This window comes from Aulonocara stuartgranti (genome assembly GCF_965226115.1).
Source record: "Aulonocara stuartgranti genome assembly, chromosome: 4".
Classification (NCBI taxonomy): domain Eukaryota; kingdom Metazoa; phylum Chordata; class Actinopteri; order Cichliformes; family Cichlidae; genus Aulonocara; species Aulonocara stuartgranti.
Window position 1 is genome coordinate 17,391,943 of NC_138942.1, and position 62,533 is coordinate 17,454,475.

A 62,533-nucleotide genomic window follows, 5' to 3' on the forward strand; every position below is an offset into this window, starting at 1 on the left:
CTTTCAAACCATATAACTATGTTATCTTTGTCATTTCTTTATTAATTCAAGTACAGAAATGTTTTTTGTTTTTGTTTTTTTGTGGCAGGATGCCAGTAACAAAATAAAGATTGGATCCATGATAAACTTTCTTTTATGTGTAAATACAACTCTGCTTTATCCCTTGAGTTAGGTACCTTTTTATAACTCAGTGCTTAACCAAAAAAGAATAAACTGGACTGAAAATTAGTGAAAAGGTTGCCAATGTTCGAAGAAACACAGAAAACCTGGAGAACAATTGCTCAAGATCACTTAAAAAAAATCAAAGAGATTCTATCGTCTTGGGAGCAAAATATACAGAAATATAAGACAAAACTCAAGACTTTTGCACAGTACTGTAGTTTCCACATTTGAACACAGGAAATTTAGCAAATGACAAGTGACAAAAAAATAAAAATAAAAATAAAATGAATCTCTTGCTTTTCCTCACAGGCATTAATAAAACAGAAGGAGCATCGGATTGTCTCTTCATCTTTCATGGGTTCCCTCCTCTGTGAGACTTCTTCAACCAGTGTTCTTTCTTCTACAAAGTGGAAGCTGTTTTGGTGCCTTAAAAAGACAGTTTGATAGCCTCCCCCAGAGCACAATAGAAAAATACATTCATTTTTCAGGGTTTTGGCTAAGCCAGCTATGGGTTTCCAACACAGCTGCAAGCCTTCCTCTAGACAGCATTTGAATCTGACAGAGAGAGAAGGCTGGATGTCAGGGGGTTGGATGAGGTGGTGGATGGATTTGTGTGATGTGTGGAGTGAATGTGTTTCCCCTGAACTCTTCTGACAGCTGGAGCTGCATGTCAGCCTGTAGCACTATGACGAGGTGGAGAGAAAACTCTACCAACTCCAGCTCTGTCTCTATAAAGATCACGTCACAGAACTTCTGTTTTTAAAATAGGGGGAAATCTACACTCCCACATGTGACTCATACAGCGAGAAATACAAATATCCACTGGGTAAAATACAACTTTAAAGAACTGGGCTCCTGTTGTACTTTAGTATCTCCTCTGTGTTTTGTTCAATTTTGAGTTTTGAAAGACACCCACATAGGATCCAGTGGGCTAAAACTCTGATCTACAGCGGCAATAAAACCTACAGATTCATTGCAGACCAACACGGAGCAGTCGCACTGACAATATGAGGAGGTGTAAAGAATGAATGAACAAAGCTTAAAGGTTGGAGACATCATTTTTTCATTGAGGAAACGAAAACCTTTTTTTTTATTGAATATAAGGAGCGATACGGCACTCAGGGGAAATAAAGAGGAATTAGCTTCAGTGGTTATTGTTTGCAACCAATGTGGATAAAGGATTATGGGCCAAAGGGATGATGCCCCTGAGGTGAGTCTGGAGGTGTGACACCGAATGGATGGAGACAGTAGCAAAGTGGGTCAAAAAAAAAAAAAACGGAACTGTTGGGGTAATGTGAAAGTTGCACATGTAGCTCATCTGCTGCAAGAGTTTTAAGATATTGAAGATCTGTTTGAAATCTGTTATTAAAAAACCCACAATCACACTGGCTTGTAAAGCTGTGACAATATTTCACACCCTGACAGAAAATAATCCAGCTCACATATCATTTTTCACCCTGCAAATCATTGTTCACTGTAGAGAGCGTGCACTGTATCTCAGCCTATGCCCTATTTTTCAGCCTTGTGCCTCAAGCTTGATATCTCATTGCTTACGATATCTATATGAATAGGGACAACAGGTCTGTACAGTTCTGGACTGCAAATGACAGTTTCTGTTCTTATTTTTGAAATTTACAATATGTGAACAGGAAGATAAAAGGAATGAGACAGAAATAAAGGGTCGAACTACGAAAAACAACAACAACAACATGAGACTAGATATGAAAAGTTCAGGTAAAGTCGGTTTTAGAGTTTGTTCAGCACACTGCTGAGGTTTCTGAATAATTTAATGGGTGCTTAAATAGCTCGTTGCTTCAGGTACTGAGAGTTTGGGTGGCACAGACTGTGCGGTTTGCTGATCTGGCACAGACAGAAACAGCAAGGGAGATGGGAGTCGGTTTAATTGGTTGAATAAACTCAAATGAGATTAATCTGCCTTTTTCAGTCTTGCAGATTTTCTCCAGTGTCATTCACTTTTTTTTGCTTCTGTTTTGTTTGTCGTTGTAATATTTATAGCATGTATTTATGTTTTATTCATTTTCTATTCTTGCTTTTGATTCACCTTTCTTTCTAAATTGCCATTTTCTTGCTTCCTGTCTTCTAGTCTTACTTTCCACCTTTCTTCTTTATGCTATCTCTCTGCAACCATTAATAATGCAACAAAGCTGGGGTTCTTTGGCTCTCACATTTAATGTTTGTTTCTGCATTAACATACAAATTGCAAGTTTTCCTTAGAAGAAACCAGGTAATGGTGTGCTCCTGTTGATATACTCAACTACAAAGACTTACCCTGAACTTATCCTAAGTTCTGAGCCCTTCCTGTTATAAACGCATGCTTTGGTCTGATAAGGATATTTCTTTCTTTACTTGCATATGCAATTGAAAACTAATATATGTGAAGAGCCTTGGGGTCTACTAAACACAGGCTCTTACTGAACAACTATTATTTGCTCAGAAGGGTAGGGAGTTGGCTTCTGAATATGTAGGTGGGCATGTTACACAGTGAAACATCATTAAAATGTTTTCATCTTGGGATCTGGTTAATCAATTTAACAACTCTTCAATAATTTTATTTTGCAAGGCCTTCCAAGTACATAGTGATAACTGAATTTGCATAATTTCATTGGGTCCAAACTAAGACTTTCTTTGTTCCTTGCATTGTGCTGTCTAATGTTGTTGTAAGCACTATCTGGTCATTTTTATGCCACACTGATCTGTCATAGTAAACATACTATACAGCAGTCTTTGTATTAATGCTGCTCTTGCAGTAGTGACAGAATTGAACGCTGGCCAAACATTCTGTTTTGGTTCTATTTATATTGGCAGCTGTGTAATTTTACAAATTAACTAAATGTCACACAATTCAATTACTCATGATTTCATTATGGGAAATTTAGAAAAAGGCGCTATATTAAATCCTGACACATGAACAGACAGTAACAGCAAAGAAGGAGCAGTTCGTGTGTGTTTTTAATTAGTATTTTACTGTAATACACAAAATCTCCTCCTAGAATTCTCTCAGGCGCCTGAAGGTTCCTATCTATATCACATATTATTGTGTCATCGTGTTGCCTAGCAACAATTTACCAAAAGGCTAAAATTACAATTTTTAGGAATTTATGCACCTATAAATAATTTTAATTTCAAGACATGTTATACATTATCTGTTATGGTGCCATTGTGTCACCTGGTAACCACTTAGCAATGGACTAAAATTAGCTGGTTTTAGCACCAACAAGATCTTATGAAAGCAACCGATCTTTTTTTTTTTCATGCAAGCAATATTTTATTTATATCCACAAAAACAGAATTTCAATTATAAATGATTTAATGTGATTTTGGCTAGCAATCATCTATGAATGGGCTAAAATCACCCATTGTAAACAATTATGCACCTTATGTAATCCTGTCATATTTTATTTCACATTAAACTCCGTAAATACACCAAACAACACTGTAGCATGAGCATGTACTAGATTAGATAAAATACCATATAACCTTGTACTGTGATTTCAGTGAAGTGAAGACCAGTGTTGGCTGCAAAGGATTATAAAGCAACATGTTACTGTAACCACATTATATTTTTCAAATTCACAATACAACTGCAATAAAGTTGTTACTTGTGTTACAAAGGTTCAGTTGTCTCCAAGGTGGCTAGACAAAAAGAACAAAACAAAATGATAGAATGGTCTACAACTTTTGAGGAGTGGTGATATGGACAATGTTTTTAGTTTTCCTGGGCAAAAGAACAAGAGCACAATGGTAAAATCAACACTTTGTCCAGGATGGAAACTAGTGCATTATACTGCTAGCACAAAAAGCTAGCAAAGAGCCCAGAACGAAGTTAAAGTGAATGCTGACATCAGCCCAGCAGCCAGAACTTGATCTTCAACAGGTAACGTAGTCAGTGCTGTGTAGTCAGGCTTAAGGATTTACAGTCTGTACATATTTCTGAAGTAGAATCATTGTGACAGTTACTTTGAAGTCACTTTGAGCTGAATTTCAACTTTGAATTCTGTTGCTGGCTTTGTGGTCAAACTTAAACACTTAAAGAGAGATTGTAGGTGTCGTCATAAGGATAGGGGTTCGTGTCAGTGAGTGAAACTAACTGGTAATTATGTCACAGTACATTTGAGTGGCACATAAAAGTAATGGGGAATGTGTAATACATTACTTTTTTGGGTGGTAAGGACCCGAACACGGGTGAACACGTTCATAGGACTGGCACTGTCAGACGAAGAGATTAGATAAGTTTAATCTCTTCGTCTGACAGTGCCAGTCAGATGAAGCTTAATCAACACAGTTGTGTGGAGAACACTTCCATCCACAATATTTTGACATTATCGAAAGTGGAAGTTTATTTAATAAAATTAATGATGACAAAATTACATTTAACTGCTTTAATTTCACCATTCTGGTCTTTTGTGTGCTGGCTCGCTGTCACTGTTGTGATTGCTACTCTCATCTGCAGCTCTTTCTTAGTATGACAAATCAAAGCGTGTGCTCTGAAGAGTCCTGTTGCACCGTCGCACTGTCATTATTCTTTATTGCAATGATAGATACAGAAATAATTTATAGAAAGACAACACCTCTACTTTGCATCACTTAGGTTTATATACTTCTTGGCAACTTTCTCAGGCAAAACGCTTCAGGCAAAAGTAATTCTAAAGCAGCTTAGTTACTGCTTTAGAATGACACTCAGAATTTTTCTGTGCGTGTGTGTGTGCGTGTGTGTGTGTGTGTGTGTGATTGCACTGAATTTTCTCTACACAGACTTCTCTATGCTAAAGGTTTTTTTTCAGCTCCTACTTTAAAGCTTATCATTTATCATGCTAAGGACATTTCATATAACACTGCATTTCTTTCTCCTTCTATAAGGGCTTTTGTTGCTGTGCTTCAATTTTATTTTTTTATTTTTTTAGCGCAGTCCTTAACTAAACTTAAAAATACCCTTTCACTGCGGTTTCACACTAGTTTCACTTTTTACTCCTCAGGAAAAACTTTATAGGAAGAGGTTAAAACACCGAGCTCTACTTCAGGCTCCTGCCAGCAGAAGTTAAGTTTTTTAGCTTCTTTGTTGCTTCTTCACACCTGTTCATTTGAATTGGCATTAACTGTGTTTGTTTACTTGAGTGGGAGTAAAGAACTGAATTTTTCTTTTTGATGTAAGTGTGTCCTTTTATTTCTTCTTCATTCACAATGTGGGAAAGAAGCGGGGTCCTTTTGTGGTCATTTCCTTCTCTTATATTGTGCAGTATTATTTCAATGAGATTTGCATGTGGGGACACATACATTTAATAGGATATTTTCACATGCATCAGAAGCCACGATCTCAGCTCTCTGTAGCTAAAAAAGGCAATCAGCTTGAACTTTTCCTTCAAACTCACTTGTTCTTTCGCTTGCAAGCACACACGCACGCACAGTGTGAGCGAGAGAGAGCAGATAGCGTCCTCTCAGATCATCCAGACATCAATGACTTGTCATACAGCAGGCCCTTCTGTCAGCCTACGGTGGATGGGGAGCCACATGAGTCTTTCCAGTAGCAGTCGAAGACAATGATACAAAGCCGTCCTCACAGAGAGCAAGAACATCAGATACACATGTATGCATATACACACACTGACTACACACAAACGCAGTGACTCAGTGTAAAGTCACAGAAGAAGCTCTTCCTTTAAGTTCACACGTCAAACTGCAAGATATGCTGCACAACGCCCAGTCAGGAATACAGGAATAACACACAGTGAAAAAAATATAAGAGTTCAGAAGCTAAGAATACAGACAGACACTGTGGCAGGGAGTTTCTAGAAAAAATCTCCCAACTTCACAAGCAGGCAATTTGATGATCTGATTGTCAGAACTAAAAAACAAAAATGTCACCAGTGGTTAATTTTATTCAAAAGACCAAAGTTAAAGCATCAATGTGAAGGACAATATAATATAATATGATCAGAGTGATAATATCCCTGTGGTACATGGAAGCTTTTGTGATAAAGAACAACAGTTGAAAGCTAAACAAGAGGGAAAAATAACACCATGATAGTTACTGAAAGTAATAAATACTGTAATAATAACACATAGGGAAAAATTATCAGACCCTAACCAGATTCTAAAGCCTGTGTATTTTTTTAAACTTCAGAAAAGAAAAAAAGAATGCAGCACCAGAGCCGTTTATTTAGCCTGATAGCGAAAAGAACAAAACAAAAGGCAAAGGCGAACAGAGGCAAAGACTAAATGATAAACTAAACTGGGAACATCTAGAAGTAGACATGACAACTACAAACATGAACTGGAGCATGAAAAAACTGAGACCTGAAGAGACATGAAAAACCATGATCATGAGGCAAGATAAACAGACAACCCAACACTAAACAAAGGGAGAAAGAAGAGTAAATACACAGAAGGGTAATGTGGAAACATTTGGGGAACACAGCTGACACAACTAAACACACTGAACATGGAAACACGAGACTGTCAAAATAAAACAGGAAACATAATGAGATGAAGTCTGTGACAACAGGTGTTTGACAATAGGACATGGAAAACGCAGACATGAAACACATGACAGACTGGAGTGACGGAAAGGAACACAAGAAGAGGAACCTGGGAACAGATAAGGGGGACGAGGCACGGGCATAACTAAAAGTCATACATAGAGGACAAGACAGAATTACACAGGAAACAGGAAATGACACGTTAACAAGGAAGCATGGGTGATAACCTAGACTAAAGTCTAACTAAGAAATACTAAAAGCAAGTTTTTGACAGTTTGCAAGCATTCAGGTGTGTTAGCATGTTAAATGCTAAAGTTCATGACTGTAGATTTAGATAAACACCGAACAAGTATGGCTTTATTGGAAGGGCTGTCAAGATTCAAGATTCAAGATTAAAAGTGTTTATTGTCATGTGTCACAAGACAAAAGGCATTTCTCTGTGCAATGAAATTCTTTCTTTGCTGTCCACCCGCAGATGCCGATTAATATATACAATAGAAATAGAACATATTAAAAAAAATAGTACAAATAAATAAATGAAGACAGAAAAGGAGACAAAATATGGAGATTTGAAACAGAGATGTGTGCAAAGAGAAAACCTCTTCTTTCTAAAAAAAAGAACATAGCAGCATGGCTTAGGTTTGCAAAGTTTAATCTGAACGAATTAGAAGACTTCTGGAACAAGGTCTTTGATTTGATCAGACCAAAGTGGAAATGTGGCTGGAAAATAGAGTTTGCACATATCTAACAAGTTTAACCCTTTAAAGCCGGTCGGAGCGGGCAGGCTCTGTTTTGCATAACTATTTTTAAATCCCGGTAGCACTGCAACCACACAAGCTAGCGCAATAATTTTTTTTGCATATGAAACAGGAGGAGTTGTACTTACATCTTATGCCATCAGCTTGTCCTAAGTCACAGTTTCCTTCCACATAAAGCTTTGCAAAAACTGCATAAAAAGCACATGCAGCAACAAAAACATGATATTCCAGAAACACGCTTTGCCGATCCGATCAGCTGTTTGTAACACTTCCTACGTCCATCAGCGTGAACTATCGCATGTCTGCCATGTCCTGCCCGAAACCGGAAGTGACGTCATTTTGCGGAAATGTAGTTTTTTACCATCAGGCCCTTATGAGCCTATACTGGTGTTTTTAAAAGTTATGTTTGACTTTATGACTTTCTGTGTCGTTTCTGGGATGCTTAGGACTCATATTGCACTGCTGGAAATAGTTTATTTTGATGTATATGCTGTTTCTTTTGCAAATTTGCATTATAATATTTATTTTCGTTTTTCCTGCAGTATATAAAAATTGGTGTATTTCAAAGATAGAACTATGAAGACACTCAAAATACATTTCCTGTGGTGGGAAACTATTTTGTGCAACTTTTTTGTATTTACAGTTTTGAGGGATAAGCCTCTTAAATTTCTCTAACTAGAAATATATGTTCAAAAAACAAAAACGATTTTCAATTTTTTTGTAGTTTATTGCACTTTTTTGCAATTTATGTAATTACTATGCACTTAATGCAGACATATTATTAAAATTTGGGCTATAATGGTTGTATTGATGTATATCATCTTGAAATGCTCCCAAAAATGGCTCTACAGCATGTAAAAATATAATATAAGCTCTGGCGGCCTTGGTTCTATGGTAGGTCTTAAAAGGTTAAAAGTCAATGTTTTGGCATGATCACTTTTATTTTTTTCTTTTAGGAAAGCTTTCTTGTGATTAGTCTTCAGGAATAGTTCTGGATTCTTGAAGGACATCAGCTGTCCTTTTTATTTTTTTTTTCCATCATGATGATCCCACATTGCTTCAATAATTCATCAGTTGTTCTGGGAAGGTGATGGTGACTGATGGTGTTCCATTTTGTCCTTTTCTAACCATGTATGCGTTTTCTGTACGGTATTTTTCTGTGGTCACATTTGCATCGATTTTGACAAGCTCTACAACACCAAACTATGAGAGAGCCTCCACCATGTTTGACAGATGATACTTAAACTTACTGTTGTACCTCTCTCCTGACCTCCTATCCATATTCTATCCAACCAAAGCTTTCAAGTTTGGATTCATCACTCCATAAGACCTGTTACCACTGATTTTCAGTCCAGTTTTTGTGTAATTTGGCATACCTCACCCTTTAGTCCCCGCTTCCCTTCCTTAAGAATGGCTTCTTGACAGCCACCCTGCCACTGAGACTGTTACTGATGTGAACAGCAGATGAATCAAGTGAAGGGTGAACTGCATCTCTCAGGTCGTGTGTCAGGTCTTTGTAAAAAATTTACAAGAAAGTCTGGTTCCTTGGAAGCAAAATATAAAGAAACGAGGGGCAGCAAGATAGATAGATAGATAGATAGATAGATAGATAGATAGATAGATAGATAGATAGATAGATAGATAGATAGATAGATAGATAGATAGATAGATAGATAGATAGATAGATAGATAGATAGCTGTATGTATGGACTGATAAATTTAACATTAGTAGTGTGATAGAGGTATACATGATTTCATTAGATACATTAGTATCAGCTTAGATACTGACCCATGAAGCACTCTCTCTGTCAAATGTCAAAACTAGTAGTCTTGCTGGAATAGCAGCTGGAATAGGAGCTTCCTTATACAATAACAAACCGACCTTCATAATCACTGTTTTCTTGCTGCAAGGTGCTCAAAAAAATAAATCTCATAGGGTCTGATGTGATGATCTGCCCCGTTTTCTCTGGCCTCATTATTTCAATCCATTCACTGGCTGCATCTGTCTTTTTTCAGAAGCATCAACACAGCCACTATCAGCGAGTCATTAAAAAAGCATAAAGTGGACACTCTGTGAGTTAGCACAATCTGGAGAAAATATGAAAACATGTTTCATACTAATGACTGAAGCTGCAGAAGGCTACCGAGTGTATGTGGGTTTTTAATGCTCGGTATCAGAGGCTTCAGTGAGGGGTGTGCTGATACCTTTTTGCAGGCAATTTGAGATTTGTGGTCAAACACAGCCAGGGGAGAGCAAGGAGAAAAGTCAAGACAGCAACAAAGAAATTTTGTGAACAAATGTAGAGCCTTACCTGCATACGGCTTGAATTAATATGAAAGAAACTCAAGGAGGGTGCTTCATTTGCAGACAATGAAGAGACAGGTGGTCAAGTACCAAGCTGAAAAAATACACTGCATGTGTCAGTCACAGAAAAAATAAAAATTCACATCATTGGTTCCCCAGGTTCAAACAGGTGAGTGTGAAACACACAAAGTAAACCATCACCACGGTTGGCTGTGTGATGAATGCTGTGGTGCACAAAAAAGCACCGTGACCAGCAGAGTGTGTGAATACTTTTAGCTGCATGTGTGTGTACATGTACAACTGTGGGTAAAATTAGGAATTAGAGCAGGGTAGAGAGGAGGATGTCTGCTTTCAGTGTGGGTCAGTGCTCAGTGCGCAGCCTCCCTTTCCGTTTCCCTCTGAGACTGCTATAAAAGAATATCTGATGCTGATGCAGAGAGTAAGGGGGAGGCTGAGAGGACAAAAAGAATCCTATATCACTGTGGCATTCAGAGACAGTGGGTGTTGTTTTATGCCAGCCGTCTCCACGAATTCTATTCAGAACAAAGATTTGGTTTCACACAACTCAGGAAGGGGTAAAAGAAAGAGGGAGAAAGTGCAAGAAGCTTAGATTAACTAAGATGAGAAAAAAGGCTGGGATTTAAGCAACATTTGTTGCATTGTTTGTACAGACGGGAGGATCTCAGATTCTAAATAATTCACACTCTGCTTACCGGTATATGGTTCTTGGCTTTAGACTCAAAGGGTTTTGCCAACTGATTTAGGCACAGAGAGAAGTAACAAGACGACTGTCCGGCTAAACAAACAGTAAGCAACAATGAATTGACATCATGTAGCTCACGAGATTGCCTGCATAAGTTTTAAATATGTTTTCAATACATTTTTTATAAGGTTTGTGTCAAAAAAGGTCTAGCATATGTCACCTTACTGCAAGAACCAAGTGTGCTTGTGAGCACAGCCTCACACTTCTGCATCAAACTTTGGAGAAATGCCAGAAAGAAATTAGTACCGCATAATGAAAAAAAAAAATGGAAACAAAATCACCTTAAAAACAAATAATAACCTAAAAGCAAGTTTGTAACCGTTTCTTCAGTGATGTGTCTTTTGACACACTGCTCCTCATCCTTATTCAGCCCTGCGGTGGAGGTAGAAGTGCTGCCAAAGGATCTCATACTGTCCTCTGGCTCACGTGGGATTAAAATCCCATCAATGTCTATAAGTACAAATCCTAGATGAGCTTTAATATTCATTACCAAAACTCTGAAATCAATTTCAGAATAGACAGGTAACAAGTGAAATTAAACTAGGCTGTCTGTGTAATTATGGTCTCCTTTTCTGGTGCCTGGATTCTGAAGGTAAGTACTGATAAGACATGGGCTGCATACATTAGGCTCTCCATGCTGCCAAAACCTAAGTTTCATTTTGGATGGATTTGTTATTTTTCATAAACAGAAACATATTTTCAGCTTAGCACACTGCAGGTTCTGTTAAAAATCCAGGCATAGTTTTCAGATTAAAACTCTAATTAAAAATTAAATTAACTGAACTAAATCTAAGTTTCTCTAAACTCTTGAAAAAGAAATGGCAGTTTTGAAATAAGGTTTTAGTGTTGTGAATTAAACCCCTTGTAAAATTCTAGAAATTCAGCCTGCCTAAGGCACTGAGATCAGCTGCTTTTTGTTACTGCTATTCTTGTACTACCCGCACGAATGTGGCACTTTGTGACAAAGTTTAAATGGATGGATGCTTGTTCCAAAGAACATCAAAGAATTCTTGTACAAAAAAAAAACATGTATATTTAGGTATTTTCCATTGTGAAAGCAGTGAGGAACACATGGTAAAAATCTAATTAAACTTGGATCACAAATGGATTTTGAGGTTCAAGCAGTCCTCGAAAATTATTGCAAGGTTGTGAATATTAGAAAATGCTCGGCCTGAAGAATTTGGAAAAGGGAATGGGTGTTATTAAGTAGCTTTCCTTGAAGCGTTTTTCATAATGAACGTGGAAATTCTGGAAAGTAGTTGTCCTTCAGCTGAAACAAAGATGCAAAACGCCACTTGAATTATTTTGTCAATGCAAGGACTGGAACATGCCATTATTATTTAAAATAGGAATATAAAAAGACCTCACAATCTCACGATAAATTGACCATCATATTCAAATAACGGGTCACTATGTCTGACAGAAACGTGCTCAGACATATTACCGAGTGGGGGCACATCTGTGCGAGATTATTATCGTCTGATTTCTGGGATACATTCCGCTCCATTTGTTTCACATGGCGCAGCTGTTTTAAATCCGGATGCTGCCAAATCCTCTCCCAGCCAGCAAATATCTGTGGCCCACGGTTGAAAAAGGAGAGGTAAGAGTGTGTGCGTGGATGTGTGCACATATGTGTGTGTTCATCTGGGGGTTGGCAGAAAGAGAAAAAAGTTGAGTAAACTTAGAGGACACAAAGAAGAGACAGGAGTCCTTCAGGGGAAAGGGCAGTTCATGACAACCTTCAGGGGAGCATCACGAAAATAAGTTTTTCTTTGGTGCACTTAGAGCTTTGAGTTTTTTTGGAGTAACAAGGTCCTTTGTTTGGCACAAAAAACAATCAATTAGCTACGACTGCAAAAACATTCCAGTGTTTCTTTTCAGTGTGGCAAATCACTCACAGGCAGCCTCACAGGTGAGTTTGTCACTCCTGTCAACCATCCACTGACAGCTCCAGGAACTGCAGTGGCTACTGGGTGACTTCAGTATATGGAAAGATGGCTAAAGTGAGTATTATAATGCAACCGGAGCACCAACATCCTATTCACAATGTAACACAATCAAAATATAAAATACTATTCAAAGCGCAGCAGTTCTCCTTATAAGACTAGTGAAAGGCTACAAAGCAAATCAATGAAACAAGAGGGTTATTAATTACTTATATTTTAACATTTGCAACAAAGTACCAGCAGTTTGCACACAGTCAAAATCTGAGTGTTTAAATGTGTAATCTAAATAATGTGGTATTTACACCATAATTCTAAAGCTTTTCAAAGCACTGGGTGACTTGTTCGCACATTTGCTAATTGATTTAATCTGAGTGATCCATAGCCTTTTATAAGACGCAGTCATGTTGCACAGTTCATTTCGGTAATTCTTCACTAAGTTTAATTATCCATGAAATCAAATGAGGCTTCGGCATATACAAAGGTAGCAATAAATACTTTTACTAATTCCTTTAAAAGATTTAAGAACACTTAATCTCATAAAGTTATGCCTAAAGCTAATAAAACACGATGAAAGAAACTGAGTCCCTCTTACACTTTATATGAAACATAACCAGGAGTGTGTGATCATAAATTACAAAAAAAATATAAATGATCCCATTTCAGTTCAGCAACAGAAACTTGTGAATGCAACCCTCCAGCCAATTTATTAGGTACAGCTGTTTGTTAACACAAATATCTAATCAGCCAGTCACGTGGCAACAACTCAGCGGATTGAAGCGTGTACACAGCATCAAGAAGACCAGCTAAAGTTCAAACCGAGCTTCAAAAGGCGGAGGAAAAGAGATTTAAATGACTTTGAGCCAGCGGGTGTCAGTATTTTAGAAACTGCAGATCTAGTGGGATTTTTCCACACAGCCATCTCATGGGTTTACAGAAAATGGTCTGAAAAATAGAAGCTATCCAGTCAGTGGCAGTTCTCTGGGTGAAAATCTCTTGTTGATGACAGAGTGTTTCAAGCTGGTAGGAAAGCAACAGTAACTCAATTAATCCTTCATTACAACCACAGCATGCAGAAGAGCACCTTTGAACAAATAACACTTGAAGCAGATTGGTTGCAGCAGAAGACCCCACGAGGTGCCACCTGAGGATTTCTTAAACCTCACAGTCTACTAATTATTGTTGCTGACTATATCCATCCCTTTATGACCACATTGTAACCATGTTCGGATGGCTGTTTCCAGCAGGATAACATGTCACAAAGCTTAGTAGTTTCTTGAACATGACAATAAGACACACACACACACATGCACACATGCACATACACATGAGAGAGAGAGAGAGAGAGAGAGAGAGAGAGAGAGAGAGAGAGAGAGATGTCTTCTTCCTGCTTCTCTTTGTGTCGGTCTCACTGACATTCTGCTGTTTTTCCTCACCTCTTGTATAACTTCTTTCCCTCAAGCTGTTGAACTTTTTCCTAGTCCCACTCCCTGATGACTGTTCAGCTAATAATTAATGCACAGGTAAAGTTACAAGGTTGAAAGTTCAGGTTGAATGTTTTCTTGGGAAAAGCACTTTTGAGATGTGTCCATGTAGGAAGGGAATAAAAAAAGAGAGAGAGAGAATTGAATTAAAAAGTTGCAAAAGCAGAAATATTGCCTGTGAACTCACTTGTTTGGTTGTGAAGAGCAGCAGGTCATCCAATGATGGTGAAAGTCTAACTCTTCAATTAGATTTAACCACTATCAGGTCAGTAATACACTGAGTCTGTGAGCTGCTGCTACAGCTAATCTCTAGATCAGCTTCATGTAGGTTGTCTCAGGAAACTGAAAGTTAACTGCAATGTTTTCGTTGTGATTTGGTTGAATGAAAAAAACGATTAAACAAATTCAATTAATTTTGTTAATTTCTGCTTCTTTTATGCATTTTGGAAGTACTGAATCTGAATGAAAAAGTAGTTAACTAGGTTTGGCAGAGACCACAAATAAATACAGACTACTGTATTCTACCCACAATATCATTATGGGTAATACATAATAATATATGAATTCAAGAGCTGAAGTTTAAGTTGTGTAAGAGAATAAAAAGTTATTTTTATTTGCCTTTTATTTGGGCCCCCATCTGTGCGTTGGGTCCTGTGTACATGACCAGAATACCCACTGGATAAACCAACCCAGAACAGAGGACCTTTGGGATGTGGAGATTTACATCAGCTGACAAATCTGCAACAACTGCGTGATGCTATGATGTGACCATGGACCAGAATCTCTGAGGAATGTTTCCAGCACCTTGTTGAATCTATGTCACAAAGCATTAAAGCAGTTATATATAATGTGTAAATATAGCTACATTTACACATTAACCCTTTAAGACCTACCATAGAACCAAGTCCGCCAGAGCTTATATTATATTTTTTACATGTTGTAGTGCCACTTTTGGGAGCATTTCAAGTTGCTATACATCAATACAACCATTATAGCCCAAATTTTAATAATATGCACGCATTAAGTAAATAGAAATTACATAAATTGCAAGAAAGTGCAATAAACTACAAAAAAATTGAAAATCGTTTTTGTTTTTTGCACATATATTTCTAGTTAGAGAAATTTAAGAGACTTATCCCTCAAAACTGTAAATACAAAACAGTTGCACAAAATAGTTTCCCACCACAGGAAATTTATTTTGAGTGTCTTCATAGTTTTATTTTTGAAATACACCAATTTTTATATACTGCAGGAAAAACAAAAATAAATATTGTAGTGCATATTTGCAAAAAAGCACCATATGCATCAAAATAAACTATTTCCAGCAGTGCAATTTTAGTTCTAAGCATCCCAGAAACGACACAGAAAGTCATAAAGTCAAACATAACTTTTAAAAACACCAGTATAGGCTCATGGTAAAAAACTACATTTCCGCGGATCGGCAAAGCGTGTTTCTGGAATATTATGTTTTTGTTTCTTCAAGCGCTTTTTATGCCGTTTTTGCAAAGCTATATGTGGAAGGAAACCGTGACCTAGGACAAGCTGATGGCATAAGATGTAAGTACAACTCCTCCTATTTCATAATCAAAAAAATGTATTGCGCTAGCTTACGTGGTTGCAGTTCTACAAGGATTTAAAAGTAGTTGCGCAAAACGGAGTGTGCCCGCTCTGACCGGTTTTAAAGGGTTAAAGAACACCATCCACACATCTGCCTGAAACAAACACCCAATCAGGTGAAGGTCTCAGGTCTGTAATGTCTTTACAACTGCATCTTTTGCAAAGTGAAGAGGCCATTGATCACAAATAACCACAAAGAGGCTTTTGGTCCAGCACACAGTGAAGGATACCAGTTTGTTGCCCAGTAAAATCCTACTCACCATGAAAAAAATAAAGGAAAACAAAAACAAACATACGATATCACTATCGGAGCTGCTGTGTTCACTGTACAAGTGAGTCATCATAAATCTGTTTGTAGGTTTCTCTGAAAAAACAAATCATAGCCAAACTCTGCATCTCTATTGAAAAACCACAATCACTCACCTCTACTGATCAGCACTGATCAGTGAGCCAGATAAACTGTTGCACTCACTGCTCAAATAGCTAGAAACAACCATGATCAGATCAGGGTGTCCTGACCTTACATCATGTTTATGCTCTTTTTAATTCTCTGCTCAAGTGGGTGCTGAATGTGGATGCAGTAAAGGGAAAAGGGACAGAAGAGGTTGTTGATGTAGGACAGTTTTGTGTTTGCAGCTGGACACATTTAGTGATTCGATCATGGCACGTCACTTGGTAGCTAAATGTTGCTTGCTAGTGGACATTCCAGACACAGCTTACTCCACAGCTTAGTATACCCTGTAATGTATTTTTAATTTGATGGAAACAATAAAAGCCAAAAAAAAAAAGATGAACTGCGGCCATCAAAATCAATTTTTCCCCTTGGCTGTATGTAGAAATTCTGTCCATCCACATCATCTTATGCAATATCAATCAATCTGTCAATATCCCGCTCCTCATTCCCAACCAAGAATGCATCCCAGTCACTTCACCAAAACCCAGCACCCTTAGTCCATTGGTTGCACGTAGAAAGTCTGTCCATAAATGTGAATGGAACTGGTGACAAAAGGCAGCTCCAGCACCTGCTGGGAATGGGTTTGGCTTACTGTAAAGCAAACTCTCGCTACAATTGTACAGGAATCAAATAGTTTGCAACAATAGGCTTCATTTCACATTCTCCTATAGCATCTCCCACAAGAAACCCTGAGGTGATGCTGCAAATGCCTTCTCCATGTCCACAAAACACACAGAGAATGATTTAGAAATCTAATACACACCCTCAAATACAATATCAATAACCTGAAAACAACAATGTTCCTCATAAATATGAGAAACAATTCAGGAATACTCTCCTCTCCAACACCCTGGTGTGCACCTGTGTTCCTCCTGCAGCTTGAACACACCGTGTGGCCCCAGTTTGCCATCACAATCCAAAGATACTACTGACTTCTATGCTACATTGCTGATGTATTTCAATAATGACAGTTTCAAAGCTTTGTTGGACGCGGAACGATAAATTGTTCTGAATAAATTGTTCTATAAACTGTTACTGCTCCCTGATAGGAAACTCTGTCCTTTAGAAACCACCAAGCTTTACTTTGCTGCACTTTTGTTTTCATTCTTAAAATGAATGATATCGCCTATTTAAAATAGTGCTACAAAACACCTTAGATGTTGCCTAGAAAAGATCTTCAGTTACCTAGATCAAGCGAGTCAGTCTTGTACACAGGTTGGCAACAATAACAAGTGATGAAAATGTTCAGTCGGTATCTTGTTGCCATTTCATGTCTGATTTCTGATGCAAAAATAAAAAAAATTGTTTACCTGGTGTCATAAATAGGATCAGTCTCGGCACTTTGAAATAAGCTACAAGAAGTAACTTGCGAGTTCACTTTCTAATTCACAGCCACCAAAAGGTTCCAAAAGAGCACATCTGGAGCTTGACATTAGAGGAATTCTAATGTGCTACTGGATCTACCACTGAGGTATTGACAAAAACAAACTGTCAAAAGGAGTTGCCAGGCATCACTAATGCCTGGCAATGTGAGTGAAATCTGACGATGACCTACAAGATATACATTGCCACAAATGATGCAGGAGGTAAAAGTAGGCTACAACAGAAGAAGTTTAAAACAGCACTGATTCTTCATACGCAAAAGAGACTGTGGCTGCGATTGTGCAGCCTTGCAGGAGACATTATCAAGTGAAGCAGTGAGTTTGAGAGATATCAGTTCTGGCTACAAAGCATAGCTGACATAATTACTGTAGATAAGATTGTGAGTTAAATTATGCACAAAAGCAAAGATTGCGAATTTGGTGGATTACAAAGAAGCATGCGAGGGAGTAAAGGGGTAAAACTGTGTTTACCATGACTGCTCAAGACCTTAAAGAGAAAATAGAAAGCCAAGATGCTGATGAAGATGACAGTTGACAATCAACTAGTGAACTACTACTGAATATTCATTCATTTATTTGTTCGTTTTCAGGCACAACAAATACCTATATTGAACATAAAATACACAAAACAAAAAACAAAAATTGCCTGAAAAAGGAGTGGGACGAAGAAAACTTATTAAATCCCACCCCTATACTCACTCATCAACAAAAAAACCAATAAACTTCCCGCAGCTACGCCCATCATTGCATACAGACCCATCAACAGCCCCGGGCAGATACAAGCATCTAAACGGCAGCTCGCAAACAACAATTAGAGCCTTCATAACTGAATACAGAATATATAAATTATAAATTGCATTACCACAGGTAACAGGCAGTAATAACTACAAGTAACAAACACACATACATATACATACATATATATGTACACACACATGTACATATATGTACATACATACGCACACTTCTTTTTTTTCTTTTTTTTTGGAATCCATACCAGCAATGGTAAGAGAACAGACATTACAGAGCACACTAAAAAACCATCATTGAGTATACTGTGACCAGACCAACTGTTTGTAGAGAAATTTAAATCTATGAATATTTTTGCATTGTTTCAATTGTAAACTCAGACTGTTCCAGATTTTCACACCACATACAGACACACAAAAGCCTTTACGGGTTGTTCGAGTTCTGGGTAATTTGAATTCTCCAAAGCCTCTCACATTATAAACCTTTTCTCGAATTTCAAATCTAGTTTGTAAATTTGCCGGTAAAAGTTTAGTAAAAGCTTTATACAAAATTATGGATGTATTGTAATTAACCAGATCCTGGAATTTAAGTACTTTGCCTGAAGAAAGAATTTGTGAGTATGATCTAGATAACCAGCCTTGTGAATAATACGCAGTGCTCGTTTCTGTACTGTGACTAATGGATTAGTTGTATTTTTATATGTATTTCCCCACACTTCCACACAATATGTAAGATATGGAAGAACCAGGGTACAGTACAGAGTACGAAGTGCATCTTTATCAAGGAATTGTTTCACTTTGTTCAAAACTGCGAGGCTTCTGGAAATTTTGGTTTTTATGTGTCTGACGTGGGGTTTCCATGAAATTTTATTATCAATTACGACTCCCAAAAATTTGTTTTCACTCACATTATCAATTGGTACACCTTCAATGATAATTGGTAATTCTACATTATATTTTAAATTACCAAAAAACATTGCTTTAGTTTTATTTATATTTAATGATAATTTATTTATGTCCATCCATTTTTTTATTAATTTATCTCCCTGTTTACGGTCATTACAAGATCAGTATAATCATCGCTACTGAAAAATATGTTGGTGTCATCTGCGAACAGTATGAGTTTAAGTACTTGAGAAACATCAAAAATATCATTTATGTATACATTGAAAAGTTTTGGTCCCAACACTGACCCTTGGGGAACACCACATGTAATACCAAGTTTCTCTGAATGGTAATGCCCTATGCTAACATATTGTTCCCGACCTGTTAGGTAACTTTTTAACCAGTTACCAGCTTTCCCTCGAATACCATATCTTTCCAATTTATCCAATAAAATTGAGTGATTGATTGTGTCGAAGGCCTTTTTGAGATCAACAAAAATACCAACTGCATATTTATTTTTATCCAGTGTATCAGTAATTTCTTCTACTGCCTCAATTATCGCCATTGAAGTGGTTCTTTGCGTTCTGAAACCATACTGACCAACATTTATTATTTGATGTTTTTCAAGGAATTTTTCTAATCTTGAATTAAAAAGTTTTTCTAGAATTTTTGAGAATTGAGGCAGTAGAGAAATAGGCCTATAATTGGTAAAACTGTGTTTGTCATTACTTTTATATAATGGTATTACTTTCGCAATTTTCATTTTTTTTGGAAAACAACTGGACTGAAATGATAAATTACAGATATATGTTAAGGGACTAGCAATATTCAGAATAACCTGTTTAACTACAGACATATTTATGTCATGATAATCCATTGAAGACTTACTTTTACATTTTAATGTGATATTTATTACTTCTTGCTCATTTGTAGCTGAGAGGAACAGTGAAAAGGGGTTTGATTTTATATTACTGATATTTTCATTTTTATGACACGGGATGTCCGCTGCTAGTTCAGGGCCAACATTTATGGAGAATTTATTGAACCCATCGACAATATTACTCATGTTGTGATTTTCACCATTTGCATCAGTAAAATATTCAGGATATGATGTTCCAGAAGATCCTTGTTTAATTAAGTTGTTTAACACATCCCAAGTTCCTTTTATATTGTTTTTATTTTCATATAATCTTCTTCTATAATAAAGTTGTTTGCTCGTTCTTATAATATCAGTCAATTTATTTCTATATGCTTTATATCTTTGTTCCACTTCTTTTATTTTTACTTTGATAAACTGTTTATACAGATTGTTTTTCTTTTTGCAAGCATTAATAATTCCTTTTGTGAGCCAAGGACTTTTTATCTTTTTTTTCTTTGTCATGTGTTCGTTTACAGGACAATGTTTATTGTACCACATAGTAAAAATATCTAGAAAATTATCATAAGCCTTGTCCACATCTGACTCTTCATACACCGAACTCCAATCTTGTTGTGCTAAATCGAAATTGAAGGCATGAATTGCTTCTTCATTTATTGTTCGCTTTGCTATCATGATCTTGGTATCTATTTTTTTTAAAGCACAGTCACACAAAGTAAAAACTGGTAAGTGGTCAGTTATATCACAGACAAGCAGACCACTATTAATTTGGAAATCCATGACATTAGTAAAAATATTGTCAATAATAGTGGCGCTGTGATGTTATTCTGCTTGGCTTTGTTATAGTTGGATATAGTGATAAGCTGTACATCGTGATAAGCTCTCACAGCTAGAGATTACCTACCAGGCTCTATATCAAACACAGCTGCACCTCACTGGGACATAACCTGCCTGTAAACATTTCAGGGTGAAAGTAATTCCAAGAACACTAAGCTGGCGATTGAACCACAGGCCAACAGTTTCTTCAAAGACATTAAAAAGAGCATCTTCAGTTTCTTGATAATCCTGAGGTCTTCTGGCTGAAGGTTGCAGCAGATTTCACACGTCAGAGGTTATTCCTTCCTCTTAGATATCCAAATACCCACAGATGCTACATATCAAGGACAAGACAGCATGTACAGACAGCTAAATCAAACCAAAAAAGATGTTTACATGGCTTTCAAATGGAGTTGATAAGTCCTTCAGAGCACACCACCTAAGTCCAGTATAGTGTTGTCTCTTTCTATACCATATGATGTCTAAGGTTATACATTTACAAAGAAGATAGTGGCATTTATACAGCAGTGGAGAAGAAAGAGAAGAAGTTAGCATGTACACTGTATGTGGCTGGCAGCCAGCCATTATCATGAATAACAAAAGACCAGCCAAGGCCGTACATCTCAGTGTTTCCCTCAAGATAGTTTTTATAAATGCAACACATATCATTTGAGGAGCATAGTCTTTACAAAGTCTCGACAGTTCCTGGAGTCTATTTCAGCAGCCTACTGGAGTTATGCACCCTGGGAGGGACAGGGTTATCTAGGATGTTGGACAACTAGGAATACACATAAATCCCAAGCTTGAGATGCCTTTCATTACCCAACACTTTAATTTTCTGGACATTCAAGTTCTGTTTAATATTAAATATCTTAATTATTAAATTACAAGTTTCCTTATTGTTTATATTTTTATCTTCATCAGTTTCCTCAGTCTGTTCAATCCTGAACTCTTAATTGCAGATTATTTCGGAGTTTATTTTTTTCCATTATTGTTTCTTGTCCCATCCATTTGTCTCATCAGCCCTAGTTTAAGTTTAACAATGTGCCTGCATTTCCTCCTTTAGTTATGCAGCTCACTTCCCATTTTATTTTGGTAGTCTGTTGTCTGTAATTTCTTCTGTTTGATTTTACTTCCCCTTTTATCTGATTAGTTTCAGCTACCTCTTGTTACCTGGCTGTTTCTTCCCTCATTACCTCATATGTGTTCATAGCTTCATACTTCTTGTTTCCCTGCGCTGTTGTTCTTAGTATATTGCCTGTGTGGGTTCCTTCTGATTTCCTTAGGATTTTGAACCTTGTTTTGTGCTTTTTTTTGGATTTCTTGTTTTAGATTTAATCAGCCTCAATAAAGGCTCTCCATTTGTTCTGCCAAGTTTGCATCACAAGTTTGCTTTGTTTAAATTGCTGGCATAATTAAGGAAATAAAACTTTATTTCACTCTGAAACTTGCTATTTTAAATTTTCCTAATTTCCAGTGATGTAGTAGTTGAAAATGACGGCTGAATCGACTGTCTAATGAAAACACTAAACTCAGCCAAAATGGATCAAAACACTAGAGAAAAGAAAAAAATTTTAAAAATCCATGTATGGATCTATGCTATGCTTTCATTGAGTCTGGAAAGGTTAGACATACAAATGAGCCAGATTATTTCCACATTTCCATATTTACTTGCAATTTGTCATCCTCTTTTATGTGGTTTGACCCTCAGCAACGTGGTTGAGAGAAAACAAATCAGTGAATACAATAATGTGCTTGAATAACTAAATTCTCACTGGTAATCTACACGGTACTTTAATTTACATCTTTGTTAAAATGCAGTGAACTGCTAAACCTTTTTGTTTATTCGTCTCTCCCTTTTCTGCTTGTTATTCCTCATTTGATCTTCTTGTGGGTTTTCACCAGCTTTAATTACAGCCAGAGTTTTGTTCTTTATACCTGCCTTGTGTATTCTTTATTTGGATCCTTAATTTGAACTAAAATGTAACAACCATTTGGGAGTCATCCACGCAGCAGCGCGCTGATGACAGTCAGCAGGGTTTATTTGACGTTATTGTCCAATACTGGGATGTTGATCTTTAGCATTCAGACATTATCTGATAGCGATCTCATTATTGAAGCTATAGTGCAGATCTATTATAGACACATCTACAGACAAACAAAAACTATAATCACAGTCCTAGATTTCTGATATGACATCCAGACACATAAAAGATGAATAAAACAAATCACAAACAAAATGACACCTGACTATTTCATGCAAGCTGCGTGTATTTTCCACATGGATTTAACTCTCTATGCAATACAGATTTGTGAAAAGGAGAAGAAAAAAAGTATGTTTTCAACAATTAACCTGTACTCTGACATCTTTCTGACAACACTGCAACAGTGGCATGATGGTATTATCCTGACCTTTTACTTGAAATGTGAGATCTGTGATCAAAGATCACAGTCCAACATGACGTGGCGCTCGCAGCTTCCTGTGACTCCTGAGCCATTTGGCAAGCTTACGTGATCAGTGAGACTTGGGAAGTCTGTCAAGAAGGCCGGTCTAAAATATTCTTCTTCTTTACTTTGTATTGTGAGGAAAAGGAGTGAAAAAGTTAACCAATAATAAGTCAGTACAGACAAAAATAAATAAATAAAAAAGCTCCCAAATTATTTGGCTTCCTGCTGAGACAACCCAAAACTCATAAACTGACAGCTGGTAGTCCAGCAGTGTGAGCCTATTGGATTCCATGACAAAGACACAGCTACCGGCTTTCTCTTGGCTAGCCCCTGCTGGGCTAGGCAGCTTTATATTTTGTCCAGAGAACATCTGGCAACCTACACATGCAGAAGGTTCGGTCTCAATCTTGCATGTCCCCTGGGCGTGGATGCTGCCAGGCCTGTTGCCCCGCACCCCTCCGCCCTCCACCATGCTCCATCTCCCAGTCCAGCCACAACCTGCTACAGCTGGACCTTGGCTCAGTCCCCCGTGGCCTGCTTCTAATCAAAAACAGCCACATTTGGCAGACAGCACCCGCAGTTATGATATTATGAGACACCAGCAGACCTTTTGAACACTGAACGCTCATTTATTTGGGGTGAGTCCCAGATATCAGTGGAGAATTTTAAATAGGGATGGCTTTCCACAGACTTTTCTGTTATTATCAACAAATGTTTATCGCACCAGTTTTGTCCTTATAGTACCTGTTGCTTGCTGAAGGATTGCACTAAATCCCCAAAAATATCTGTTACCTGAACTCACAAAAAGGACATAAAATACTAGTCTTTTATTTTTATATTTGTGCACATTTGCATGAAAGGAAAAAATTAAAAAAAAGGGACAGCTTTGGATTTCACTTGCTTATTGCATTGATTACAAGATTGCATGTAGAATTGTATATTTTATTGTTTATCATATATCTTCCATTGTACTTTAGGTTGTTCTTTGCAGACCTGTGCAGCTGTAAAATTATGGCCTAGAGCCAGCCAATAAATACTGTTTTCTTTTTTTGCATGGAGTTTAACAAATACTTGAGTTATCATTCAAGGTTCAAATGTGGGTTATCTACCTGCAGCAAGCACTTCTAGTTTAAATGGGTACTTTGGCAATAAGAGCAATAAAATCACCAGAAAACAACCCAAAGGTTACTTCTATCACCTTCAAATGAGCCATGCTTGTATCATCTTGCAGAACTCTTACTTAGAGGATCGACTGTTCATGCTTTAGAGGTTAATTGATTTTCAATTGCTTAATTTAAAATGGGAGCAGTTTTTCTGATCACAAAGCAGGAAGACAAGGCCAGCAGTTCTCCTGGGACTGAGAAGCACATTCCTCATATAACCCTCCAAACAGCGAATTATTAAAATACAGAAAGAGACAAAACCCTCTCCTCAGAAGTTAACAACAACCATCACTGTTGTGCTGAGGGGCGTCTCAGTGAGTGCTGAGTGTATCTTATGTTACTCAACAACAGAGGCGGGGAGAGACGGTGCACTGGAGGACTGCACAGAGAATTAGAGCTTTAAATAATTTCCCTTCTGTTTTCTTATCTTATAAATGTTTTCCTAGAAGCTACTGCATCTCATTTTTACAATAGAGAGTACATACATACACAAATTATAACACATGCAAAAACACTGAGTCAGGCAGAGTCTTATGGCCAGGCGATGGTGGCGGGCCATGTGGTGTTTGTGGGCGGCCATTCCCTATGGCAGCATGTGAATTGCATAATGCAACCTGTGAGCCACCCTGTTTGTTTTCATTTACGGACCAGTCATTAAGAGCTGTGTGTTAGGCCATAAAGTGCGAACTGGACCTTATTGCACTTCCACATGATGCAGTGCTCACAGCCTTGGGAGCAATGTAGCAAGAAAGACTGTAAAGATGAATAACAGCACAAATCTCGGGCATGTCAGTCATAGTTTACTTGATAATAGTTAAATCAATAAGTGTCATGCAAGTTCTAATTGAAAGAAGCCAGAATGTTCTGATGCAAGGGGAAAAGACAGTTTTTTTCCACTTCAGACAACCTGTTAAAATACTGTGTTGTGTCATACGTGGCCCTGCATCAGGGTTCAGGTCATTGCAAAACCCTAGTTAAGTCCACCTGTCTTCACACATCCTTCCCCACTTTTTCCAAGGCGAGCACTTCAGCAGCTTGATAACATTCCCAACACGGACCGAGATTAAGTTCTTTTCAATTTGAACTTGATGATTCTCTTGTCTGCTTCACTTCAATGCCACTCTCAACATCAAAGGATTTGGCAGGGTTCTGAACAAAGTCAATCAGTCCTTGTTATTTTTTTTTATTTATTTATTTATAAAAGGCAGCTGCCCTACATCCAGCATGATAGCTGCGTAAAGGACCAATGTGTAATGATGCATATGTGGAGAAATAATTGTCTAATTTCACTGGCATGTGTCACCCAGCACTGAAATTAGAGGGATCAAAGATTACCGTGTTTGTTTTCTGTGCCGTATCCTCCTCCGCCGGTTCGTTTCAAGACTGCTCATGAGTTTTGGTGCAGACCTGTTTTAGAAAACCTTACTTCAGTATGAACAAAAACAGACTATTTGTGGGGTTTGACTTTAGGCTCCCACAATGAACCTACTCCCAAATATAAGACCAGGGGCCCAGCCTTTCTTTGGAAAGACTTCCAAAGAAAGGCTTTGTGAATGAATGCATATATTTTGAATTTTTTTTTAGATGTATTGCCATATGTTTTGCAGCTGTTCCTATTAATAAAGACCTGCACTGCCATTTATACTACACCAAGGTAGTAGAGTAATACATAAATAATTAAATCAGAGGAAAGTTGCTTTTCCACTATTTGCTATAGACATTTCTGTTTTTATTATAGTGGATTCAAGTTTTTAAGAAATCTGTGAATTAACAAAAACTTTATTATTTTATAAATAAACAATCTGGGCAATGGGCTACCAGAAGCTTTTCTGTCTTTTTACACATTTATCATATAGAGAAACTGAGACATACTGTTGAAATTGCACTTTTTTCTTAAATTTAATCATTTCAGGGATTAAATGTTTAGTTAAATGTATTTACACTGACAGAAAGGGTCATTTCACTGGTCCAGCCCACTAAGAACCAAAGTGGGTTGTATGTGACCCACAATCTTAAAAGGAGTTGACATCACTATTCAAAAGTATGTAAACAATTTTAACTATGCAGTAAATGTACTATCCAGAAAGAATAGGCACCTCAGGGACACATTAAATACAAACTAGTGTATGACCTTGATAAATCAAACTATAGTCGATGCTTTCCTCCCAAGCAAATGAGTAAAACAACATATAAGTACGTTTATGCTGAGTGATGAAGTCCCGAGCTGCCTATGACTATGACTCTTTTTCATTTCAGTGCAAAGATGAAGTACATTGCAATACAGCCAAAAAATTCACAAATGGAGATGGTTTTCTTTGTCCACAGTTGATTTTTCAATCAGTAGTTGGACTTTTACAAAACAGTCCACTGTTTGGTTTCTATCATCTGCTGACAACTGACCTTTGCTAAGTTAACCATGAACTTTTCTTGACCGAGCGGTCATCATAAGTATACTTGGCAACAGCAGCCGCATAAGAGGAGAGATTGTCAGACATCAGAAGCCAAGGCGTCGCCTACAAGGAAATCTGCAGCAGACCAGCAAAACAGCCAACAGCATATTGCCAGGAACGCAAACACCAGATGAACAAAGCCAAGACATCAGCTCACAATATTCCTCTGCCATGAAGGGGTGCTGGAGGCTGACAGCTGATGTGAGAAATGAATGGAGTCGCTGAGTAACTGCAGCACCAGCAGGGAGTGTGTCGCAAACATGATTATTCCCACACAAAGTCATCCTCAAGCTGCATTATTGTTGGCAGATGGGGGCTGCTTATGAGATGCTACATGAACAGTATGCATGAGTGTTCTGCAGCAGCATTAAAAAAATGTCCTTTAAACCTACCACCTTACCGCAACGTGTGTGTTAGAGATGTAGTACAGCAGGTGGAGTACGGTAAGCACCACCAGGTTTTATATTGGAGACTTGGTTAGAATTGGTGGTTCGTCCTTCGTTGCCTGATATAGAACATGTTTCATACATTAGATTTTTTTCACTTTTAATGAAACATGCTATATATATTTTTGTCATTTTCTCCTCAGACACACAAATACACATCAAACAGAATTATGTCTGAGACTGACTTTTGCCATTCACATAACACAAGTGCCTCATGCTTGCCTTCGCAGGCATGCGTTTGTGTGCAGTATACGTGCACTTTCCCTTTGCTTGCAGTGCGTCAGCTGTGCCAGACTCTAATTCGCAGAACTGATGGCTACGAGCATGCTGCTGAGCAGGTAGCAGGCAGCGGGGGGCACTGGGTGGCTTGAGGGATGTTGAGAACACAGGAAGATGGGCTCAGTGTTTTTGGACAATGTGACTCACTGAAATATCAAACAGCCATTGTAATGTGTCATGCTCTGTGAGTGTGGTGCTTACATCACACTCAACAGGTGGAACTGAAAGTAGTGAAATATCACATGGTGAGCAAGAATGAGTACACGGAATGAGCAAAGAGTCGGGGAGGGGGGTAATGAATCACACTCCTTAAGGTCTTAAATAGACCCAGAAGCATTACTGTCAAAAGCAGCTCGTAATGAGAGTTGCTAGGATGCTGATGTTGCCATTACATCAGTGAGATCTTGAAATCTGTGGAGGGGATGTGATTTGATTCCTAATGCAATGGGGAAAATCACATGTTATCTGTGTTAGTTGTGTTGACCTAATCGCAATCTATGTGTACGAGTCTATGATGAATCTATTTGTCTATGAGGTAAGCAATCCATACCTATCAGCTGTGTAATATTTACAAATTACACTCTTTTAATCTGTTTTGAAACTATGTTGAAGGCTGTATAGGTCAGAGGGTTGTGGTGGCTAGAATTATGTTGAAAACTGCTCATTACTTAATGCACTTCTGTAAAGTCACACAGTAGTTGCAACCATAAAATAGCATCTGCAAAGCGTTGAGAAGTGTAGTATTGTCACTGCGTTGTGTTTCACCACTGCATGCAGCACTGTTTCTGTTTTTCTGGATGCTCATCCAAGATTTATTGTCTTGTATAAAGTGGCAAGCAGAGCAACCTAGTTTTGACATGTATTCTTTTAGATGGGAAACTCAGCTTAGGACAAGAGTTCATTCCCTGCTGACTTCTTAACCCTCACTGAGGCGCCAAAAAAAGAAGGGAAAGTTGCTTCACCCCGGCGCTCACCAGCTGCAACATGAAAGGAAATAACTTTATCCCATCAACTTTGAAGTGAAAGTTGTCATCTCTGCTCAGTCTTCAGCGCTCCCGCTTCACCTCTGCCAGCTCCTTTCCTCGCTGAGGTGGGGTGGAAAGAGTGGGGAGAAGGGATGTTGGGGTTGGAGGGCAGCCAGCTAGAAGATAAAGTTGCCATGGTGATTGTGCGTCCCTTCTCTCGGGGGACCTGTCATATTAGAAACTGCTTCCCTTAGCAGTGACTTCCACGGGCTGTTCCCCTCCCATTGTACACTGTGTGTGCATTAATGCCTGCTGACATTTAGCTGTTAGGCCCTGCAAACAGATTGGAGATGAAGGCTGTGATGGGCAGCGTGGTAATCCTGCACACCATGTTAAGAGAGCATCCGGCAGGAGCTGTCGCTGTCCCACTGTTTCAGAATTTGAGTGGAAACATCTTAGAGAAATAAAGGTTGATGAGGCAAGGGGAAAAAAGTTTCAGTGCGTGATATCAGGTGTGCTGAGCTGGATTTATAATATAAACTCAGTCGGTGTCTGGCTTTGAAGTTTTTCATATTCTTAGACTTGACAGACACCTGCTCCCTTAAAGGGAGTGCCAAACCCTCCCTACTGTGAAAACCTAGTGAGGCTAATGACCTCATCTTCTACTTACACATGTTTGCCTCCAGGTTTATATAGAAAAGATGGCTTTAAATCATGTTGCACACGCTACAACATACCACCGCTGTGTGTTTGGTAATAGAAAGACTTCTCTCTTTTTTTCTTTTTTACAAATATTGTTCTTTGTCTTCGGGGTATTGTGAGAAGAGCTCTTATCCTGAAAAGATGTTGTGATTGCAGTTTAACTCGGAGTTTAGACAGGTTTCCACATTAAAATGGGAAGCTAGTGGGAGATTTACATCTACAGGGACTGGATTCAAATGTTAGAAAATGTTTGCAACATAATTTGGTAATTATATTTGGCCCAGTTTGACTTCAAATGACACAAATTAAGTTTATCTTTTTTTTTTCTATCTAACAGAGAGAGTGTAGCCTCATTAAATTGGTGGAGCTTGGACTCAAAGATAGACCCCCTGCAGAGAGAAATGACTGAGGATTAACACTTGAAAAGAAGCACACCCTTTTATGCTTTATATTCTGTAATAGCATGAAGTTTCAATAACAAACCAGTGGCTTATTCACTGTAACTTTTGGTGCAAATACACCTTTAACTATCCCATTTTAACAGTCTGTCACTGGATATTTTATTTTGTAAGAAATGAAAACCCCTTTCAATATTATCAGTGTGTGAATAGGGAAAATGTGTTTTAATCTTAATGTTTGCCCTTACAGTTAGAGCACCTTGGGGAAAAAACGCCACTTACTTCAACGCTGAGACACTGTGGGTCAGAGAGAGAGAGAGAGAGAGAAAGAGCCGACGCAAGATCACGACAGCTGTTAAATTAAATCCGTCAGGGGGTGTCACATTATTGAGTCTGTGGTACATGTTTATTCCCAGTGGGGACATTTTCCTGTGTATTCCATAATAGGCTCTACGGGTCGTTGAGAGGCGAAGCATTCCCTATCGGTGCGTTTGTTTAATAAAAAGAAACACAATAAAAAAAAGAAGCTTTGACATCTTTAAGCTTCGGCGCTTCTAAACAGGTCATAAAAACTCAATGAGAGACACTTGGAGCGCGGACCCGCTCCACTAGGATTCAGTGATGACGTAGGCTGAAGCTGAATAACCTGAGCGCTCCACTGATGAGCGGATGCGCCAGTGCGCACCTCCCCATAATAATCTGGCTGAGCAGCGTCGCTGTCTTTTCAGCACCACTCACTCACAATCCAACCAACCGGAGAGGCAAGACAGCAAAACTGAGTTCTCTGCAGCCCGATTTGTTTTTTCCCCCTTTCCATTTCTTTTTCTTTCTCTGTGATGATAACAACTCAATAGACTCCAACTCATTTCCCAGTAAAGGAGTTATCAAAACCTGTTTTTCTTGCACCATCTGCAGAAAGAATTTAGATTTGCTGGTATCTATTTATTTAAGAGGACCGTGAGTTTGGTGGATGTCTGCTGTTACGATTTTTCACTGCGGATTCTGATCTAGTTTTTTGCCATGGTTACACTGTAGATGAAGTTTGATCTTTTTTCATCCTTTTTTCTTTCTTCTTGCTACACTTTGAAAGTCCAGAAAAAATGTCCATTTGAATGAATGAGTTGTGTTGTAGGAAGTTTGGGCTTTTTTTGTTTGTTATTATTTTACAGAAGACTTTCAAGCGTTAAGTGCGTAATTTAGGATCATTTTCCCCTTTTTTACAGTGGGATTTGTGTAGTCTATCTTGTCAGGATGCTGGCCTTAGTAGTTGGACTGTTGTATCTAGTCGCTGGACGCGCGGTGCGAAGCCAGGATGCTACAGGTAGCCGCTTTGTATGTAACGCTATTCCTCCGGGCGCAGAGCCCGGCTGCGGGTATGGTCCTACGGGGAACCGTGTCCAGAGCAGCAGCCCAGTGGAGGACGAGCTTCGGAATACGATCATCCAGCTTAGGGAGACCATCCTGCAGCAGAAGGAGACCATCGTGAGCCAGCAGGGAACCATCAAAGAGCTCAACTCTAAGCTTGCGCGCTGTGAGGCGGCAGCCGACGAGTCGTCGCAGGGCAAGTCCCGAGGTCAGGGCTCCAGGCGGAAGGAGTACGGCAAGAACACCATGGGAGACTTGCCCCGGGACCCCAGTGAAACTATAGATCAACTGGGCAAGACCATGCAGAGTCTTAAAGGTCGGCTCGAGAACTTGGAGGTAAGGTGGAAACATGCTGTGTAGCTACATAAGAAAAGCACTTTTGTCTTATTTCCCTCTCACCCCCCGTGAACATAAGATGCACCATTGCATCGTTTCCACCCCCCCCCCCCCCCCCCCCCCCCCCACTATAGAGCATTGCGCGTCTGATAATATTCCCCGCCGCAGGAGAATCGGGAGATCAAAGGGTCACGTAATGGCCATGTCACATCAATACCCCTTTAATCATTAAAATATATCTCTGATGGCGAAACCCACTGCATAAGAGCCATCAATAAGAGATGAGTAACAAAAAAAAAAATCTTGTCAAAGGTGTAATCATACATGTGGTGCAGGAATTTGCAAAGCAACCTTGAATAATTTATGAGTGCCGCGTGTATGTGTTCCACATACGCTTTTATTTGCGGTCGTGTGGCTAATTATTCGTGGCAGCTGATGATTTTCATTTCCCCAGATTTTACCTGCATCAGAGAATTACATTTTCAAATCAAATCAAATGCTTAATGGTTTGCCTTGTCTGCCTGGGAGTTCTGCTCTGGCTCTGGAGTTCTGCACCATCACCAGCCCTCTGCTCAGTCCCATTTAATTCTACAAGGCTCAAAGATCACATTTAGTGAGGTCAACTATAGTGAAGTGGGGGGGGTTCGTTTTTTTTAATTATTATTTTTACATGCAGTAGACGCTAACATAAGCCCTGGCTTTGTCGCTTATGTCGTGTCACTGCGCACTGTGTTTTTCACCAGCTCACAGCCCTGATGCCATAAGCAGTTATAATACTGTTTTTAAATTCAAGGCTATTTTTATATTCAGTATACTGCATTGCTGATCCATCTATCTCTCTACTCCCTTCCCTCCTCTCCCTCTTCACTTGATTGGAAGCTTCAATACCCCGATTGGATGAAGGATGCATTGCAGTCATAAGGATACATATTACATTGCATTTTAATCACATATCTATTGATCTGGACCTGCTTAACATCCTGATTATTGCAAAACCAGTGTTGCTGATAGCAATATGGCTGTCTAGAGTAGGATGTGCATCTCATATCAAAGCCATCTACACACATCAACAGTTGCACCATGTGACTGTTTGCTTCTGATTTCAGTCTCAGATTACCAAATAACCTCTTCAACTGAGGCTCTGGGATGGTGTCATTGTGTCAGAAAAAAAATTAATCCACAAGGTTTCTGAATTCCATGGCGAACCAGGCCGCAAAGGAAACTAAAAATGTCTGAGGACCATTTTGCAATCAAACCATGCACCCCCTATAAACATGAGGCTGTAGAGCTGTTTCCTTAAGTCCAAAAACAACCTGGAGACAAACATTGTGCAATCTACCGAATACCCAAAATACCCAAAACATCCACAGATATATGGCAGGTCACCAATCAGTGTCTTCATGTTGATATTGATGTATCAAAAACAATAGTGCTAAAAGAATATCAGATATCAATATATAGATAACTATAAGACAAATCTGGGTATTTATATAAATGTCTATCTATCTATCTATCTATCTATCTATCTATCTATCTATCTATCTATCTATCTATCTATCTATCTCCCAGCAGCAGAGTTTGCGTCTCCCCATCACAAATGTGTCAACCGCTGGTGTCTCGGCCCTGACTCCCTTGCCACCAGAGCTCAGGGAGCTGCTGCGGCAACGTTTGGGGGCGCTGGAGACCCAGCTCCTCCGGAAGGTGGCTGAGCTGGAGGAGGAGAAGAGCCAGCTCTACAATGAAACAGCAGCCCACCGCCAACGCACCGAGAGTGCGCTCAATTCCCTCCTGGAGAGGATCACAGAGCTCGAAAAAAGTAAGTGATACAATGGGTGCTGGGAAATTTCATGGCAAAATTTAATGCCAAACTTTTTTTTCCTTTTCCCCTTTTTTGTTGTCTGCTGGATTTAGAACTCATTAGTCAATCCCTGTGCACTTTTCTGATGATGGAAGTAAAAGTGATCCTTTTCTCAGAGCCATTCTCAGAGAAGTTCCTGGTCTTGAAAATAAGGCTTGGAAAGCAACGTTGAATGCTTAATGAGTTTAAGAAATGTTCAAGAGATGTCCACACTCCCGGGTATCACTTTGATGGTACATGTTAAAATACCACAAAATATGTCTGCTGGAAGGAAAGCTGTTTTAGAAGATGATCCCGCCACTCACCTATTTCCTGCTGTCCCCATGCACCCCGCTAAGGTTTAGCTGATAGAGTCAGGGGTCTGATACAAGCTATAGATTTGGGTAGCTAAAGCTAATTGCTCAGATGGGCAGTGGACCGAATAACACAACCGCATGTATGATATTGCAAGTCAGTACAATAGACCTTCAACAAATGCTACATTGTGAGACTTATTTAGTTCAATTTATATCAAATGTGTGCCAGAGAGATGTCGATTCAATTCCACAGCGATTTTCAAGGCTGTGGTGTGGTGTTGTTGTGTCAGTTGGATTTGTGAAGATTTTTACACTGGTGATAGCTTGGTATCATCTGCCCTGTGCATTAAAGTAAAATATGCAGTATTGACTTAAAGCTCAGTGCACATTTTTAGATTTTACATTTCACATTCTAATTCTGCAGGTTAAATTGATTTGACCGGTTCAGCAGTCAAACCAATTTAATTCTAAAATGGTCTGCATTGTAAAGCCTTATTTTAGTGCTAAAGTTGCGCAATATAACCAGAGGAGTTGTGGTTTTTAGCGGTGTATAAGGCCAGAGTATTGTGCTCAGCACAGGTAAAACTCTAATTCCACCACTTTGAAAACTGAAATGTGTTACTTTCCTGCAAATCAACCACTAAATCATATTATGTGTGATTTTCACAACTATCCTTTCCTTTATGTAGCTGACCAACAGCTAAATAATTAGCTCCAAGCTTTGAGTTTGAGCAGAAATGAATTAAGCGAATTGGAGCACTAACATAATAACATTGGAGGATGAAAATTTGTGCATTTACAATTTTAAAAGTTGAAATTTCATACAAATTTTAATGGAAACAAATTGAAAATATTGTAAAACCTGTATTGATGTAACTTATGACAGAACAAAGATTTTTTTAAAGGATATTTTTAAACTGACAAAATTGAAATTGGATTTTTTTTTCTAAAAAAGAAAATGCTAATCTTTCCATGTGATGCCAACACAGTGTTTACAAATTTGGCACAGAAGCACGTTTAATGCCACCTCACATCTTCTTTAAAGCTTTTCAGCAGCTGTCAACAGCTGATAATAATACTTGGAGAAAAGGGAGCTTCTAATTTTGATCAGTCAACCCACAGAACACAGGAAAGTGTGTTTTTGCCGTGCTGTGCCTTATAAGGGTCTCAAAGTGCAGAGGAAGTTCTAGAGTCTCTGAATCTTTTAATAATTATGTCTACTGTAGATGATGAAATCCTTAAGTTATTCACATTTTTATACGGTGAAACTTTTTTGTTAAATTCTTGAACTATCTGCCGGCGATGTGTTCCTCAGATTGGGAAACACCTGGTAAACAAGCCTGGAGCAAGTTATGACTCCAAGGTTAGCAGTGTGTCAGCCAGTTCCCCTGTCTGTCTGCCGGTTCATGGTCAATTCAGCATTTTGGTCCAGACTCGGGCATCTCAGTAATCAATAGAACAAGATGCTAGACATTTGCGGTCCCCAGGTGATAGTTCCTGATTTCTCCTGGCTTCTCTTTTTGCGTCAACATTATTTTTTTAACCTTGTGTTTCACTAGAAGAAGATGCCACTTTCAGCTGCTCCTTTATTCACAAACGGTCACTCCACATGTTTTATTTGGCAGAGTCTTGTGTGTTTTCCCAGGGATCTTTTGCTTGTTAGGCACTCTCAATCCACTAAATTCATGTTTTACTCAAATCTGAAAATGTCCCGACCACTACAAGAGAGCTGGCCATTAGATTTATTCTCTCTTTCTCTCTCTGTCTCTCTTTGGAAACTTCTTGTCCAAATGAAGCCCGTGTGCCATTGTTACCTGAATATGAAAAAAGAAAACTTGAACTTTGAAGGCCATAGGGATGTGGTCACAGGGTGAAACATGGGATGCACAGTAGAGAGGTTGTCAATCTATCATGGTGACAACACAGAGAGGCAACCATTCACTCTCACATTCACAACTATGGCCAATTTAGAATTGTTATTAACCCCATCCATGTCTTTGGATCATGGGAGGAAGCCGGAGTACTCAGAGAGAAGTCACACAAGCAAGGGGGGGAACATAGTGTTGTACTGCACCCCTCTGCTGTTATATAGGTTTTCTTTGCAGTCATTGTCACTGTGAAATTTGGTACAGATATGATTTAATAGGACTCATAAAGGTTTTTCTTTTTTTAGTTTTTCACCTACAAATCTATCAAACTCAGTGCTCATGCTACTCAGCAAATGTAGCATGCTAACATCAGGCTGTTCCAGCTCATAAAGATAACAATGCTAGTGTTTAATTGTTAACTTGCACTGTTACTCGTCATGGTTAATCACTTGAATGCCAACATTTTAGACTAAAAAAAAGAAAAGTTGGTGACCAACTGCTGGTGTAGTCTCATCAGATGATTTTAATCTCTTGGAAAGCCCAAATATCTTCTGTGAGTCGTTTTTAGTTGGTTGGTTGGTTTTAATCATTTGTGATTGGTAATTTTAAAATAATTGGTTGAAGTTATTGGATGCTCAAGCCATAAATGTTAGAAGACAAAAACAGTGTTTGTACAACACTGTCATCAGTGCCACTGTGCTGTGACTGAATGAAGTCAAACAAGGCCAGCCTGTTGGCATGTTGGATGCTGACATGCATGTCCAAGCCATTGCTACAGCTTTGCATGCCTATGAGAGCACCATCTCTGATCTGATTATCCTTGGTGGAAATCTAACTGGATAGAGGTGCAACCTCCGACCTGTGCTTGTGCTATTCTTGTGGTAGCCCCCCACCCTGCAGCTGTTTCAGCAGGACAATGCCTGCCCCCACTTTGCCAGAATAGCACAGATCTTTCTAAATCAAGAACATATCCAGACAGTTTCTTGGCTATCATTTAGTCTTCATATGGTTCACTGAACATGTCTGGGACCTGCTGGCCCAACGTGCTCATTAGCCACACAGAGCGACCACTGCACAGCTGCAGGCTGCACACATCCAGCAATGGAGAGCAATTCCTCAACAACAGATCCGGACACGTGTTCGTTCCACGAACAGATGGGAGACAGTTTGCATCACCTCCAAAGGAGGCTGTACCTCATATTAAATATCTTGTATGTATCTTGTAGTGACTGTCTATGAAACCTCTTCCCTGTTTTAGGCTAGAATTATGGTCCCAAATTTGTGTCTATCTAAGATGTTTCAGGCTTTTCAGGGTGAAGGATCATGAAAACACAGAGGCAGCAGCATGCACTGGCAGTATGCCTAGGTCAAATATTGACTGGTTAAAAAGTTGGCTTGAACAGGAAAGGGAAAAGTGAAGAGCAAGAAACATAAAAAACAGAAATGCAGTGGGACTGAGTGGAAAGTTGTAATTGTTTTTCAAAATCAGTCCACTTCACTGCAAATAGCAAGGTACCGTCCCTACACACTGCTCCCCGGGCGCCCAATGGCTGCCCACTGCTTCACTGAGTGAATGGGTTAAATGCAGAGAGCAATTTCCCCACGGGGCTCAATAAAGTACAATAAAGTACACACTTTCTTCTTCTTCTTCTAAAAAAAATACATTTTTCATTTCTTATGACTTCATCAGTCTTCTCCACAGCAAAGGTTAAGATAAAAGAATAACAGCACAAAGGTTCTACAATTGTTCTACATATTTTTGAAATTGCTCTTAATTGGCAAAAAGCAAAATGTGGAAAATGGATCTTTAAAGCTCTGCATTTCATCTTTGGACTACCAAGACAGTAGCAGTGATCTGTGTGACAGTGACTCACACTTTCTTATCTTCTTTTTTCTGTCGTCATCCTCAGAACTATCAAGTCGTGACACACTAAAAATAACTTTGAATATATTACATTAAGTGTTCCTCATCTATCAACAGATAATAATGCCTTCAAGTCACCTGAGGATTTCAAGGTGTCCCTTCCTCTCCGTACAAACTACCTGTATGGACGCATCAAGAAGAGCCTCCCAGAGATGTACGCCTTCACTGTCTGCATGTGGCTCAAGTCCAGCGCTAGTCCGGGAATAGGAACTCCATTTTCATATGGCGTTCCAGGCCAGGCCAATGAGATAGTCCTCATTGAATGGGGAAACAATCCCATTGAGCTACTAGTCAATGACAAGGTAAGTCTATTGTGATGAACTTAAATTTCACCATTTGCTCATGCTGCAGAGTAAATCCTTCACACTGACCTGATTTTCTGAAGACAGATGCTCTAAATCCTTTAGTATTTTCCTGGCAACACAGCTGGCTCTAATGATGGGCGTAAATGTGGATCAGCAAAGACACTAATTAAATGCAAAGAATGAATAAGAATGAGCCAGCTTTGGGATCCAAAACAAGCACATAGCTTCTGTACGTACATGTGTGCACAATAACGATACAGCCGAGAAGCAGTTCGCTGACCATTAGCTCTGAATATTTAATTTTGCTCCTTATAAACATTTAATACCATCGACCCACATTTCGCTCACACCCGCGAATAACAGTAATTCATTAGAGGAGTTGTGCTGCCACATGTGCTCATCTGCTTCATTGTCCTCTTTGCTTTCTTTGGAGGTTATATTGTAGTTAAACAGTGTAATCGCAATTAACCCAAAATATAAGAAAATGTTAAAAAACAAATAAACTTTTATCAATATTTAATGCAATTTTGTCATAAAGCAAAAGACCTGTAATTGTTTTATTGATGAAAGACACAATTTTGAGGCTAAATGTTGCTTTCTTTGTGATGGGTTCAAGCTTCACATCACATGGAAACTTGGGAGCAAAGCTTCATGGGAAATAAGTTCTTAGTGTAAAGCTAAGAACACACATTATCCAATGTAGTACTTAACACTTCTTTGTCTTATGATATCACAGCTCATTGTTGTAATTGGGGAATTTTATGATAATATTTTTCCTGCGTTGGAAACAATCATAGTCCCACTATCTTGTTGACTTGTGGTGTTACTGGCACAGACAGGTCTACCCACAGTTTTTCCTTCACTATGCATTATACATGTGTTCAAGTCAGGCAGATAATAGAAAGATGGTGGGAGAAAATGATGAGAGTATGACTGAGAAAAAGAGGGAAAGAGGGTGGAAATTAAACAAGCTCTCGAGGTGATGGAGCAGTGTAAGAAGGAGTTGGTAAAGAGAGGGGGAAAATGAGAAGGTGCCAGAAAAAAAAGAAAAAAAAGGAAGTTAGGAAGTGAGACAGAAAGCATGAGAGCAGAAGAGAGCGAGGAGAGGCTGGTGAATATGATAACCGTATGTGCAGTAGCACATCCATGTGCTAAACTTGTTCGCAGTGATAACAGGGCCCTCTGGGGCACATTGTTTATGCTGTTCATTTGGCAGCATACTGAGAAGAAAGCAGAAAGCTGCCTCGACAGTATTAAAAAGTGCAGCGTTGTCTGTATTATGTATTTGTACTTGGTTATGGGGGGAGAGAGCGTCTTTGTTGTTATAAAGCAGCATCTTCATCATCGTATATTTTGTCTCAGAAAAAGGGGAAAAAAGTTGATTTTTTTTGTCATGTTTTTTCTCCCCTCCAATGTTCAAAAGATGCCGGTGGCATCTCAATTTTTCATTCAAATGGGACTACCAGGAGTTTAATCAGTAATGGATTCAGCTGGCCTTGTACAATAGTAACACTGTTTTGTTGGCAAGTGTACAAATGTGTGATGGGTCCAGATTTTCCAAATATCCTTAAAAATTCATGCAGTTGGTGCGTTTTTGTTGGGTTGTCTGCGAAGACAAACATCACTGTAATCACTGCTGTAGAATACGGACACTTTAATGACTTCGCTCTTTCTTGCGTCACCTTCTAAAAACATTTCACACTTACCTGCAGAACCTCATCAACACCCTGCTGGAGATGAGGAACAGAAAGTCCTCTGAACATTAAGTAAAACACATCACGGGCCATTTTGACATCTCATAGAGGGAAAAGCATAGATGTAGATACCAACAATGGTTTTCATTTTAGGTGTCCCCTTCCAGGCTCCAGTTTCCTTGTTTTGTCTTATAGAGAAATGGAACAAAAGAGAAACATGCATGCTTTTCCTGCTATAGCGAGTCAAAATATTATTATTTTTTTGTTAAAAAGCCAAGAGGAGAATATGCATTTCAACTATGTAATAACTGCAAAATTGTATGTTTTACGGTGTGAGTGTGTCATTTGTAGTATTAAAAAATGAGTCAGTCATTCTCAAGAGTATGCCCTGTGGATATAGTGCTTTAATTCGAAACTCTGTGTCTACAAAGAATCACAGCTGGCATAAATCCATTGCTGCAGAATAATTGACGAATGTTGTTTTTTTTGTTTGTTTGTTTTTTTCAATTTTACAACCTGAATCTTTAAACAGTCCATGTGGCCCAGAATGCTCCAAATCAGACAGACTTTATAACAACCTTCCCAGTGTTCCCTGTGGTGAAGTGTAACGCCTGGTGTCCTTAACAGGGTCAATTGCTTCTGTAATTGCAAGTGAGTCGAATTTTATTTTGAGTGACTGCCCATCTTTTCGGGTTTATTTGCATCTGGAGCTACATCTGCAACTAGGTATTAGGATAAAGCAGCCCTGTAGGGTTATATAAAAAAAAGCTAATGAGTTACAGTACACACTGATAATCCTATGTGCCGCACTGTATCCTCAGAGGACTATGATGTCATTGGCTGGTAAAATAACCGGTTGTTTTTCTTTGATCTGTGAACAAAGCATAAGAGGACACTGTTTTGCTGTTAGCTATCTGACTGCTTTGAAGGATGCTCTATCCCTTGATGTCACCTGGGTAATCTAAATTTTATATGTCATACGGCTCATGTGGGGATTTCTTTGCAGAGGGTTGTCTCTTTGAAGCCCCGGCCCTTCTAATTGGTGTCCTTGTTTCTAGCATGCCACAATTACACTTGTACCTCTCTCGACTTCTCTTACACCCTTATACTGTATCTGCCTATCGTTGCTCCTCGTTCTTCAGCCTTCCTCACTGTGCTCACGCCATTCACACCTCGCACTTCATTCTCAATCAGGTGGCCCAACTCCCTCTGTCAGTGAGTGACGGGCGCTGGCACCACATTTGCATCACCTGGACAACTAGAGATGGTTTCTGGGAGGCTTACCAGGATGGCGAGCGTTTAGGCACTGGGGACAACTTGGCCCCCTGGCACCCAATTAAACCTGGAGGGGTGATCATCCTGGGCCAGGAGCAGGTGAGAGCAATAGAGAAGCTTTGATGGTAAAGAACAGGTGTATGTGCATGTATATGTGTGTCTGTGTGTGCATGTGTATTTTTCCTTGTGTCAATAACATCCCTGGGGGTATTCTCCCCCAAGCTCAGCGCCAGAGGCTCTGAGCAGGGAGCAGGGAAGAGGAGGAAGAGAGGCTCTTCTCACGCTATTGTGGCCCTTTCAGTATTACCTCACTCATCCACTGCTAAAAGGCAACATTTTACCCCTGGGAGCTGTGTTAGCAAGTTATTACGCTGGTTAACTCCATGACAGCGCTATGTGTATAAATAGAAATATACAGTGATGTAAAATCTCCTCAGAGAACTATTAACTCATAGTGCATTACTTTGGAGCTTAAGGAGGTGGTGATTTTTTTCCTCACTCATACATTTAAGGTGAGATTGCTGCAGATTGCACAGTATTGCAGATTGCACAGCATTTGGATATTTTAAAGTGGCAGTACACTAAAAAGAATTTGCAGTGGGGTCTAGGTTTTTTTTTTTTTTGCTTTTGTTTTGCATTTTGATTAAAATCAAACAGAATTTATTCATTTTAATTAAAGTCTGTTTACATTTCCTTTAGAAACTCAGCTCTGTTCTCTTTCTCTATGAAGGACATTGTGGGAGGCCGTTTTGATGCCACCCAGGCTTTTGTGGGCGAGCTGAGCCAGTTCAACATGTGGGACAGAGTACTGCGGCCCGTGGACATCATGGGCCTGGCCAACTGTTCAGCTTACATGCCCGGAAACGTGGTTCCTTGGATTGATGCTAATGTGGAAGTGTTTGGAGGTGCGACCAAGGCTGCTCTGGAAATCTGTGAAGACCGTGCTTTTGATTCCTAAAAGGATCCGATGCAGGAAAACCAGTGTGGCCGCTGGGCTCTGGAAGCTAAATATTCTGACTGGTGCTTCTTTCAAATCCCAAAGGCAAGAGCACCAGCCCAACATTTTTACATATTTATGTGGTCTGCATAATCTCAAAGACTCTGTGTTTATTGGAAACACAAGTTCATGTGTCCGTTCAATTCGAACCCTTAAGACGTTAGAGGGGATTTCAAAATCGTTTGCTTATCTGAAGAAGATGTGCCGTTGCATCAGTCTGCTGTAATGATATGAGCTGCTGTCATTTCGTGTTTTCTCCTCAGTAGATCAACTTTTATTCGACTCCTCTTTGAAAACAGCTCTTCTTGGTTGCATTCCTTATAATGACAATGCTGCACTGTATTCGTAGTCGATGTGAGCTCCAAACAGGCTTTGATGTGCTGTGGAAAACCATTCCTAAGTAACATGGCAGTGCAGTACACACTGTGAGCTTCCTTGCTGTTTGAAAAGCAATGAAACAGAGAAGCCAAGGAGTGAGGTGAAATGAGGTGGACGCTCACGAGTTCAAAGTGGGCGAGAACAACCCTCGCTGTTGATTATTTTTGAGGTATTCCAACATGGCAGACTGTCTAAATATTATGCATGAGCCTGAGCAGCTCACAAGTGGCAGTGCATGCTTTCTGTTTACACACACAGTGTTGCGGGGTGTGTCTAAACAAGTCGATGCCGCTTTCTGACAACATTGCATAAGTCAGTGTGTGTATGTTCATGTGCGTGAGGCTTGTCTTGCGTGTAGAAGGACTGGAGATTATGAGGGATGGAGGACATTTTCATTCTTGTAAATCTATGTTTAATACCTCACTGCCCCTTGAGCAGCTGCCATATCCCAAACAGCTTTATGGGTGGGTTGGCTTTGCTCGGGTTAATAGCAATGTCGGACAGCTGCCCAGGACTGGCGAATCAACTGAGCTGCGGATGCCAGCAGAGTGCTCAGTGAGGGCAGAGACTGGGTTTGACCTTCAAGGACAATCCTTAATTCCTCATCTGGGTAGTAATTATGTGTGTTAATGATTGAGTGTGCTGGTGAGCAGCCCCGGTCCACTGGTGTTTCTCTAAGCCAAGTGGTTCACAGCTGATAAAATATTGAGATGTAAAGGGGAAGTCAAATGAGAGCAGCACTCTGTGGGCGTTATAAATGTTGCTGTCAGGTGGAGTTTGGTATTAATTGCCTCACACTAAGCCAGAAAAAAAGTCTAAATCGATGGATATGTTATATTAAAAAATATATATATATAGGAAACTGATGGATCTTGTTACTGCTTGGTTAATAAAACCTTTTACGCTTTTTGCAGCTTAATTATTGTTACTTCTTGTTGTTGTGGTGGACATTTGTTTCATCTTGATTTGATTCCTCTAAGGAAACAGATATAAGAGAGGCAACAAATGATATAAACTTTGTTATCACCTCTAGGCTTTCTTTTAGTCTCCTTGTGGACTTATCCTGACTGAGTAGATACTAGCGTAAAAGCCATTAAAAAGCTTCTACACACAGCTGACAGAACTAGGATGCAGTAGGTAACTGGACAGCACAGAATGTGGCAGAGATGCGATGGTCCACGCTTAATAGCATAAACATAAAGACGTGTGATCATTTTGTGATTGTTCTTCTTTTCGGTGTCTTTGTTAACAGTGTTTTAATGTAAAATCAAGAAATTGGATTCCAGCAAAGTGTATTTTTCTTGCTTTCTGCTCATGATTTTTGTCCATTGGCAGCACATTATGTTAAAAAAAACAGATGGAGAAATTGTTTGTTTTTTTAATTGTGAAAATGGCCTTTTGCGAAAACCATATGTGCTTTTTCTTGTGAAATTTTGGTCAGCTTTTAAGGCGCAGCTCAGCAGCACAGACGACAAGGGACACACGAAAATGCAAAAAATGTGTTTGCTTTCAATGTTTTAAAGTCCTCTTTATGTGCGTGCAGCAGAGGTTTTTGCTTGTGCACTTTTCTGCGGTGCGGTTGAATGTCCTTTTGCACCCATTAAAAGAGCGAGAACAAGTTCCCGAGACGTGATAAATTAAGCAGCAACTTAATGATGTGATGGAATAAGTGAACATGCGCTTGAAACAGTCGAAGCATGTTTTATTAAAATATCATTGCGCTGCATTAGTGATGATGTCAGAGAGGAGTGTAACCCTGCAAAGGTCATGCTCTATTCTTCACTGATGTTTCTAAATTAGGAAACCTTACTTTAATCTTTGAGGGAGATTAAAAAAACTGTAACATTTTTGGTTGCATTAATTTTAATGGAGACGTGGGTGCTTGTCCAGTTGGTAGCCATATTATTTGTAGGACTAGGATATGTCCTCTCATCTGGGCAATGAAATGTTGTCAGCAGCGGAGAAATCCTCTGGATTGGCAGACTTCCAGGTGGAAATGAAAAAATCTGCCCATGCGGATTATGGGAGCTGCTACAATGTAGGACACTGTGAGCCTTCTTCATTCTCTTCTCGACCCTGTGTGTTCTGATGCCGTCGCCACAGCGCTGGCGGAGGCGCACCAGGGAGCCCCTGTTTTTATACGAGAACAATATGAGGCCTTCAAAAAAACAAACAAACAAAAAATACCATCAAAGAAAAAAATATATATATATATGTATGTGTTACGTTTGTTTTTTTGTTTTGCATATTCTATATTTCTGTATCTATTTTCATTGCATTGCTGCTGTAACACTGCACATCTTGATGTTCTGAAATGTAAAGTAAAAATTTGCAGTTAAATTAAAGAATCCCACTTGCATTTACAGAAATGATGGATACACTAGTTTTTTGTTTGTTTGTTTATTTTAATATTCGTTGAGGCTCTTTTTTCACATGCCTACAGAACAGTTCGCCACAGAGTTAATGACAAAAACTCGTGGCTTCTCATCATTTCTATCTGCACTCAGCTGTATGAAGACATCAATAAAACTTTACATCTTTATGGGTTTTTTTTCTTTCATTTGGTTTCTGTGAGGTGGCGCTCCATGAGAGACTTCACCAGTTGTGCACATCAGTGTCTATTTGCAGATCCCAGTGGGTTCCACTGCATATGTGCTGTGTTAAGTCTTTAGTGGCTACCAACATAACAGTATTAGTGTTAGATAATCTCTATAAACACACATCTGTATATGAATATAAACTTTAGGCCAGGGACAATATTTTTCCCTGTAGTCTACTTATCACCTGGGTTTTATTGACCAGCCAAGCCACAGGTTGCTGGTAAACAGTCAAAATAGAGAAGAATAGACTGATTTGATTTTTAAACACAGTACTTGTCTTGAGCCGTGCTCATATCTTTACATGTTTGCTGGAAAATGATAGTGATTTACGGAAATATCTGAAATACAACATATAAGGAAAAATCTGAGTTTGTACAATTCTACCAAGATTAAAGGTCCATATCTGGTATGACAACTTTTTATCCTTCAGCACAGCCTGAACTATCTAAGGAAAGTTTTCTTGTAATTTCATTAAGTAGTCTTCAAGCATAGTTCTCTGGGCTTCCTAAAGGACATTCAAAGCTCTTGTTGGCTGCCTTTTGTTCCATTTTCTCTCAAGAAAATCCCACACTAATCCCTTCAATAATGCTGAGGTCTGCAGTTGTGTGTTTTCTTATACAGGTATGCTTTTACTGCATTGGCAGTGTGTTTGGGATCGCTGACATGCTGAAAACTGAAGCTATTGTCAACCGGGTGCAAATCGGAAAGCAGCTTTCTGAACCAGATGATCAATTTTGACAAGATCCCCAACACCACTGGCAAACACTACCCTCTGCGTGTTTCTCGGTTGTAGACACCCACTGTTGTACCTTTCTCCTGACCTACTTTCCACATATAGATGAAGATTGAAACCAGAAATTTCAAATCTGGATTCATGACTCCATCAGACCTGTTGCCACTGATTTTCAGTTCAGTTCAGGTAAAATTTGGCACACTTCAACCTTTTCTTTCTCTTTCTCTTCCTTTTTTTTTTTTTTTTTTTCCATTTTCAGGCACAACAAATACCTATATTGAACATAAAATACACAAAAAAAAAACAAAACTTGCCTGAAAAAGGAGTGGGACGAAGAAAACTTATTAAATCCCACCCCTATACTCACTCATCAACAAAAAAAAACAATAAACTTCCCGCAGCTACGCCCATCATTGCATACAGACCCATCAACAGCCCCGGGCACATACAAGCATCTAAGCGGCAGCTCGCAACCAACAATTAGAGCCTTCATAACTGAATACAGAATATATAAATTATAAATTGCATTACCACAGGTAACAGGCAGTAATAACTACAAGTAACAAACACACATACATATACATACATATATATCTACACACACAAGTACATATATGTACATACATACGCACACTTTATTTTTTATTTTTTATTTTGGAATCCATACCAGCAATGGTAAGAGGACAGACATTACAGAGCACACTAAAACCCATCATTGAGTATACTGTGACCAGACCAACTGTTTGTAGAGAAATTTAAATCTATGAATATTTTTGCATTGTTTCAATTGTAAACTCAGACTGTTCCAGATTTTCACACCACATACAGACACACAAAAGCCTTTACGGGTTGTTCGAGTTCTGGGTAATTTGAATTCTCCAAAGCCTCTCACATTATAAACCTTTTCTCGAATTTCAAATCTAGTTTGTAAATTTGCCGGTAAAAGTTTAGTAAAAGCTTTATACAAAATTATGGATGTATTGTAATTAACCAGATCCTGGAATTTAAGTAACTTTGCCTGAAGAAAGAATTTGTGAGTATGATCTAGATAACCAGCCTTGTGAATAATACGCAGTGCTCGTTTCTGTACTGTGACTAATGGATTAGTTGTATTTTTATATGTGTTTCCCCACACTTCCACACAATATGTAAGATATGGAAGAACCAGGGTACAGTACAGAGTACGAACTGCATCTTTATCAAGGAATTGTTTCACTTTGTTCAAAACTGCGAGGCTTCTGGAAATTTTGGTTTTTATGTGTCTGACGTGGGGTTTCCATGAAATTTTATTATCAATTACGACTCCCAAAAATTTGTTTTCACTCACATTATCAATTGGTACACCTTCAATGATAATTGGTAATTCTATATTATATTTTAAATTACCAAAAAACATTGCTTTAGTTTTATTTATATTTAACGATAATTTATTTATGTCCATCCATTTTTTTATTAATTTATCTCCCTGTTTACAGTCATTACAAGATCAGTATAATCATCGCTACTGAAAAATATGTTGGTGTCATCTGCGAACAGTATGAGTTTAAGTACTTGAGAAACATCAAAAATATCATTTATGTATACATTGAAAAGTTTTGGTCCCAACACTGACCCTTGGGGAACACCACATGTAATACCAAGTTTCTCTGAATGGTAATGCCCTATGCTAACATATTGTTCCCGACCTGTTAGGTAACTTTTTATCCAGTTACCAGCTTTCCCTCGAATATCTTATCTTTCCAATTTATCCAATAAAATTGAGTGATTGATTGTGTCGAAGGCCTTTTTGAGGTCAACAAAAATACCAACTGCATATTTATTTTTATCCAGTGTATCAGTAATTTCTTCTACTGCCTCAATTATCGCCATTGAAGTGGTTCTTTGCGTTCTGAAACCATACTGACCAACATTTATTATTTGATGTTTTTCAAGGAATTTTTCTAATCTTGAATTAAAAAGTTTTTCTAGAATTTTTGAGAATTGAGGCAGTAGAGAAATAGGCCTATAATTGGTAAAACTGTGTTTGTCATTACTTTTATATAGTGGTATTACTTTCGCAATTTTCATTTTTTTTGGAAAACAACCGGACTGAAATGATAAATTACAGATATATGTTAAGGGACTAGCAATATTCAGAATAACCTGTTTAACTACAGACATATTTATGTCATGATAATCCATTGAAGACTTACTTTTACATTTTAATGTGATATTTATTACTTCTTGCTCATTTGTAGCTGAGAGGAACAGTGAAAAGGGATTTGATTTTATATTACTGATATTTTCATTTTTATGACACGGGATGTCCGCTGCTAGTTCAGGGCCAACATTTATGAAGAATTTATTGAACCCATCGACAATATTACTCATGTTGTGATTTTCACCATTTGCATCAGTAAAATATTCAGGATATGATGTTCCAGAAGATCCTTGTTTAATTAAGTTGTTTAACGCATCCCAAGTTCCTTTTATATTGTTTTTATTTTCATATAATCTTCTTCTATAATAAAGTTGTTTGCTCGTTCTTATAATATCAGTCAATTTATTTCTATATGCTTTATATCTTTGTTCCACTTCTTTTGTTTTTACTTTGATAAACTGTTTATACAGATTGTTTTTCTTTTTGCAAGCATTAATAATTCCTTTTGTGAGCCAAGGACTTTTTATCTTTTTTTTCTTTGTCATGTGTTCGTTTACAGGACAATGTTTATTGTACCACATAGTAAAAATATCTAGAAAATTATCATAAGCCTTGTCCACATCTGACTCTTCATACACCGAACTCCAATCTTGTTGTGCTAAATCGAAATTGAAGGCATGAATTGCTTCTTCATTTATTGTTCGCTTTGCTATCATGATCTTGGTATCTATTTTTTTTAAATCACAGTCACACAAAGTAAAAACTGGTAAGTGGTCAGTTATATCACAGACAAGCAGACCACTATTAATTTGGAAATCCATGACATTAGTAAAAATGTTGTCAATAATAGTGGCGCTATGTGATGTTATTCTGCTTGGCTTTGTTATTGTTGGATATAGTGATAAGCTGTACATTGTGTCAGTAAAGTCATCAATGGCTTTTAACCTTGTTGGATTTAGCAAATCAATGTTAAAATCACCACAGATAAATAGTAATTTTTGGTTCACCGAAGCAAACGTTTTTTCTATCCATTCATTAAAAGTGTCAATACTTGAACTGGGTGTCCGATATATACAACTTATTATAACATTTCTCTTTTTTTCATTCATAATCTCAATAGTCAAACATTCCAAAATTCCATCAATAGCCATAGACATAGTTGTTACAACATTATATTTTATAGAGTTATGAACATATATAGCAACCCCGCCGCCCGCCTTATTTAATCTATTCATGTATTTTAAATCATATCCATTCAAACAAAAATCTATTCCTTTATCGACATTGAACCAAGTTTCAGTGATGGCTATAACACTAAAGGGGCGAGAAAATTGTTGCAAATAGTCCTTAATGAAATCAAAATTAGAGTACAGCAAAATCTCCAGTGTTAAATTAACACTGGAGAGTGTCTATATGGGTCCACACCTCTGAGTGTTAAATACAACACTGTTGAGTGTTAAATTAACACTTTTCACAGTGTTATATGTTTAAAAGTAACCTAGTCAGTTTTGAAGATTAACAATGGCTAACACTGAGCAGTGCTGATTTTCTAACACTGGAAAATAACTCAAAATGTTAGAAATATTCCAGTGTTAGAAAATCAGCACTGCTCAGTGTTAGCCATTGTTAATCTTCAAAACTGACTAGGTTACTTTTAAACATATAACACTGTGAAAAGTGTTAATTTAACACTCAACAGTGTTGTATTTAACACTCAGAGGTGTGGACCCATATAGACACTCTCCAGTGTTAATTTAACACTAGAGATTTTGCTGTGTACTTCTGCTGTTAAAGTGAATTAATGAGAGCTTCCCGTCTAGGTTAATTTCTTTTTCATATTGTTCCTGAGTGAAATAATTACAATTTTTAACAAAAGAAGAGAGAAAGTTACTTTCAGAATCTATTTCTGGATCTATTATATTATGCTCCTTATATTCACAATCTAGATCAATTACTTTCTGTTGAAGAACTAATTTCAACGTGTCCATGTCATTTCCTGGTGTAATTGATACATTGGTGTCAGTTATACTTGTCCAGATCCTCCATGTTCCTCACTATCAGTACTTTTGCCTCTTCTGGTGTCCCGTTTAGCTTAATGAAAATCTTACAGTTTGTTACCCATGTATGTTGTATTTTACCGTTCTTCTTCAGTTGCTTTGCCTTCCTCGCGATGTCTGCGTTTTTTCGTGTCAGATGCTCATTAATGAAAACGTCCGTGCCTTTCAGTTTGCGTCCTTGTTTCAGCAGTGCGACCTTGTTCTTCCGATTGACAAATCTCATAATGATGGCCGGCAGTCTGTCACTCCTCCTGGGCAGTGAGTGACATGCTTCTATGTGCTCCAGGTCCATCTCTATCCCCTTGCTTTGGAGGAAGGACGCCACCTGTTGCTCTACCGAGCGGGTCTCCTCGTCGCTGGGCTCCCCGACGTTCCCGGCCACCGCGCGCGCGTACGAGCGCGGCTTGATTTTAATACCGCTGATGACCACGTCGTTCGTACGGGTGTACTGCTCCAGCTCATCCACCCGCCGCTCGAGATCCATGATCCGTCTGTCCTTCTCGGCATTTTGGAGGCGTAGCTGTTTTACCTCCTCCAGAAGCCCCAGAAGCAGCTCCTGCTGTGCCCTGACTGCGGCCACGTCTCCGCACAGCGCTCCGAGGGAGGTTTTAATGTCCTCAACCTCCTCTGGTGTTGGGCCTTTCTTGGGTGGCATACTGAAGCGAGAGCACGAGGCGGCCACCACGAGGGACCCGGAAGCGGAATTTCTGATGATGGCGCCTGGCTAGGCCTGCTGGCTGATGGTGGAGCCTGGCTGGGTCTGCTGGATGTGGCCTGCTGGCTGATGGTGGAGCCTGGCTGGGTCTGCTGGATGTGGCCTGCTGGCTGATGGTGGAGCCTGGCTGTGGCCTGCTGGCTGATGGTGGAGCCTGGCTGTGGCCTACTGGCTGATGGTGGAGCCTGGCTGTGGCCTGCTGGCTGATGGTGGAGCCTGGCTGTGGCCTGCTGAGCCTGGCTGTGGCCTGCTGGCTGATGGTGGAGCCTGGCTGGGTCTGCTGGCTGTGGCCTGCTGGCTGATGGTGGAGTCTGGCTGTGGCCTGCTGGCTGATGGTGGAGCCTGGCTGGGTCTGCTTTTAGTTTAATTTTATGTCTCTTCCACGATGTTATTTCTCTCTGCAACACAGAAATATGTGTCTGATCTGTGTGTGTCACGCGACTGCCAGTACACCTCTCATATACACACAGTTACTGTCCCTCCACACATACGACTCGGTTCCTTAAGAATGTTTTCTTTTCAGCTTCTCTTTCACTGAGGCCATTTCTGATGAGGCTTCAGTGAACAGTAGATAAATAAATGAAGTGCCAGATGCCTCTCCCAGTGCCTGCATCCGGTCTTTCTTGCATTGCTGAACTGGGTCTAATATACACCATTAATGTGTCTATTAGACCTAATTTCTACAAGACTGCTCAAAGAAGTCCTACCATTAATTAATGCTTCAATCTTAAATATGTTAAATCTATCTCTGGGCCGCATACCACAGGCCTTCAAGCTGGCAGTAATGAAACATTTAATTTTAAAAGCCATCACTTTACACTGCTATCTTAGCTAATTACAGATCAATCTCCAACCTTTTATCTCAAAAACTCTTGGAAGTGCATTTGTGAAACAGCTAACTCATTAGCTGCAGAGGAATGGTTTGTTTGACGAGTTTCAGTCAGGTTTCAGAGTTCATCACAGCACAGAAACACAGAAGGTTACAAGTGATTGATTCCTATGGTCTCTGACAGTGGACTCATCTCTGTGCTTGTCCCGTGAGACAGTGCAGCGTTCGATACTGTTGACCATAACATTTTATGAGAGCGATATCCTTCAGTGTGCATACTAAAGAAATATGTAGGACTGTTTTGTTGCATTTGCACAATGTCTCTAAATGTAAAAACATCTTGTCTCAGAGTGATGCTGTAAAACTTGTTAATACATTACTTGTAGACAGCACTATTGTAATTCTTTTATATAGGGCTGTGCTAAAAACTTCCTGAAAAGCCTTCAGTTGATCCAAAATCCTGCAGTGAGAGTACTGACAAGGACTAGAAGGAAAGCAAATTTCACCTATATATTGGCCTCTCTTCATTAGCTCCTGTTAATTCCAGAATCAAATTTAAAATCCTTCTCATCACATACAAGGTCTTGAATAATCGAGCCCTATTTTGTGCTAAAGACCCCATAGTTCTGTATCACACCAACAAAGCGCTTTGCTCTCAGACTACAGTGTGATTTTTGCCCTGTATTTCTCCCCTCACCCCCAGTCGATCACAGCAGATAGCTCCCCCTCCCTAACCCTGGTTCTGCTGGACGGAGTTTTTCCTTTCCACTGTCACCAAGTGCTTGCTCAAAGGGGAGTCATTCGATTGTTTGGTTTTTCCTCTTTACCTTACAATATGAGCCTCAAGGCAGCTGTTGTTGGATTTGGCCCCTTTTTTTCTTAAGGTCATGGCTTTAGATATTTTTTTAGGTGTGCCTAAAAAATATTTGTACCTGTACCTGACCCTACAGGTCTGCTGTACTAGAATCAGATACATGGATTTGTCCAGTCATTGCACCTGATCCTAAATTGGTCAGACACAAGGACTGAAATGAAAATGAGTGAAAAACCAGCCAAAGAAAAACTTTTAAATACTTTCAGACAGACCATTTTAAATAAATTACAGGAAAGTCTTGGTCCTTGGAAAAATAGAAAGGCATAAATGGCAGTTTAAGACTTGGCTGTAGCTCAGGAGGTAGAGCAGGTCACCTACTGATCGGAAGGTCGGTGATTCAATCCTTGGCTCCTCCAGTCTGCATGTCAAGTATCCTTGGGCAAGATACTAACCCCAACTTCCTCTCCGATGCATCCATCGGAGTATGAATGTATATGAATGTTGTTAGAAAGCACTAAGTGTAGATAAAGTGCTTGTGAGAATGGGTGTGATTGGGTGAATGAGGCATGTTGTATAGCGCGCTTTGAGTACTCCGTGAGAGTAGAAAAGCGCTATATAAGAATCAGTCCATTTACCATTTACCAAGACTTCCGCACAATACTGTATCTGGATTAATATCTGGATCATCCACAGACAAAACAGGAAAACTTGGTTTGGATGTTGTCTATCCTGGCGTCTGCCCTAGAGGCTAAGCTTTTGTTCCAAGTTCTGGAACCACACCTTAAACCACCTAAATGTAGAGAAAGAAGTCACTATTCCAGTGTGGGTACTTCTGACAAACTGATTCCTGCTTTCTCATCCAACCTCTCCCTTTAATTTCTGACGTTATTCCACAGGTTTTTGATTGTTGTGTATGAGACAAATTATCTTGCAGAAGGTGTTACATGGCACTAATGAAATCTAACTGAAAGGGGAATTAAGCTCAAAGCATCATCTTTGAATTTTACGGCTATCATCTGTTTCACTGACAGCAGCATGATTCAACAGGATAAACAGTGTATGTGTTTGTGTGTCAGTGTATGTGGGCCTGTGACAGAGAGCTTTGGTGCCATGCTAGGTCTGGAGAGTAAATTTGTTCCACTTATTAAGTTTTTCACCCACTGCTGTGGAGTTTGGAAGGGAGATTTCCAAGCAGCGCAGCCCTGGAGGGTTCATGAAGAAACGATTTCAACAGCTGCTGCAGATGTAATGGTAGCACTACATCACTAAAAACAAATTAACAATTCAGTGCTGTTGCCTTCTTCTCTATTTAACTATTAGATTTGACTGGATAGAGTGACAGTGAAAAATTCACCTGGTACATTTTTATTAGACCACTCTTCGCATCCGTGTATTCTCCTCTCAGTGCCCCAGATCAGCAGGCTTTCCCCAACATAGCCAAAGGTTGTGTCGAAGTGTGTGAAAATATGTAATTAAAATCAAATTTGATTGTCACTGGAAGAATTCAGGAGATGTATGCGGAGATGGGGGTAGAATTAAAGTGCCAATGTGCTGCTAGCACCCTCTCATGCACGCAGTATCCCAGTGGAGCCCGGAAGAACGAGCGATGTAAAGGCTGTGAGATAAACAAGTTTCAGAATTGAGACCAGAGAAGTCCTTTGGCTCAGTAATTAAAGCCTTATAGAAGAAAAGCCTGTGCAGAAGGCGAGGCTTTCCAAGGCATTTGAAAACTGCTGTTTTCTTGGATGTCACAGACTATTAGTGGGAGCCACAAACTCCCTTCGGGTTGTATCACCGCCTTTATAAAATTATGCATCAAAAATGTTGCATTCTGTTCCCATCTCTGGTTCTGTTTGGCAACTATTTTAAAAGATTCACATGTATATTCTCTTTTTGGTTGTCCAAGACAACATGTAGCCTCCTCTAAATGAGTTACTATTAGATCACTTTGAAGTTTTTGTTGTTTGTTTGTAGTTTGTCTTTTTGCAGATTTCAAGAAAAGATTAAACCACCCTGCTGTACCTTTTGGTGCTATTTATGCACAGCACCCAGAGATGAGCACAGTAAATGTTGTTTTGGGGGAATAAGAATAAAAAAGAGCAAAGACGGCGATGGCATGAGGGAGGGATGAACAAATTAATCAGCACAGGAGAGGAAACAGCTGCTGCATGACAGTTTGCAATGCCCCCTCTCTGAAGATCAAAGATCCTGCAGATTCTAGATGGAGATATCAAATCATCTTTATTCTGTTAAGCAGTACAGGGTATTTTCAAGCAGAGTAGAAAATCATAAATCTGACACGTCTTCATGCTCAGATTACAAGGCTCACAGTTTGCCGACTGTGAGCCAGAATATAAAGTGTTTAACCTCAGCACATCTATTCTTAATGCCTTGTCTAATCACACACTTTGTCCTCATTTCTGGGGTTGATATGTATTCCTACAGAGACTATTTACATTGCTAACAATATAAGATTTCTGCATTGACTTTATTAAGAAAAATATTAAACACAGGCTTTAATATGTGGGGGTTTTTTTCTGCCAGTTAAAAAAGAGATAGAGACAGAGAAAGAGCTGAAATCTCTCCCTCAGGCTGTGTGGACGGCAAATTGTAACTCAACACTTGTCTATCTGTCTTGCAAGAAGCAGCAAAGCTTTGCAGCAATAACTCTCTTATTGTGCATCACTAAAATTGCCTTTTTACTTGCTCCAAAACACCTGTGTGTTTCCCTGCAACAAATAAACACATTGACTTTAAAACAGCCCTCGTGTCCCTCTAACATTTACAATGAAATATGGTCACCTGCTGGTTTTCATTTCATTAACAGTCTTTCTTTGGAAAAGACTTAGCTCCACACTATTCTAGAGTTAGCGCTGCCACATAGGCTTCTCTTATTTTGGAGGAACAACATATGATTCATGGTTAAAATGGTTCAGCTTTCTGAGAGGTATATTTACATGCACTTTTGCTGAGATTAAGATCAGACGATCAATACTATATTCATTCCTGCACAATAAACATGAACCTCCTGTCAGTAGGCAGCTTAGTCAGTAGGTGAAATGGGGAGGTGGGGGGCATGAGATGCTTTGGTTCTGCCCAGCTGTAACCAGAGCAGAAAAAAGATCTTGCGGCACCTAAATTGACATATTCACAATGGTATTATGACTGAAGACTCCGTGGCTTTAAAGTGAGACTTTTTCTTCGTTTTTCCTTCCTGTGTGGAGGTAGGAGGTGGTAGTCAGCCACATATTTCACCTTTAGTCTGTCTCCTGGAAATTAAAGTTCTCTGAAACTAAACTACAGCATCAAATAGATTTTGAAGGAAGTGTCATTTCTGTATCCCAAAAAGTTGATTCTGTTCATCTGGATGTAGCGTTTTCAGTGGGAGTTACGTTTCATCTCTCATCCAAGTGACTTCTTCAGTAATTTCTGTAGCATTCTTTTTTCTTTTTTTCTGCCAACAATTAATGGAAGAAGAAATGTTTGAGCTGTTACAAATGTGTACATGCATCAGTAATGGTACATCAGTAAAATGTCAAATCACTGTTTCTTTCTTTACATAACAAACCCCACAGTGACTTGTTATATATGATGTTTTACATAATGATACATATGTAATGAGCACTTTGTACACATACTATCAACACCAGCTGTGTTTTAAAGAAACAAAATTGTTGCTGAATGTTACATTTCCTCTAAATGTAATCCCAAAAATCTAGTTTCACGCCTAAATCTAATTCAGGTATGTGGAAATATAATCAAAACTGAGAGAGGGTTGTCCGTTGAAAAGCATATTGTGTTGCTTTAGGCTGTTTTTTTTTTTATACAGAAACAAAAAAGACTTCGCTTTAAAGGTGCTGGTACGTTGATTTTGACACTTTCAGAAAAAGTCAACCTTTTTTCTCTAAGCAGCAAAATAAGGTGGAGGCTCTGTCATGGTTTGAGGCTATACGTCAGCCAGTGGTGTTGTGGTGGTGATGGTGGTGTCAAAAATCATTGAAATACAAAGACAGAAAAATACCATCAGGTTCATCATGCAATACGATTTTTTAGTATGGCAATTATCCCAAACACACTGCCAATGTAGTAAAATAACACCTGGATGGAAAAAGCACACAGTAGGATATACACTATCAGTCATGGATTGGTCTCCGCAGAGCCTGGACCTCAATATTATTGAAGCAGTGTGGGATCATCTTGACAGAGAACAGAACAAAAGGCAGCCAACATCCAAAGAAGAGCTTTGAATTTCTTACAAGAAGCCTGGAGAACTATTCCTGAAGACTGAAAGCTACTTTTAACTGCTCCTTTACTCACAGAGGGGTCACCACAGCTGTAAACACTGCATGTTGGATTTGGCAGTTTTCACACTAGACGCTCTTCCTGACACAACCCCAAAGGGATTTTGTGTCTCAGAATCAAACCAGGAATCTTTTTTCTTGTTAGAAAACTAAGCCATAGTGTAAACCATTACACTATGTTACCACCGTAAGGAACTGGAAGAATATTTAAATACATCACAAAAACAAAGAACAAAGGTGGTCATACCAAATATTGACTTTCAAGCTTGTTAGGATTCTACAAACTCCATTTTTGCTTTGTATACTGTTTCTTTTTTATATTTGCAGATGATTCAATAAACTGCAGCATCTTCTACCCATTTATTAATAAAAAATAAAGAAATGAGGGATGCCTTGAGATGCCTTTTTTGACTTTTGCACAGTAGTGTAATCACATAAAAAGGTATTAATAGTCTTGTGTAAATTTCGGAAAGAAAGAAAAAGGCTTGTTTCCCTAGATAACAAATATTGCACCAGTCTCCTAACACATACACAAAATATCCAGTATTTTAAGAAAATACTTTTTTTAAGTATTCATTAATGGCCTAAACTCACATATGTCTATTTGTGACACTCCTGGCATCAAAGACAAAATTCTTGAAAGGTAACAAGAGTAATTATGAAAGAAAGCTCTAAGTCGGGAATGTGTTAAAATAACAGTCACCTCATTTCCAGTAAGTCGTTCAAGGTAGAAACACAAGTGCGGTAAACCAATCATCACTTCTTGACTGAAGATTAAATACAGTTAGTCATCACTTTATTATCTGATGTTGATTCATAAGATAGATTCACAAAGTCACCCAGTAATAATAAACTAAACATGTGACTCTTCATGATCCTTTTATCTTTGTGGAATCTAATCAGATGTCAGTGGCTCTCCTACCCCCAGAGGGGGCGTGGATAAGTGTATTATCTAGATCATTCCACCGCTGCTAACAAAATCACCACCAGCCAACATTTCCTACCCAACAGATGAACCCATCCTCCCTTCAGCAAAAGGACTGTGCACACACACACACACACACACACACACACACACACATACACACTGACACACACACACACACATGCGTACTCTTGCTTTTGTTATTAAACCCTGCTCTCTCCTGACATGAGCAGATCATGTGGCTTTCATCAGTAAAAGGATCTAGGAAGGAAAAAAAAACATTTTTATTTATTTACTGTGGACGTAAATCCATGCAGGTTCTATATATAGAGCTGCTTGCTTTTTTTTTTTAAATATCTGAACTTCTTGTTCTCACTGGTTGAAAGTAAGCCCATTATGCTTCGGATCCAGCTGCAAACTCCGGTTTGTTGCTTTAGTCTGAACAAAAGACAGACAAGAGGCTTTGGGTGGATGAGACAGACGAGGAGAGAGGAACATGGTTGAGTGTGTTTCAGTGGATAGTTGAAAAAAAAAAAACCCAAAAAAAACAATAGCTTTAGCTCAATGTCTGAGCTTCTAGCACTGAGGGAGAGGATGGGATCTGCAGAGTAACTGAGAGAATGAAAAATAAGCATCTGTGTGTCAGAGAATAGTGTGAGGGGAATGATTATGATACTATAAGAGTGAGGCAGCTGAGATCAACAGCCTCACTGCCAAGGTAAGTATCATCACTCTTTACCCATATGTTCGTCCTGCTGATCCCACATGGATGTGAGGATGCTGGGTAAGGTTAAAGCTGATGCAGCCTGAAGAAATGTGCCTGGCTTGCATTGTGTTTATGTGTGCTTAAACACAGCCTGCCTTGTTAATGAATGGATTGGACTGATTAGTCAGTGATTGCATGCCCACTCTGTAAGATGTTTGTCACTGTGGGATTTTCAGCAACGCCAGTACCCTTTATTCATTTTAAAATAAACTTGAGCCATGCACAGATGTACGGCTAATGAGAATTACCTGAGAACAAGCACGAATTACAGAATAAGACTAATACGGCAAGTCCAAGAGGCAATACACCGAATCCAGGGAGAGAAACTACGTATTTGATTATAACTTAGCTTTGTTTCTTGTTACAAAATTCGGTTTTTGAGGAAAAATGCATCATGAATAGCAGGTAATGTCAGTGCATAATTAAAAAGTTATACATTCTGTGAGAAAGACACTAAAATGCCATTCATATGCAAAGCTGGAGGAGATTTAGGGGCTGGCAGACACTTGGCAGAGTCTTGGTTTGTTCCAAGCAGCCCATCGTTCACCTGAGTAACAGTGGCTATGATTGATTGCAATGAAAGCTCAGACTGACTAATTTTGCCAACGCCCCACAAAAGTTTCAAGGTTGTTTGCATTAACTGCAGTAAATTATGCATAATTGATAGCAGGCTACGTCCATACAAGTCATTCGTCACGAGGCTATGGACAACCGAAGCAATCTTTTTTCCCTTGCTAACAGCATTTTAAGGTCCTGATGTAATCAGTCTGGATGGATATGAATGTGAATATATACTTTATGAGCTTAAGACGTTGCTGCAAAACCTTTTTCTTTTAAAGAATGTCAATTTATGGCTCTGGCAAGCTTGAAGAAAAGTGGATGACAAAAAAAACCCTCTGAATTTAGAGGAATTATGTGATATTTCAGCAAAAGATGCCATTGAATATTACTGTCAAAACGCCATCCTCAGCATGGATCTGAACCTGCTTCGAGTTAGCTTACAAGAAAAACTGAAAATTATTGTGTAGCATCAGGCCTGGCTCTCTTTAAGACAGCAACAAAATCCACATAACAGCAGCTCCAATCTCACTAACTGGCAGGGCATATGGTTTGCAATCAATCCACATAAATATAATGTTAAACTGACAATTTACCGTCTTCCAGATGTCAAATTTTAGACTATTTTTTAGCAGAACCTTTTCAGTTTTTGCTTTTTCTGAAGATAAACATCTCATAAAACAGGAAAGTATGAGTTTTGCACTTTTATTGATTGAATGAACAAAATATACAGTGTTAATTAGGGAGGCTTGAAGGTGCATATTCTGACACTGTTGAACAGAGCTAGCTGTTTGTCCCACTTTCCCACCTTGTTTGACATAGGCAAAGCTAAAGGTCTGGCAAATCTATCCCTGAATTTAAAATTGGATTGTACATCTCTCATCTTATTTCAATTTTCGAAGCTTATCCTCATAAAAAGGGGGGTGTTTCAAAGACACTGAAGCATATATTGTGAAATTTTGTTTGAAATAACAATTTAGCCTTCGCTGTAATCCATTCCCTCCTTGCGGCAGGAAAGCAAAGATATCCTCATCATTTAAAAAGAATAACTCAGCTGTAGACACCATCACATCTCTGTCGCATGCTTCAGAAGCACCCATGGGATTCATGGATTATAGCCACATGGCGTGCCACTCAAAGGCATAGAGAACATTGCAAAATTTCCACTGCTCTACACATTGCAAAGATTTCAAGGAGGGTTTTAAAGCCTGTGTAAATATGTTCAAGATAAAGGGTCAGTTAGACATCTATGTTTAATCAGCCACAGAAAAATGCACAGGCATGCGCACCTTTAACCCCCCCTTTTTTACCTTCTGTAAGCAAAATGCTTGATCAGTCTTCAATCTGCCCGTAGGTTCATGCAGCTCAGCACTGACTAAGACATCATGGCCACTTCTTGGCTCTAATAAGTTGAATTCACTCTATGAGACACTTCCACAAATCTCCTCAAGGCCTGCAATACAAGTTAAATCTGCTACTTAAACAGAAAATAAAGCACATTCAAGAGTTGTTCACTCTGAAAAATTGTGCCACGCTTGCATAAGGCATGAGCTGCCTGTGCCCTGTGCATTGTATTTACTGAAAGAAAAAAATTTTAAAAAGTGACACATTTAGCTGGTTATATTACATAAACAGTACAAAGCCTTTCTTGTCTGCCATAGAGGCCGATTTGAACCATGCGGTAGATTCGCAGGGATTAGGAAGGTGTAATTAACCCAGATGCAAACCTTGAATATTTAGGGAAGTCATCAAGATGACAGAGGCAGCAATTAGTGCGTGCGTGTCCCTGTGTTTGTGTGTAAAGAGCCTTCAAACAGACTGAATGAAGGTCCCTGAGCACAGAGCTTTGTAGCTAAAAATGACAGCTCTTGTCTCATTCAGACAAGACTCGTAGGCGAGATGTCTCAGTGCTGCATTACGAGCTTTTGCAGCTTTGAGATGTTTGCTGTGATCAAAACTGTCTGGATTCCACAAGGAGTTTGGCATAAACACAATGATTACGGGATCAATGCTCATGTTAATGCCTGCTGCCACCAGGCATGGAGTTGAGTTTAAAGATAGTAAGTGCTTACAATTTTAAAAGGGAAAATCACCGCATGAGGCTCCAGGCAGCAGTTTATGGAGAACTGAACGCGGGTGCGTTTCTACATGCGGGGAAAGTTGTTCATTTGTAATTTATGACAAGTTCAAAATTATGCTGAGCAACCCACAGACTTGCAGTTCAAACAACAGGTGCAGAGAAAGTGATAAATTTGTCACAGACTCAAACTGGGTTTCCCAATTCTAAACGCCACATGGCCTGTTAGCTGCCCCCATGACGAACATTATTCATCTCCAATCAATCCTCTTCTGTGCGACATTGACTGATCGCGATCACATACACAAGCACACTGCACCGAGACTTCTAGTTCAACTTCAAACATGGTCACAGCTTGATTCCAGTCAGTCGAATGTCAAAATGCTTAACGGTGTTGAGCAAAAGAGCGCAGAAACATCCCTGCGACAGGTAAAAAGAGCAGTTGTAGCTGGTGCAGGGATCTTGGCCGTTGTATTTGCAGTTTGTAAATATTTTGTGGTTGCCAGTGAAGCATAGAGAGCTCACATGGCAGGGGACCCCAGTTTCCCCCCAACAAGGTTGATCCAGTGAGATGTGGCGCCTGACATCTACTCAGTTATTAAATTTTCACACACTGCTGACCGCAATATCATCAGGAGCAAACACTCACTGCTGTGTACCCTCAGGCGCATGGGCCTGTTTACTTGTGTGTTTAGCGCTGGTGAGTGCATGATTCTGTGTTGTGAGATAATTTCAGAAGTCCAGTGATCTGACTCTGGTCCTGAGACAGATGCAGTTGGACAGGAGTGAAAAATAACATGGCAAAGGCCGCAGTGTTCAATTAGCAGCCGTCACAAGAATCTCCCTGTCTCTTATGTGCTGTCTGCTGCACATCAAATATGCCCCTGACTCACTCTGTATAATATTGGAGAATACGCGAATGGATGACTCAGCGGATTTTGTGAGGCAGCGGTTTGCCCTCATATAAACTCAGTTTTTATCGCTTCAGAATAAGAATAAGTGTCGGAAATGTGCTTCCATCACCGAGGAATAAGAAAACGGACATTCGGTCTGACTACATCTCCTTGAAAAGAAAGTTTTGAGTCAGAGTTAAATAGTGTTGACCCTTATAAATATCCTTGTTTAATAATCTGTTTCCACATATGAAGTTTTTCTCCTACTCAAGCACTGCAGCTTCCTCTGGGCGTCAGCACATCTTCTCTTAAAGTTTTATTTTCCACCAAAGTTTTTCACAACTTTTTTCTGGGAATAACTCGGCAGACCGCAACCAAAAATAAATGTGTTAAAATTCCAGTTCTTGTAAACGTGCTGAGGTTACCAGTGATTTGAACCAAGAGCGCCGAGACTCTAAAAGGAGATTGTACATGTAATGAGCTGCTGTATTTCTTCAGCTTTCTTGCCAGATGGTGTTAAAGATCTTCCAGTAATGCGCAGCAGGAGCCTGTTGTGCTACTTTAAACAAAAAACTTTTTATGGTCATGCTGCTGTTTTAAAAGAATGGTTTTACACATTAATTATCGGTTTTGGGGGAGGGTTGGTTCTCAGTTTACCCAGCAGATTAAGACTCAATTTTAATCTTGCTTGGTGAAAATAATGAGCTCCTGAACTGCAGCTCCATCAATAAATTAGAGTCTTCTTGCACAGTGGGCCTTGGTGTTAGTTGTAACTGATGAGTATACTGAGAAGCTCTATATCTTGATCCTTGGTTTTATTCCATCCATTCACTAGTTTAGAGAAACGGCATGATTGACGTCAATTTAAAAAAGCATAGAATAAAGAGTTTCTGAAAACGAGATACGCAGGTTGCTGCTGATTAGACTTGTGAGGTTGTAAAGTGCCGAAGCATGTGCCGTCTTCAAGGGCAAAAAGCAAATTCTTAAACCATTTCTATTGTCTGCCCACCGCTTCTGTGAAGCTCTGCTGGGAGAAATATGGCGAGCCTGAAAAGGAGGTGGCCTTGCTGGCGCAGCATAAGCAAGCTGTCTTTTGAATGCCTTGGTGCACTTAGGTATTCTGTGGAAAGGGATGAAGAGCTGTCCTTGAAAGCACATACACAAAAGAGACAATGAGCGAGAGGTCACCAATAGCCTGGACAACACGAAGCCAGAGAGTACAGTGCATGCAGAACATACCATGAATTTTCTTCTTTTTCTCCATTATTATTTATTATTTTTAACAGTAA

General features: G+C 39.1%; 2 protein-coding genes across 3 annotated transcripts; one reads left to right on the top strand and one right to left on the bottom strand.

The window, feature by feature from the left end:
- Nucleotides 1–30,247: 30,247 nt before the first annotated feature.
- Nucleotides 30,248–44,354, top strand: nptx2a (neuronal pentraxin 2a). Of its 2 annotated transcripts, none has more exons than XM_082530003.1 (5): nucleotides 30,248–31,241; nucleotides 32,811–33,057; nucleotides 37,245–37,489; nucleotides 40,381–40,560; nucleotides 41,192–44,354. In XM_082530003.1, exons 1-5 carry the CDS (start codon nucleotides 30,792–30,794, stop codon nucleotides 41,417–41,419), a joined length of 1,350 nt encoding a protein of 449 aa, XP_082386129.1. In that variant the 5' UTR covers nucleotides 30,248–30,791; the 3' UTR covers nucleotides 41,420–44,354. The 2 variants fall into 2 exon arrangements, with proteins under 2 accessions (XP_082386129.1, XP_082386130.1); XM_082530004.1 differs by having other exon boundaries at nucleotides 32,814–33,057.
- A 2,277-nt stretch (nucleotides 44,355–46,631) lies between these two features.
- On the bottom strand, nucleotides 46,632–50,379 carry LOC309705577 (uncharacterized protein). The gene is made up of 2 exons (XM_082531500.1): nucleotides 49,418–50,379; nucleotides 46,632–48,688 (listed from the first exon to the last, which is right to left on the bottom strand). The coding sequence occupies exons 1-2, from the start codon at nucleotides 50,019–50,021 to the stop codon at nucleotides 48,672–48,674; spliced, it is 621 nt and encodes a 206-aa protein (XP_082387626.1). The 5' UTR covers nucleotides 50,022–50,379; the 3' UTR covers nucleotides 46,632–48,671.
- Nucleotides 50,380–62,533: the final 12,154 nt, after the last annotated feature.

What these genes read in the sequence shown, in the direction of transcription:
- nptx2a (XM_082530003.1), top strand. Translation starts at nt 30,792, where the DNA reads ATGCTGGCCTTAGTAGTTGGACTGTTGTATCTAGTCGCTGGACGCGCG. An exon ending in GTCGGCTCGAGAACTTGGAG is followed by an intron (nt 31,242 to 32,810) that starts GTAAGGTGGAAA and finishes TCTATCTCCCAG; the next exon opens with CAGCAGAGTTTGCGTCTCCC. An exon ending in TCATCCTGGGCCAGGAGCAG is followed by an intron (nt 40,561 to 41,191) that starts GTGAGAGCAATA and finishes TTCTCTATGAAG; the next exon opens with GACATTGTGGGAGGCCGTTT.
- LOC309705577 (XM_082531500.1), bottom strand. Translation starts at nt 50,021, where the DNA reads ATGCCACCCAAGAAAGGCCCAACACCAGAGGAGGTTGAGGACATTAAA.